General features: G+C 40.2%; 2 protein-coding genes across 5 annotated transcripts; both read left to right on the forward strand.

Annotated features, from left to right (window-relative positions):
* Positions 1-428: 428 nt before the first annotated feature.
* bcl9l (bcl9 like) lies at positions 429-27,679 on the forward strand. 4 transcript variants are annotated; one of them, XM_068317536.1, is made up of 9 exons: positions 429-773; positions 18,020-18,083; positions 18,363-18,766; positions 20,524-20,646; positions 22,004-22,160; positions 22,288-22,372; positions 22,628-25,019; positions 25,135-25,389; positions 25,560-27,679. In XM_068317536.1, the coding sequence occupies exons 3-9, from the start codon at positions 18,442-18,444 to the stop codon at positions 26,726-26,728; spliced, it is 4,506 nt and encodes a 1,501-aa protein (XP_068173637.1). In that variant the 5' UTR covers positions 429-773; positions 18,020-18,083; positions 18,363-18,441; the 3' UTR covers positions 26,729-27,679. The 4 variants fall into 4 exon arrangements, with proteins under 4 accessions (XP_068173637.1, XP_068173640.1, XP_068173641.1 ...); XM_068317539.1 differs by having other exon boundaries at positions 22,040-22,160; XM_068317537.1 differs by lacking the exon at positions 429-773 and adding an exon at positions 1,740-1,761.
* A 2,077-nt stretch (positions 27,680-29,756) lies between these two features.
* Positions 29,757-46,403, forward strand: ddx6 (DEAD (Asp-Glu-Ala-Asp) box helicase 6). Its single transcript, XM_068317289.1, has 14 exons — positions 29,757-29,888; positions 30,638-31,219; positions 31,335-31,398; positions 31,605-31,709; positions 33,788-33,917; positions 39,288-39,434; positions 40,003-40,097; positions 40,316-40,438; positions 40,533-40,661; positions 41,771-41,887; positions 42,040-42,103; positions 42,760-42,861; positions 42,969-43,148; positions 43,431-46,403. The coding sequence occupies exons 2-13, from the start codon at positions 31,008-31,010 to the stop codon at positions 43,142-43,144; spliced, it is 1,464 nt and encodes a 487-aa protein (XP_068173390.1). The 5' UTR covers positions 29,757-29,888; positions 30,638-31,007; the 3' UTR covers positions 43,145-43,148; positions 43,431-46,403.
* Positions 46,404-72,089: the final 25,686 nt, after the last annotated feature.

Genomic DNA, 72,089 nt, shown 5'->3' on the forward strand with positions numbered 1-72,089 from the left:
ACGTCCATTCACTCTGGGATACGTTGATCTAATTCCTTTCCAACAGAGGGAACATCCAACTAACAAGGGTTGACATTGCAACAACTTTAACATTAAAATAGTATCCAAAAATAAGTTCACACTTCTTCTTATGCACTTCTTGAGCATGAAATCACGCATTTCTCTTCTGCATGGCTGTGACCATTAGAAATGTCATCTGAGATGGAAAAGTAATTTTAGGACAAAATATGTTAAAAAAAAAACAAAACAACAACAAAAACTCATATGTTATTCGAGAGGTTTAGAGACAAATGTCTAAATAATTATTATCAGCAAGTATTAGCATTATCAATGTTAGTATAGTGATTTTCAAGAGTCATAATATCCGTTTATAAGACGAGCAGACGTCCGGCCTGAAAGACTGTATGAGCACAGTGACACACGGCCGCCCGTGTGGCCACACTAATTATTGTCAGCGGCTGGGAGCGACATGGACACGCAGGGAAACGCAACGTCCTGCCCTTCCACATCTCGAATAGTGGGAGTCATGAACTGCTGCAAGGTGACGCGTCCTCTGATTTCAAACGAAACTTCAACCTAGACACATCGTCTTATTTATGATCATCTCCACCGCCGTCAGACCGCACTAAGCGGGCTTCCTTATCAAACATCGGGCATTGGTTACATCTTGCGCAGCGCTACGGCGAACGGAGCAAGCGGTGGCATCGGCCACTCTGGGGAATGTCGACCGGCCGTCAGTCCTGACATCGGCCTCTTCTGATCTCACGCACCAGGTAGACTACACAGCATTTCACAACACTCTCACCACACAAGCATGCTAGCTGTTTGCATATTTCAGAGCGATCTTCTTCACGTATAGACTCGCGTAACTTTCTCCTCTTTTTTTTTTACAATAAAAACAAACAAACAAAAAAAACCCCAATAAGTGTTCTGTTTCCTAACAAGGTAGTAACAAAGTTCAGATCCCGTTAGCTAGCATTGGTTCGCTTGCAGATGTGTGCTACGTCAACGTCAGTTTATAAGCAAGTAGCCTCACGGAGACGTGAATTAGCATGCTAAGTTAGCTCGTAGACCTGTCTGGCGCAGCAAGTCTCCGCTCATGAGTTCTGGGGTTCACACCAGGGGCATGCGTCCTCAAATTCTCCGAACCAAAATGCGGTGTTTGCTTGGCTTTACGTTTTTCGCCTTGTGGAACGATTGGTTTTGATCGTTTCGAACCAGATGATTAAAGTAGTCATTTTAGCTTGCCAGCGAGCTAATATGTGATACGCAGCGCCAGCAGCATTTGAATGGTTTTGTGCTAAGTTGCTAACCCGTGTTCAGTGACAGATACCTGGCTGTCACCTCCACACACTCGCAATGAGCATGTGGACACCAGCATGGAGCTTCTGCTGCTGCTTCAGCATGATCTGACACTGCATTGCTGCTGTGGTTAACGATACCTACTTATAGAAAAATGTATAATTATCCAATTTAAATATCTTTATTATAATGGACATTTCCTGACTCGCTTTACATACGCACTGCAAACTACAAGGCAGGTTTACATCTGGCTACAACTTTACTGATAGAAACTGAAATGTTGATACCACCAACAGTTGGCACCCTCGTAGATATTAATAATTTTATAGCTAAATAGTGTCATATGGTCGGTGAAGTGTTTACATCCCACACTATTCTCCCTCTTCTCTTCCATGTGTGTGGTCTCAAGTGAACTTCCAGCCTACAGACCTGTTTGCTCAGCCTGTTGAATGCATTCTGGTAATTTTCTACCCTTGAATCTGCTTACAGGGAGGAGATGCTACAGCTTTTCACTCTTGCGTGTGCACACACACACACACACACAAGATTCATACTGTTTGTGTATCTACAATATCCTGGTGAGCTATATATAGCCCCTAACAGAGTTTGCAACTTGATCCAAATTGTCTTTCATGGCCAAAGTACACTGTGTTGCCTTCTACTGGAAGTGAAATATCTCCTAGTTCAGAGGATCTTTTTTCTTACACTGACTTGTTTTATGCCGTAGGTCATTATGCAAGCCTTTAAAAAAAATAAAATAAATATGAAGTTTTTGTCCTCAAGAGATCCCTACAAAAGATGTTATAGTGGATGATGATTCGGTGAAACAGTTAATCTAGTTTGTCAGGCCATATTAGACCAAACACAGTTATGTTGTTTGATCTGTACAATACTCGGCTTGTTACAAACTCCACAAATGTTGTAAGTATTTGTGTATACATCTGTACAAATCACTTGCATAAAAGAAGTGACAGAACAGGTTATAAGGAAGCTTTCTTCCTGACACAATGTGTCATTGTACAATAAATTCCTGCCTCTCTTTATTTTGTTGATTTGAATGAGTATGCGCATAGAAGCCATGCATATGCACACATACTACTTCAGTGTGAATAGAGACAGATTTGGTGAGCTGCTGACAAAGTGTTTGTTATCTGGTTAGGTGATCTGAGAACTTTGGGGTGAGTTACATGGTGAGCTATGAAAGAATAATGGGATACTGAGAACATTTCCACATGACAGAATATACTAAGACTAGACTTTTATAGTGAATAACAGTAAGGTACCAGTCAGTCCCCAATTAAAAGGGTGCGGCCTATGACACTTGTATTATTGTTCCTATTCACAAATGTTTGCTGTACATCTGAAACTTACTGTGCATATTTTTTGCATACATTTTTTGTCGACACACATGAATGCAGTCAGTTGCAAAGAAAACCAGAGCAGGGTATTTAGGCACTTGAGTTTGTTAAGTTAATTATGAACAGTGCCATTTGAACTTAGCTGTGCAACAAACTGAGATCTTGTCCGCATACAGGTCTGGATTACTTGCCAAACAAATTTCATTATTGTTTAAAGTGAGAATGAACAAACAACAGAATTTAATTCTGGATTTCTGCTTAAAGTTCTGCAAAAGGACAGATGTTTAGCTGTGTTTTACAATCATGTAAAAGTCTTTTTATTATGACCTTCATTTTAAATATTTTTTTTCATTCTCTAAATTATTTCTATATATTAATTGCACTTGCTCAAACTAATTGGATAAAGGCTGCTTTAGAATGGTCAAGCAATAACATGCAGTATGACAAATAGGCTAAAAACTAAAATAAAAATAACACCCTCACCAAATTAAATATCATTAGAAGAGCTTGAAATACACTCTAATAAAGAAACTGTTTGAAAGTCAATGCATAACATTTTAATTCACTGCCTGCGGAAAATAACTTGCTCTTATGTGAGTGCTGAATTCTTGTTAAAGCCATTTTTAATTTTTACTGTCTGCTTTAGGAATAAACTGTTGTACGTTATCTTTGTGTTGATCTCATTGAGCTCAGTGTGGTTTTACAGAGTATAACTTTATTCCCTCTAAACATCACATTTTTTGAAGCACACACAAATGCACACATGCTGTCACTGGGATTCTACACCTCAATGCCACATCTTTCACAAATGTTACATTCTTTCTTGTCGTTTATTTTTGTAAGCATGGAATTACTTACTGTTGGTATGCTATTTTGCAAGGATAACATTCTATTAATACCCATTAGTTGTAGTTGTACCTCAGCCAGTAAAGACCAAATATGTAAGCACTTAGATAATATGGAAGTAATTTCCCATCTCATTTATATCATCTGCAGTGAGTAAAAATCTATGTCTATCAATTGTACTTTGCTGTCATACTAGGATCAAATTTTAGTCCTCGTGCTCTCGTGGAACAACAGTCAGAATTGTGGCAAACCCACACATAAACAATGTGTGCATTTTTGGCATTCATTTGAATAATGATGATTTGTGAGCTGTGGGAAAACACAAGACAAAATATCTGATTGGACAGACTGATCGTCTTTTCTTAACCAGACTGTGTATTCAGCTTCATACTGAATAGCTTTTGCCCATCAACCTTCCATTTTCCAGCTTGTTTTGTGCTGTAATGCTTGCCTGCTGCAGTCTGGTCATTCTCCAGATGGATGAGGTGCTTACAGTCTTTTCACCGCATTATGTTGGATCAGGTGTCTCGAAAATAGTCAACAAATTATGTATAATTTGCCAACATTTCATGCGTTGAAAAAAATGGCCCCGGTCTAGAAGACATGCAACATGTCTTCTAGACTAGAGTTTAATATCCATTCTCTAAGTTTGTACACATCCATCACAGGTGGTGTTTCCGTCTCTGCTTCACTAACTTCTTTTGTACAGTTCATCATGTTTCCCTTTCATGTAAAAAACAAAAGGTACGTCTTTGGTCATTTTTTTTTTTTGGACAGTTTTTTCAGTGGTCTCTCTTGTTGCAGGCCCTTCTTACTGCACATCGCCTACTGCTTAGCCTATATTTACTCAGCACCAGTGACATGTTTTGTTGCCACAGCAACCTACCACAGCCCCCCTAGTGGCTGATTTTCATTTTTGTGTTTGTGGATTAAATTCCAAACTGAAAACCTTTTATCAAAAGTTAGTCTTTCAGTCAAATGCTTATCTTTCAGTTTTAGATGCTCAACATTAGCCAGTCCCTGTGCTCTGTGCTTTTGAGGTGGATAAACATTACCATTTGCTTCAGTGTGTAGATAGAATCGTTTGTATTACACAGACTGTCACTTTCCAAAACATAACCCATCTTTTCTGTTTCATTTATCAAGACACTCACCCCTGCTAAGACTGCATAGCTCTTCTACCATAAGTTACTGTCTTGTTTATGTGCAACACCTGAATTTAGATTATTTCACCAGGAAAATAAACACCCACATCTTGGAAAAGTGCTGCATTTTGTGAGCAGATATATAAGGGACACCAGATGGCCTGGTCTCCGAATGTCTGCCATTGAATAACCCATATCACTCATTCACTACATCAGACCAGAAGAATCTTTATCAAATAGATGATGACCTTCAGTAACCTCTTGTAGTGCTTGTGACAGATACATTCCTGCAACACCAGACTGCTGAAAAAGTGAATGTTAGTAAAGGAGAACAAGCATGTGATTGAAGGAACAGGGAAAGGAAAGAAAATTGTTGTGGCAGAACTAATAAAAATCAAGAAAAATGTAGGGCTATTGGGATGACTGTGGTCAATAATCCATGAAAAAATCCGGCCTATTACATTTTTAGCAGTCACACTTGAGTGGTCTGAATAAAAATGGCGAATATGCAGTACATTTTGTTTTATTACTTCTGACTTGGAATAAGTTCCAGTTTCGTGCAACTTTGGCTATGGCTTATTACAGTCTATTACCTCTATGCAAGAAACATTCCCACCACAATACTGCCCAAAACAAAGGGGCCCACCAGGGATTGTACAATACAGTAGTACCTTGAGATAAGAGTCTAATCTGCTCTGTGACTTAGCTCGTAACTCAAACAACTCGTAAGTCAAACAATATTTCCCCATTTGAAATAAAATAATTTCAATACATTCTAGCCTTGTAAAAAAGCCCCAACCTCTTTAAATGATAACATATTTTTATCAACCAATAGACTTACATGCTTTATCAATAATTATATATAAGTTAACGTAAACAATGATTAAGTATGAAAAGAAAAGTACACTCCATTTTTACTCTGAAAGAGAACAAGATCCAGTGTCAACTGACTTATCTATCCAACAAGTCAGAAAGAATGACATGTGTCTCAGTTGATGTTGTATCCATCTACCAACTAGAGGTGGTGTCCCAAAGCACAGCTCATGTCTTGTATGTCAAACACAAATAAGGACAGTGCGACAGCTCGTATCTCAAACTCTTTTTACGAGCAGCTTGTATGTCAAGGTACTGCTGTATTGTAATCCTTAGATTTTTGTGATTTTGACAAAAGCAGGGCAATATGGGTAAAAAATATTATCACAATTTTTTCTTCATTTATCACTTCACATTTTTCTGCCCTTTCCTCCTGGAGACCACATGCCTCACCATAGTCAGAGACCGCATTGCTTGCTAGGGGTCTTCAAAACACAGAGCACACTTCATTACAAACTTAGACGACAAACATTTTGTCTACTGTCAGTCACAAGGAATGGGGATAAGGAGCTGCCCATTTCAGTTGACGGGATCCAGAGGGCACAAGGAATAATAGTTATTCATTCGCCTTACCAAACTGAGATGGCTGAATGATAGGTTATATTAATAGACATCATCCCTGAAGACGAAGTCTATAATGTAGTACAGCTGCCCCATGAAAATGAAAAAAGTCTTGCCTCATGAGTGAAAATCTGTTTTTTATGTTTTTCCAGGACTCCTCACCAAGTATAATACCTGAAAGCAGTTTCAAGCTTGGGAATGATTTTGCATGTAAAGAATTATACCCAAGAATGTCAAGTGGACTAGCAGTGGCAGTCAGAGAGCCTTGAGATTGCAGGAAAGTTGCAATACAGATTGCTCTTAAGCCCTGAGAGATGCTGAAGTTTGACTTCATGGGTACCTTTCTCTGGAGCACCAAGGGAAATTTCTTCTTATTCATTTGAGTATTTGTGGAGTTATATGCCCTGATGAAAGCTTCATTTGATGCAGTATTATTTTGGTTTTCCCTAAATATATCTTATATCAATGTCCTGGTTTGACTCTTTAGAGTATGTAAAATCTCAATGTATTATCTTTGACTTTCTCACCAAATTAACAAGTAGAAGTACATGGTATAATTAATATTCTTTTGTTGCATTTAAGTACTAAAACTGGGATGCACAGCTACTTGAATTTTGTTTTGCTCTTAGGTTAGCTGTCCATTCATCTATCCATGTCACATCTACAGCACAGAGCCTAATCTTTCCTGGCCTGGCTGAGGATCAGCAGTTGCAAAATATAAATTCAGGGTCTTTGGACTTTGTCCAGATCAACCTAACCAGAAGTAAAGAAACACAAAATAGTTATTGTAAAATAACCCGCTGAGTGGTGAATTGTGGTTGCCCAGATTAGACCAAATCAGTTATGAAATGGTGATGAAAGACAGTTGGGGGTATGCACTTGATTCCCAGTTATCCCACAGCAAAGTGTGTGGAAGAGTTGGGGAGGAAATACCTGATTTGTTTCTGTATGAATGAAAGTGCTGATTTTTTTTTTCTGGCTTCCCAATGCATCACAATTGGATCTGCACCAAAATTTAATGGATCTTCCATGGCACATGTTTCATTCTTCTACCAAGTGTCCTAAGAATTCATCCAGAAGATTTAGATTCATTTTGCTCAATACATTACTCAACTAACTGAATGCAAAACTGATAGAGGAAAATATCATAAAATGTCTGAAAGGATAATTTTTATTTAGAAAATATGTAAAACATAGATTGTTGGACATTTTTAATCAAGATAATATTGATGGCTGGATGCCCAATTTACATCAAAAATTTACTGGCAAACCTGAGATTGAGGTAGCCCTTTATATGAAGATATGCAAGAAGTATTCATATTGCGGATACAAATACTTAATACTATTAAAGTTGACTTCCAAATGTTTTATTTTCATCAGGGTTTAATTACGTTCTGACCCTTACGCCATGTCAGTGTTCTGTCAAGTCATATTTTAGAATTAATCTGTACATTTCTCAACAGCATGGCCACCACATTAACTTCCTGCTTCAGCAACACTTGTCTGGTCCATATTGGTTCCTCTTGCACTTCACTAAATGGTGTTTAGTAATGAAGCTATTTTTCACTACCTCTTCATTGTTTTGTAGAGCATAGTTTGCTGTCTGCTTTATATTTTCCATCAGTATTTATATTAAAATATTTCCACACTATTGGAATTGAGTCTCCTCTGGTTACTTAAATACTGTGATTAATGCTACTTACTGTTAAAAAGTGGTATAAAGTGCTGTGTTATCAGAGTAATTTTTAGCAAGCCCCATATTAAACTGTTTGTACTGGTGGATCTTAGTCCAACTGTAATGTGAGGTGTGTGTATCTTCCTTCAAGAACTGTTTATCTAATCTACTTCAAACTTGCTGTGTAAGTGTAAAGCCAAACTATATTCAGTTAGGCTGTGGCATTCTCAATATTATTAAATTTGGAGTCAATGGGCTAACAGAATTTGAGCGAGAGTGGGGGCTTCAGGATTCTGTGACGTCCCGTATGTCCTCACATCTGCAACCAACAGTACCACAAGCCAAGTAAATGGTCCAGTAGTGTTCCGTTAGCTCTGCAATCCTGGACAGGAGCTTTGCAGGAGCACTTAATGTGAAAACAGGACTTAATGGCAGTGACACTTCACAGTACAGAACATATTTCTGATATTAATCACTTGCCAAACTATAACAAATTCCTGTCCCCATGTATGTAATTATGCTCTTAAGAACGGCTAATCTGATTGACTTCTTGGAGCCTACACAAGCACTGAGTGGAATTTTGTTCAGTTTAGATGTGCGTGATACTCCAATAATTTTACGTAGCAACAGCACTCTGAGAAGATTCAGAGAGATGGCCTCAGGGTTCTTTGAATGGAGTTTGCTTGTCCTTAGCCTTGTATGCAGTCATTATGTCAAGAATATTGCAACCAGTACTTCAACAGACCAAGCAAATGCCCCATTCCAAAGGCATGTTTAGTAAGGCCATCACACTTGTGGTAATGATTGATAAAACTGAGTAAGGGCAGGGCACACCTTGCGAGGAAAGTTTTGGTATAATCCTCAGCCGATGTTTGTTTTTTGTTTTTTACAGTCATACATTTTGTGTTAGTCATGGCGTGATAAAGCACATTCAATTTATTCGTTTTGTCTTTGGTAGCATTATGACTGGCGCCATGTGCAAATGCAGTTTATCAAGCAGCTGATGTTAAAAAATGGGCTAATCTTTGTGTAGTTGTGTGCTCCTGCGTCATATTATTCATTCATCAATTAACTGTTGAACACTTTGGTCTTGGTGTTTACGCTTGTCAGTCCACAGAGCATCTCTGTGGCATCTGTGTTGTGGATTTGGCTTCGAGGTTGTTCTGTTGTTGGCCCTGACTACCCAGGGTTCTCTGGGTCTATTAATACCTGCATGTTCTAAAAATACAGGGTGGTGTGTGACCTATTAGAACTAAATAGGAGCTCAACTTTTACTGTAGACACACTGTCATGCCATGAATTCTGACTATTGTAGAGCACAACTTTCTAGAATGATCAAATAACTTTTTGGATTTTATATAACGATTCCCCAGCATTGACTGAGAACATTGGTTGTATATGTACAACAGGACATAAATGGAACAATGACATCCCTCATTGTTGTGTGTGCTTTTTCTCTGCTGGCACTCCATTTATTGTGTACATACTGGACGTCTCTCATTGCCCAGATGTTGTCTTGGGATTGCAAGTTTGACTCCTTGTGTCACATGTTTTTGTTGTTATGAAGATATTAAATGTTCAGACTGATAAATGTTATTATTCTTTAGAAAGTTCTCATTGATACCCTCAGATCAAAATGTTTGAGTATGTTTTAAGAGTATGCTTACCACTGGGTTGCATCAACTTTTCTTTTAACAATGGCAGCATATGTCATTCCCAAACTCATTCAGATATTGGTATTATGTTATTGGACCACTGCCATTAAATTGGCCTCAGTAAGCGGGTTACTGTCTTCAGACATTCATCTTCTATTTCATGATTTGATTTTGAAATGGTCACCCTAACGATAGCAATTCCAACAGCACAGCAATTGTGTCAAGTATAACTTGTAAATAAGAAGAATGTTATTTCACTTTATCGTCACAGCACGGGGATATACTGGTTCATTGACGCGGGCGTATACTGGTTGAAAGATCCTGTATGCATCAATGCCTCAGTTCTGTCATGAGAACTTTATCTAGAAATGGGTATGGTGTATATAAATCAGTGCTGACAAGAAAATAATGGATACAGAGTGCATACATTGAAGTAAATGCATCCTGCAGGTTAATTCCATGTTTATGTGGTTGTGAATGAGATTCATATTTCATCTAATGTCCTTGAAAGTTTTGTTATTATCTGTAAAAACAACAACAACAACAATATTTGAATTAAGTTTTCTTCTCTGCAGTATGAATAAAATGGCAGAGAATCTTAGGACATTAGGAACAATGTTACATTGATGGATAAGGTCATCATTTTGCAAAAGCTCAATTCATCTCACACAAACATACAGAACTGTGGAGACACATTTGGTAAATGAAGTGTCCTCGGGATCCATTTTTCTTGCTTGTTATATTCTGCTTTGTGAAAGGCTGGGATCTTCTTTGCTTTACTCCAGTGTTCCCTACCCTTGGGCGGCAGACTGGTACTGGTCCATGGGTCAATTGGTACCGGGCCGCATGGAGAGAATATATAACTTCCATTATTTAGGTTTTACTTATTATCTGATTCTGGACGATGTTAGGTTTTGAAAGATTACTGGATTCTCTCCGCCACATCCGTCGCTCTTGATGCCTGTCAAGATGAATGCCTTGGTTGCACATGGGACAGCTCCGGCCGGTAAATACAGAATAGATTACTGTTAAATTGAAACTCCTAAAAACTATCTAAACAAACGGGAAACGAACAATGGCACGATATTACGAGGACACTGCTGATAAAGTTGCATACACATTGGATTCACCTTTATTATTACATTTTATTTTGTTGTATTTATCTGCCACGCCGGTCCTTGAAAATATTGTCTAATGTTAAACCGGTCCATAGCACAAAAAAGATTGGGGACCACTGTGTTACTGTATCTAGTGCTTTACCCTTAAAGGAGGCAGTTGGAAGGACTATGAATGACATCCTTGCTTTCATCTAGCTGTTGTATCTTACATGTTTACATTTTCTACTGGTCAGTATGCATTTATCAAGTCATTCTAAGTCATAATTGTTGTTCAGTGTTTTTGGTAAGAAGAGAAATGATAAAAGTGTCCTGTGCTGGTGTTTTTCCTGAACAATTGGTGTCCAAATAATAAATAGGAGTGATAACAGGGCAGTGATGAATGAACTCAGTAGGGATTTGGATATTTTCAAAGTGTATCATCATGTGTTTTTACAGTGTAAACCTGGCTATTAAGTGGATTTAATGTACTCATCCATCAGTGTTTTTCATCGGTTGTAGGGACCCAAAGCTTATTTCTGCTCAACTCGGGTCAGCAATTCCCAAAGACTAGGATGTTTATTGTCAAGTCCATATGGTTTGGTATGGTATTTAAGTACAAAATATAATATATAGACATTGTCATTGACTGTCGTCTATCCTGCATTCAATGGCTCATGGAGAAGCAGAACTTTGCAGCTGCTGGCTTGTTCAGCTTTGCAGTGAGGTCAACAAACAGTCCGTTAAACACAGGGTACGAGAGATTTATTGTTTATTTAATTGTTACAGATCATTTCTCAGCTTTATACTAAAATACTGTACAGTTGTTTGTATACACACAATTATTTGACTCGTCAAAGGCCATGATCATCATCGGAAAGCCAAATGTCATATTGTAAGTTTGAGTACATTTTGGCTTTGAGTTGACAACAGGCAGCCAGTAACCATGGTTGAGGCATTGTATTGAATTTGCATTTATTAAAATGGGTGTCAATAATGTAAGGAAATCTAATCTAAGATCACAGGAAGGATATGATCCTGATATGGGCCTTTAATAAATCACACAGTGCCAAACCAAAAGTACTTTCTTAAACAGAGGCCCTCAAAATGTGTTTTAGAGATGCAGCAGAGAGGCTGGCAGTGTTTGAAGAATGACGCAATGTTGGGGATAGAGACTGTGCCCTGCATCCCTCACTGGCTGGAGATGGAATGACTGCAACATCTCCCCAAATAATGGATCTCACAGATGTGCTCGGGAAAAAAGAAAGGAAGAGACCACCACTCCAAGAGAATCAAGGAGATACTGTATGTGCAGGAAGAAGCCCCCTATTTGTACTTGGAGTCATTTTCCTTGTGATGGAACATTCATTTATCTTGAATACCACTTTTTCCGCTGTCGCTTGTGCAACGCCAGTGCACCACAGAGCCACCTTAAGACAGACAAATACACACACAAACACACACTCACACCTATGGGCAATTTCAGACTGGCCAATTCACCTGAAACGCATGTTTTTGGAGGTGGGAGGAAGCCGAAGAACCCGGAAAGAACCCACGCAGACACTGAGAGAACATGCAAACTCCTCACAGAGCGGGTCGAACCAGGAGCCGCCTTACTGCGCCGCCACTGCACCACCGTGATGCATCTGTTGGAACATTCCAGCTCAATTTTCTTGACAAGGGCGATAAAGGGCGATAAACACAACATCGAAGTGGGAAGTCGGTGCTGTCCGTCAATCGAGATCCTCCCTTCAACCAGAAAAGACTTACTGGCGAGAACAATGAAAGATAGAAAAATAAGCCAGGCCTTACTGTACGGATTCAAATCTTACCCCATTAAAAATTACAGCATGGTATGAAGGCTCCACTAGCTGTACTTTGTTCATGTTACTGACTTAATAGGCTGGAACCTACCTTCTGTTAGTAACTAAATAAAAATCATGAACAATAATTTTAATTTAAATTACTGCAGTTTTGCACAAAGCATATTTCTCTTCAGAATAATATCTGTCTTCCTGTGCAAAGGAAATGTTTTAAAAGAGGCTGAACTTTATAATTTAAAAAATATAAAAGTGCAGTGCCAAGTACCGGCCATTCCTCCAATGAATACTTCACATTCAGGTTCTCTTAACACACTCTTGGCATAGCATACAAATAAAATACATTTTGTTCTCCACAATGACAACATTCAAAAGAGTTGTACACCTACTGTATATACTGAAAACTGTTTTGGCAATAGAGTAATAAATTGAACAGTAATAATTCAGTCATCGGTCATCAAGAGGAGAGGTTAAAGCAGTTCAGATGATCAAGCATGCTGATGTCTGTCATAGGACAATTCACCTTTCCCAGTTTGTGAAATATTTTCCTGCCATATGTCCCACAGTCAAGTCTTAAGTCATATAATGGAAAAGATGATGAAATAGATAAGTGAAGGGGGCCTTGCATGACTTTTAGGGAGGAGTTAAGACAGGCTCTGGGTGGTCAGGAGGTGCTGCCAGATGACTGGACAACTACAGCGAGTACCGTATTTTCCGCACAATAAGGCGCACCTAAAAGCCTAAAATTTTCTCATAAACCCGTGGTGCACCTTATAATCCGATGCGTCTTATAATATTGGTTAAAAACATTATCGCTGAAAAAAAGCTGGCAGTCATGGCCGCCAGTCATGCCGCACTCCGCCACCAGAGGAGCACCCTCACAAGGCACTGGGGCCTACGCCCCCTAACAACTGTAGTCAAGGGGCATCACCGAATTCCCGGCTCTGACTGAGCTGGTCTCAGGTGGTAGAGCAGACTGTAGGAGTACTGCTGATTACGTAGCAAAACATAAGGAACTTTCAACAATTCTATTAAAAAAGTTTGACTGACTGACCGATCTCAGTATTTCCTAACTATTTGGCGTCGGAAGTAACCCACTTTAAACGTAATTGGACTAAAAAATGCCGTTGTTCTGTAATTTGGATTCTAGTGACGGTCCATTCTATTAGTCTGTGGAAACACACGGAGAAACTGGCATAAAGGTGAATTAAAGACCCTCAAACCTGAACTTCCAGCCTTTTCTGAAATTTCAAGAGCAGTCACTGCTAGACAAAGGTGCCAACGGGTGTGCTGCAATTGATTTACAAATGTGGTGGATAGCTCTGGGCGGGCGGCTGAGGGGCGCATTCAGGCTTGTGTATTCTGTTTGCAGCGACGTGCTGTGAGATTCACGGCGGTGAGACACCGACGTTAAAGTCAGTTCTAGGAGTAAAACAGGGTCATATTTGCCAGTAAATTAGCAGCCTGACATTAAAAACTAGTTAAAAAATAGTTTAGGACACACAGCAGCAAATAGCTGCACCTCACCTCCGACTGGACTACCAATCGATTAAAACAATATTTAATTAATAAACGAAGACAAATGTCGGAGCTTAAATATCTGCTTCAAACTTCAAATCAGGAAATAATCCGCTCTGTTCGCACAAACTGCACTCGTAATGAATTTAACCAGTTTTAATGTCAGGTTTTTTAATATGCGTGTTGACTTCTTTCTAAGATGGCAAAGTGATCAAGTGATCAGGTTTCCTTGATGAGGCTCAGAATGGCTTATTGACATAACAATAGGGGCCATTCAAAGGTAGTCAGGAAGTCATGAATGCAATCATGACTGCCTGAGCAACGCGGCTCTATCTAGTGGACGGATTGCGCAACTACAGCCGCTTCAGTTTATCAAATAAATTTTATTTATTTTTTATTGTGTGCGCCTTACAATCCAGTGCACCTTATATATATGAAATAAATTATAAAACAAACAAATCATTGAAGGTGCACCTTATAGTCCAGTGCGCCTTATAGTGCGGAAAATACTGTACTTGGTGTGTCATCTGGAAGGAAAGTAAATAAGGAGACTTGATTATGGAATGAGGAGGTACAGGAATGTATACAGAGAAAAAGGTTAGCGAAGAAGAAGTGAGAAGAGAGTAGACAGGAGTACAGGAGGATGCAGCGTAAGGTGAAGGTAGAGGTAGCAAAGGCCAAACAAGGGGCTTATGGTGACTTGTATGCTAGGTTGGACCAGTAAGGAGGGAGATACTGATCTATACAGGTTGGCAAGACAGAGAGACAGGGATTGGAAGGACATGCAGCAGGTTTAGGGTGATTAAGGATAGGGATGGAAGTCTATTGACAGGAGCCAGTAGTGTGATGGGAAGATGGAAAGAGTACTTTGAAGAGTTGATGAATGTGGAAAATGAGAGAGAACAAAGACTAGAAGAGGTGACAGTTGTCGACCAGGATGTAGCAAAGATTAGTCAGGATGAAGTGAGGAGGGCATTGAAGAGGATGAAGAGTGGAAAGGCAGTTGGTCGTGATTATATACCTGTAGAGGTTTGGAAGTGCCTAGGAGAGGTGGCAGTAGAGTTTCTGACTGGGTTGTTCAACAGGATCTTAGATGGTGAGAAGATCCCTGAGGGATGGAGGAGAAGTGTGCTGGTGCCCATTTTTAAGAACAAGGGAGATGTGCAGAGTTGTGGCAACTACAGAGGAATAAAGCTGATGAGCCATACAATGAAGTTATGGGATAGAGTAGTGGAAGCTAGACTAAGGGCAGAAGTGAGCATTTGTGAGCAGCAGTATGGTTTCTTGCCAAAAAAGAGTACTACAGATGCTTTGAGGATGTTCATGGAGAAGTACAGAGAATGCCAACGGAGCTGCATTGTGTTTTTGTAGATCTGGAGAAAGCTTATGACAGGGTGCCCAGAGAGGAACTTTGGTATTGTATGAGGAAGTCTGGAGTGGCAGAGAAGTATGTTAAAGTGGTGCAGGACATGTATGAGGACTGTAAGACAGTGGTGAGGTGTGCTGTAGGTGTGACAGAGGAGTTCAAGGTGGAGGCAGGACTGTATCAGGGATCAGCTCTGAGCCCCTTCTTGTTCGCTATGGTGATGGACAGGCTGACAGACGAGGTTAGACAGGAATCTCCATGGACTATGATGTTTGCAGAGGACATTGTGATCTGCAGTGAGAGCAGGGAACAGCTGGATGAGAAGCGAGAGAGGTGGAGGTTTGTCCTGGAAAGGAGAGGAATGAAGTTTAAATAATCAAATGCAACCAATAGGATTTTTGATGCCTGTAAAATATAGCACGCGCGCACGCACACACACACACACACACACACACACACACACACACACACACACACACACACACACACACACACACACACACACACACACACACCTTTCACAGGGAAAGTCTGTTTTTGGGAGATGCAACAAAAACTGTTAACAATTGACTAATTAAAAACTGCTCTTAACAGAAGTACCATGTCTAGTTTCTATTGTTAAAGGACAAAGACTAACAGTCAGTAATACTAAACTATCCATTAAGGGACCATTACTGTGAAGTGTAATACATCAATTTTCAGATTGGTGTATTACAATGCTTAAGTCTACTCCAAAGCCTCTGAAATAAACATTATTTAAAGTCGCTGTGTTGCTCCTTCTGTCTTAATTATAGACTCCTTGCTCATGGCATGGCTTGGGTCTCAAGACAGCGGCGCAGCGTGTCATGCCGATGAGCGACGCTCGTCTCGGGGGTGTGTGTGGGGATACCCCCCACAGGGGTGGGTCCGGGGGGCCTCCCCTGGGAAATCTTTTAGAAAATGGGGTTTTCCTGCATTCGTAGGGCAAAATCTTCTGTTCAGTTTACCTACAAAAATACACTCAAGTCAACAGTTCAAGGTGAACTATCTTTATTTCTATCCTACTTTATGCAGGTATAAATGTGAGATTCAACAGTTGAAAACCTGTATTCACTATGTGAAGATACAGTCATACAAGATATTACTCAATATTTACTTTTAAGTTTTACTTGGACTAGAAGACATTTTAACTTTGACTTAGACCCTTTGATTTCAATACTTTTGATTCTTGGCAAGATATGAGACATAGCACAAATTAAAAGTCTGAATGTCACTTCAACTTTGACAGATATATGGGAAGATCATCCACTCCTACCCCCTCTCACTTCGGCTATTTCCGTTGGCATGTGTGCCGCCTAGCGAGAGAAAAAGTTTGTTTTCTTAAGTTATCGCTCGGGGATTTTCACGAGTCCAAAAAAGTTGTAAGTTTTAGCCTTTTTTTTCCTAAAAATAAGAACACCACTGTGGCTACACAGGCTAAAAACCTTGTAGCCTCTCTGGAATTTACTTCGTCTATGGCGTAGTGGCGATCGGCTAGCGCAACCCCAGTCTATACTGGTACTCATTTCTGATATGCCTATCTTTTCTTAGCTGTCCACTTGAAGGACATTGTCTCACCATGATTAGTGTGCCTCCACTTGGTATTGAACAAAGTGAGTGAGTCACACTTTGTCAACAGGAGTGACGACTGACTGTCTCTGTTTGAGTTAATGAGTGATGGAGTCCTCTGCCAGTGAACAAGGCATCTTTCTGTCTTGAACTCAGACTGTTAGTTAATGACTAATTAGAGCATTGTGTTTATCATTACCTGTCAAGGTGAGTGAGTGGTGCATACAGAAGGTTATGTTGGAGTGTAACAGCTGACCTGACTGACATCATCCTCAGTGGTAAGATAGCGTAATGGACCAGGAGTGGAAACCTGTAAATGTTGTCAGCATTATGTCTGTTGAATATCTCATCTAGATGTTTTGAACAAACTGTGATAGCTCCTCTCACCAGCTATTGTTCACCAGTGGAAAGATCATGTTGAGACCAGAAAATACTGTGCTAAAGAACTGTTTACTGATACACCTTACCAGATTTTGGAGGGTAAACGATGAGAAAGCTTCAGTATATTCAGTTCATAGACTGCAGACAACACAGACCAACACAGTGCACACCCTGCTTGCAAAGGTTTATTGACACAGGCAGGTGGCCATGTCAAGAGGGCATCAGCTTGCAGCTATGGACTTGAACCCGGAATGAAGGCTCAAGTACTGGGACGTGTCTTTCATTCTTAATATTGAGCTTCAATCCTGTTCAGTCTCACCTCTCTGTAATAAACATGAAAAACTTAAATAACACTGCCAGACTCTTGATGTTTGGTGGTGTGACCAAGTAGACTTGATCTAAACTGTACAAAAGCAGTTAATGAGTTTTTGTCTGTTAATGCCGAAGGTCAAAGGGCAAAACTGTGAGAATGATTCTCTGAGTGAAGGAGAGAAGCAGGTATTGCCACAGACAGTGTTGTGGAATGTGTGGTGGAGTTTTGTGGTTTGCACAGTGTTTGGTAGGGGGAGGGTCTAAAAACATTGTTGAGCTACATCTAATCCCTCCCCAAACTCAATGACAGTGTTTTCTCTCTTTCCCTTAAAGGAACAGTTACCTCAGTTTTTTTTTTGTCCTAGGTCCTAGGCTACTGTACTCCTACAATACCCTCTCTTTTTATCATCTACTATGAAGTTGTAGGTGAAGTATTGTACAAAGGTAGAGAATGTACACTAACAGTGTTGACTGGTTGCTCGATATCTGGTTCCACTTACAGTATTGTTCTCTTGGTGTTCCCCAGGTCTCAGTGAAGTGTCCTGGAGTGCAGATGACAGACTATCACGTGAGCCTTTGGGTGAGATGAGGTGAGTGAATACTGGCTGATAATTTTGGTTTAGATATCTGACTTGGATGTATGACTAATCATTTCCGCTGTACAAGCTCAATGTAAGTTTTCTTGTGTTTAAAGCGAAACTTTAAATGTGCTTCTAATTAGCTTGCATGTCCAAATTTGTGTTTGTACAATGTTAGATTTGTGTCACTCCTAGATCAAGAGGAATTCTTTGAAATTATCTTGCAACTTTTGGTCCATCAACATTTTGTCTGAATTACTAATGAGCAATATTTTTCTTTCTTCCCCCCAGTGTCGCTTTTCAGCAATGTGAGCTCTACTGACTAACAGTCACATCTATTATTCCTGCCAGACCTCCACCAATCGATCAAATGCTCCAGGACAAAAAACTGGCCAATCATGGCAAGCAGGTTACCAATGACAGCCGATCTGAAATACCCAACATAAACCAGCAGGGTCAGCAGCAACAGAGAGCTGCTAGTCACCTTGGTCAAAAGGGTGTGAGTGCCAGGAACTATGGTGTAAAAACCAACCAGATATCCCCTGGCAACTCTGGGATGAAGGCTGTCAGCCAATCAGCGAGCAGTGTGGGAGGGATGCTGAAAAACAAATCCAAGCGGGAGCGGAGCATCTCCCCCGACTCTGTTGAATCAAGAAATGCCATTCCTCCAGCCCTGGAGACAGATGCCAAAGGAGGTAAGGCCAGCATTCACAGAGGAAATTGTGTCAGCACATGGGACATAGAGAGTATGTCTCTGTTCTAAGTTGCAGAAGTTCACTTCCTTTAACTTCCTATCAGCAAAATCTTAACCCAAAATACAAGATTAGAAGCACTCACCTCCTCCACAGCAGGAAGTGAATGTAAGGACAGAGAGGACAGAAAAACTTGCTTTCTTTTTTGCTGAAAAGCCCTGACCTTTCAGTGAAGCATTACAATTTCCCCTTGACTTTTGATAACATGTCATTCATGCTTTGCAGTGACGTGGGTCACACTGAAACATGTTACAACTTGGGGAAAATTTACTAATGATTTACATGTTTTACATGTTATTAAAAGAATAGATATGGAGTGGGTGGGAAGACTGAAAGACCTTTTTGTGTTGCCGTTTGACATTTCTGTTTATTTCAGTACAGCGTGTGATGTGCATTTGTTTTCTGTTGATTGTTTTAGTGGTCACATGAGCGATTCGCTGCAGATGGCAATAATCTGATTTTTGTGAAAGTCATCAGGGCTTGCAGTACATGACTTAAAACTCCTTTAAGCACGCGCGCACACACACACACACACACATACACACGCGCGCACACACACACTCCAATCTGCCTCTTTCTTTCTCATTCCCTGTGATTGCATTTAATTATGCAGAAACTCAAACGTACATTGAAATGAAACACAAGCCTCCCATCTTGTTTTTTCCTATCACTCAACCATCAAACAAACAAAATCTTGACAGTGACAATTATTTTTCAGACGGCATTAGATTTGGCTCAGCTGTTGAAGTCAGGTTGAGATAAACCAGCTACTAGCAAAATATTGAAGAAGAGGTCTTTGTGCTGTTTTTCTCTATTGAAGTAGCAGTCCTCCATCTGTCCTCTGTATTGTTGCTGCAAACTTCCTTCGTTACTTACTGTACGTTCACAGCCTTCATAGCTTGTGGTTACCCAGGGTCATGTGATGTGTGTATTGGAAGGAAATTTTATACCACAAAGTCAATAAGATGTTGAGTAACCTGGAAAATTTTCACTTGTTTATAGAGATTCTATATGTGTCTGTAATCAGGGATATTCTTGTTTCTTTTCCCTTTGGGGATTGAAATCACCCTATATTATCTGTCAGAAAAGGTTCCTGCTTCTTCCACTGCAGGTTATCTTTTGAAAATGTTAAAGCTTCCTCATACTTCTTTTAGTGTCTTCAGCCCAATAGCAGGAGTAACATTCACAAAATTCCAATTGCACCATATTTGCATGCCAAGTGTAGGATCTTCCAAACATTTCTTAAGCAGACATGACTTGCTTGGATAATTCTGATTGTACAGTATTTGCGAAACAATGAAAATGGAACATTGTTTAATTTTTACTTGTGGATCCTTTTGATAATCATATCAGCTGTTACCAGGCTGAAAATATACTGTTTTGATATAGGTGTGGGGAACTCCAGTCACCTGACTTGTCTTGATTATGACTCCACTTGAAATTTGAGAACTTGAGATTTGACCTGACTGCAAAATTGTATTCATGATTTGAGGCTTGTCTCAGATTTTAAAAAAATGACTTGTCAATTTCATCCATAGAGAACAGTCATACATCTGGCTTGAGAAAATATAGTGGTGACTTTTTGATCAGTTGAATTGGTATCCGTAAATGGTTAGAAATTTGTAGCAATGGTATTGGCCTTTGAAAGGTCAGTCAAAGGATAGTGCTCATCAAAGTGCTAATGTGTATATATTCTGCAGAGGGAGTCATGCGCAGTAAACGACGCTGTGTTCTGGAAAAGAAACAACCATACAGCGGAGATGAGTGGTGCTCTGGACCTGACACAGAGGAAGATGAAGACAAGTTAAACACTGCCACTCATCGTGAGTCTTCCACCTCCAGAGACAGGGAAACACATTGACAGTTGTTGTTGTCTGAATGATACATGGTCCTTGCTAACAATAGTGACATTGTAACCACAGCTGTGAAGGCCGTATGACTTGAAGGCCACGTATCAATTGTATTTTCTGACAAAACAACAGGTTAAAGCTATGAAATATCCACCGGTGTTTTCAGATCCTTCACACATTAAAAGGAAAAAGATGGCAGCTGTGCAGCAGTACTATATTACCCCTTCCCCTAATGTGATTTAACATGGTTTTTAGCTCCATCTAGTGTCAAATTGTATCATCAAAGGTGTGCTGATGGTAAAATTTTAGTCCAGGATATCATGCGTCCTTGCGTCTTTGACGCACATTTTTTGACAGGGACGCACGATCGTCAGACGGCGTGCAACCCTGGGATGTAAGCTTTAAATTCTCTTCCATTCATCAAAAATACAATATTCACAAATTTTCCATTTCTCCACTTAAATTTTGAACCCGGAAATCACCATAATGTTTTGATATCATGAGAGTTTCTCGTCACGAGACTCACCTGTGTGATTCTGCCTTATTAAAATCGACCAAACAGTCACACGACGTCTGCTCATTTTACACGGTGCAGTGAGAGCAAGGAGTTAGACCCTCCATAGCAATCTTAAGCTGTCGCTAATGCTTGGGAGAGTCCTGTTGGGTTTCTCTGTTAAAGCGCTTTGAAATGTCTGCTGATGTGATTAAGCGCTATACAGATAAAGGTTGATTGATTAACTATCACCATGCCTCTGAAAAAGTTGGAGAAAAAGCAAGTAACAATGAGTGCTTTCTTCAATAAAAAACAATCAAAAGTTAATGAAGAGGACGAAGACGAAGGTTGCTCCGGGGTTATGGTCTGGGTAGACCCCGGCTTCGTGAATTTGGTCCTGGTGAATAATGCATCGGGGTTTCCCACACGACAACGTGAGGTCCCTCACAATCAAAGAATATAAACCGCTATGTTTGACGAAGCCAAAACTGCTCCGTAAGTGAGAGACATGGACAAATGTGAAGACCGGAGGTAACTCGGCTAGCGGCCTGAACTTCCGGGTAGACACCGGAAGTGTGACAGCGTGAGGTTTTCAAGTGAGCTTTTTCAAAAATATAGGTGGGGAGAAAATCTTTTCTTCTTGTCACTGAAACAGTTTTGAAAACTCAATCCTTGCGTATGCTTCTACTGTCTATTCTACTTTTGTGATGCATGAACGTCACGTTGGGATACACACATTTTTCTTGAAGCGCATCCTAGAGATGCACTACTTTCTTGAGGTAAAATGAACTCTGGGATACCACTTAAGGGAAATTATAGCCATCATTCTGTTGACAGGTCCTATCCAGGTTCTTACTGATTGCCTGTCTGCAGCCACCATGTCTCAATCTGGGGGTCCTGTAATTGGATGTGGAGTGGGACCAGGGCTGAAAACAGAAGCACCTCAGCCGTCACAGCAAGTATTTTATGTCTTCACAACCAGCCTTGCCAACAGGTGAGAACAAATCGTGGACCTTACAGATATGTGATTATATGCATACATTATTTACGAAATCATCATGTATGTAGTTAATTATGTTGCTGACATGATAATTCTAATAACTCTTATTATTGTTTGGCAGTGCTGCAGAGGCAGTAATGAAAGGACAGACTGATTCCATCCTTATATTTCACCAGCAAAACGTTCCATGCTCCAAGTTGGGTCAGGTAAGACATCTATAGCTCAGTTGCAAATTGAACAAAATGTCAAAGTACTCATTTTCACCACAGTGAAAGATTCAATGACAATCTGATTGTAAAACACATGTTTTGCTTTGGTAGATGAAGACTATGAAATGTAGAATATAATAATGTTCATCAACACTATTGTTCCAATTGGTATTTGAAATAACAATCTTCTGCTGAATTCAAATTATAGCATTTTAATTGCTAGAAATTCTGTGTCTCATGTTTTTGCCACAGATCCACCCATCAGGGAAACTTCCAAATGTATCTGAAAAGGTAAATCCAGGCAGTTCTCCACCTGCAGGCACCCCTAAATCCCAAAGTGGAACTCCTCGGCCAGCCTCGGTAGGAGTCGGAGGCTCAATGCATTCTGTAGGGACACCTTCATCAACCGGACACTCTGATAATGAATCCTCTCAAACTAGACCTGGCATAGCCACCAGCAATAACGGCATCATTGCCATTAGGTCAGAGGAAGGGAATGCAGCTACGCGGGCAGACTTAATTGCAAGAACTGGAGATGCAGAGACTGCAGGAACTATGACTCATCCTGTTTCATCGCTTTCTCCCACAGGGAGTCCCTCAATCCTATCTGCACACCTACAAAGTGAAACGGGTCAAAGAAATGGCCCAGGGAGTGCCGATGGTCTTTCAAAAGAGCAGCTGGAACACAGAGAGCGCTCTTTGCAGACACTGAGAGATATAGAGAGGCTGCTTCTGCGAAGTGGGCCAAATGGAGGCCCTGGAGACACAGGAGGTCCCAATAACACTGCTAGTAATAACTCATCCAGCCTAAATAACAATAACAATACAGATAGAAGTGGCATTCTAGAGGACGGTGATAATGGTACTAATAATTCTAGAAACTGCAGTAGTGGTAATATGCTATCATCAGGCTTACCTGGGATGGCGGGGATGAAGAGATATGAAGAACCCCTCCAGTCAATTATTACTCATACTCAGTCTCTTCATACTCCATCTCTTGGTGGACCTACCCTTGACAGCCCACAAATGGATTCCCACCAATACTTATCACAACACCCCCATCACCAGATATCTTCCCCTGGGGTTGACATGGGTCAATTACTGGGAGCAGAAGGTTTGTCTGCAGAGCAAATAGCATGGAGAAAACTTCAAGAAGAATACTACCTTGAGAAAAGACGGCAACAGGAAATTCAACCTCACACACATCCCCAGCACTTTAGAATTATGAGTGAGATGGGAATGCATGGAGGTCCTATGATTATGCGAGGACCTCCTCCTCCCTACCACAGCAAACCCGGTGATCAGCAGTGGGGTCCTGGTAATATGATGGGAGGTGGAATGGGTGGAAATGCACGAATGATAGACATGCACCAAGATGGACCTCGTGGCCCAAGGTTTCTGGGACAGATGCAGAGAGGGGTAGGAGGTGCTTTTCCTGGTATTGCAGGGGGCGTTTTAACAGTAGATGGTCTAGGACCTCAAAAGCCCAATAGGCCAGGGATGATATGGCTAGATGATATGCCAAATAACATTGGTAGTGGAGGTCCCTTTCATGGCTGCTATCCTGGTGGACCTCTGCAGAACCTGCAAGGTGACCCAGACTTTCGTATTATGGAGAAACTACAAATGCAGCGCCTTCCTAGGTTTGAATTTGACAGATTAACTAAACAACAGCAACAAGAAAGCCTGGGCTCAAGGATTATGGATAGTCCTGGGGCCCCAGATTTAACTAATTTGGGAATGGGTCCTGGTCCACCTTCCTCTAGAGCTGATCCTATGGATTTTCGTGGCTCAAGAGAGATGATTGAATCTCCTGGACGAGGTCCTCAGATGAGAGACTTGGTGAATTCTCCTTTGGGGAGCCTTGCCATGAACATGAACCCACAGATGAATGTTCAGCAGCAGCAGCAGATTGTGCTATCTCAAAAGTTACGAGGAGGTCCTGCAGGAGGTAGCCCTTTATGTGATATGTTTAGCCCTGGAGAGATCTCACGGATCAGGGCCACACAGAATGTCAGAGGAGGAAATAAGGGAATGTTCCCAGGACCTGATGGCCTCTTCCACTTTTCCAATCTAGGACCTTTCTCTGGGGGACAGGTTGAAGGGCCTTATCAACAATCCGACCATGAGATGTTTGGGTCCGACCAGCAAGAACTTAGTCAAATGAGAGCTTTGTCTCGGTTAAGTCAGGTGCCTATGACTGGAGGCCTCAGGGAAACAGACCTCAGTCCTAGGCACCCTTCTGACCTGTCAATCAATGTCAACACCCTGACTTCCCCCTTAGTGCCTCCTCTTCGGCTCAAATCTCCATGCCTCAACCAAGAGCCATCTCCTCTTCTAGCGTCCCCCTCTGCTCCAGGACTGAAGTCACCATCACAAATCTCCTCTGCTGGACATCATCCTCCTCTTCCCCCTGCATCTGGTGCTGGGACGCCTTCCTCTTCTTCCATGAAATCCCCCCAGGTACTGGGGTCCACCAATCTTGTTTTGCACTCTCCATCTGCCTCTCCAGGGCACCTGAAGTCCCCAGCCATGGGTGCACGTTCTCCAGGGTGGGCATCTCCAAAAACAGCTCTCCAAAGTCCTGGTGGTCCACCCAATGGAAAGCTGATGGGCAATGGAAGAAGTAGTTCTACTGAGACAGGTACATTCATATCATGTCAAAATGAAGAACCATCATCTTCATTAATGATGATGGTTCATCATTAATGCTGTTCCTTGTAATTAAGTGGCATTAATCTTATTTATGTTCTTTTCAGGCCAATCTCTTCCTCCCAGGAGTTCCAACTCCACTCCCATCAGCCAGCCAGGATCTATGAATCCTAGTATGCCATTTGCATCTGCTCCCAGTACCCTTCCATCTCAGAATCCTCTATCTCTCATCATGTCTCAGATGTCCAAATATGCCATGCCCAGTTCTACTCCTCTCTACCATGATGCAATCAAAACAATTGCCACTTCTGATGATGAGATGCTACCAGATCGACCGCTTCTGGCTGGTGTCAGCATTGGAGGTAGGAAAACAGAAACATATTGTCAGACAGAAAAACACTTAAATAATTGGGTAATATGTATTACTTTTCAACCCAAACTCTCATACTTAAAAATACTTTCTGAAAACCATGAAAAAATTTACCTCCAATAAATAATTTATTTTTCACATGTCATCATGATTTGTCACCAGGAAACATGGGAAACCCCCAAACTTCCGAGATCTCCATTGGGCCCCATAGTGATCCACAAAGTCCCATGGGTATTGTAAGCCAAGGCCAGCAGCACCTGCCTCATGAGGCCCCAGGGGCAGTGCTTTCTTCTCCAAACAACATTGGCATGTCTGCCATGAATTCTGCCATGATGGGAGGATGTCCACCCGAGGGAATCGGGCGTTGCAATGCTTCACCAGTGTCTCAGAACCAAATGACAGGATTTCCTCGCATCCAGCAACCACCACATGGACCCATGCACTCACCTGTTGGAGGAAGGTTACAGAACTTTCCTCAGCCTAACGAGAATCTTCTTCCACCACAGCAGTTGCATCTGCTTAGCAAAGGTCCTGCCCTCCAACGTCCTTCCCATCCCTCAGACTCATTTGCCTCTTTGCCCATTGGGGATGGCCCAGATCTACGCGATGTCATACGACACAGTCACACGGGGATCCCTGAGTTTGATCTGTCCCGCATCATTCCCTCTGATAAGCCTAGTAGCACTCTTCAGTATTTTCCAAAGAGTGAGCCACATCAAAATCCACATCAGGGACCATCCCAGCAACCTACTCCACAGCAGCTCCTCAAACAGCTGCCTTCTTCTGGTCCTCCACACAGCAGTGGAAGTTCAGCCAACCCCCACTTGGCAAACTTACAAAATATGATGGCTGAACAGCAGCTGCCACCTCACCCCACCCACGGTGTAATACGCCAAAGTGTAGGCATTCCACATGGGGGCTCAAGGTCTATGGTTCCTGGTGGAGGTGTGGGTTCCATGTGCCCTCCAGGACATATGTTGACAAGGACAGGCATGATGCCTCAGCAGCAATTCCAGCAACAGCAAGCAATGATGGCCAACAGCCTTCTTCACCATCCTTCTAATCCATATCCTGGCATGATGTCCTCACAGCAACACCCACACAATTTGATGGCACAACAGAACATTATGATGATGCAAACCAAGCAGCGAAGTATATCTGGAGATCCTTTTGGCCCCCAGGGTGCTCTCATCTCCCCTCAAGGTCCCATGATGGCATCTTCTCATCCACAGTCTGGTATGATGGGACCCCAATCACTCAGACAGCGTGGAATGTCTCTGGATAGCCCCATTGGTTATGCCTCTGGAGGAATGGCCAATATGCCATTCTGATCCAGCCTACATTAACTGTAAAATGAAATTCATTTCTAGTAGGTTACTTTTACATTGTGTTAAAGTCTTTCTTTAATGTTATTCAGATAGTTATTTGAAAAGAGGAACTGTAAAAATCAACAATTTCAGATTACGATATAAAGTATTGATTATTTAAAAGCACTGTTATATGGTTCAATATCTGAAGCCATTTCCTAAAATACTGTATAAAATGTATATTTAAAAAACGTGTTTTGATATTTTGTTTGAATGTTTTAATATAATTTCTTCCACATCAAATATTGTTCTTATACACACACACACATACACACACACACACACACACACACACACACACACACACACGTGTATATTGATCTACGTACTGGTATACCTATGCTTACGTCTTTTCGAGTTACGTCATTTCTCAATTATACGTCAGTTTTCAAAAAAACATGGACAGATAATCAAGTTTACATCATTTTACTCGACATAGATAATAATTCCTGTCTTTGTATCATAACCTTAAAGGCTTTTTCTTTATTGTTCATTCATAAATAAAGCTTCCACAGTGATGGTAAACATTGCCGAATTAAATTGAAACATTTTTCTACTCTAGTAAAAAAATATGTGTTTAAGCTTAAAATAGATTCGTAACCACATATTATTGAAAATGCATTCATAAAGTACAATACAGAACTGGAAATGATTATTTTTGGTTTAACCTGGAGTCAAGCTAATTTGACATACTGTACGTTTTCTCGACCTATGTTGTGTCGTCTGAAACCAATTAATGACGTATGGTGAGGTATACCTGTATATAGTATATTGTGTGTGTATATGTACACACACACACACACACACACACAATGCTGTATATACCATGCAGTTGTGCTTGTTTGCAGTCGTCCTGCTTAAATGTGTTTTAATATAAGTCTGAAAATATAATATTGATCTCTAATTGTAATATGATTTTGGCTGTTGTGTCATCAATTATTGTTTGAGAACAAGGGGAGGCTTTATTTAGATACATGTTTTATATATTTTATGGGGTTAGTTTGTCATGGTCACTCAGTCATACCATGAGTTTCAAACTGTCTCAGTACTATTGTATTTTAGTGCAAAGTTGTGTGGTCAATTGCACCCTGAATGCAGTGTAGTGTAATTTATATCTTGGGGATACTTAGAGTCTAGAGCAGTGGTTCTTAACCTGGGTTCGATCGAACCCTAGGGGCTCAGTGAGTCGGTCTCAGGGGTTCGGCGTAGACGGAGGTCAAGACAAAACACCAGACACATACACGAATCACTGTGTACGTTTGACACATCGTGCCCCCCCTTAGCCATCACTGGCTGCAGGTGATCACGCTACATTGATTAGCCTACCTGTGCTACAGAGGATTTTGCGCACTCAGTAGTCGATATGGTACGTCATCTGAATGCTTTCTTAATATTTTAATTCATAGTAACTATGTTGAGCAAAAAAAGAAAGTGGTACTGTATAACGGAACATGATTGGAGTTAGTGTTCTGCATGATTTGCAATGTTAAGTTGAGCAACTCTAGTCTGGCACTGGCAAAAATAAAGGAACACTTCCTTAAACTGCATGGAAAACAAAAGTAACAGACTTTGCTGTGAAAATGACATCAGAGTAGCACTTGCCAAGGTGAAGCCACACATATCTGAACTGGTCTCTCAGTAACAACAGCAGAAGTCACACTGATTTGTACGTAGGTCATTTCATGTGAGTTCATACACTGTCTTGGTTTTGTTCTTTGAAAAAGGTGACACTAATGCACAATTCATTAATTACACCAGTAAAAAATATATGTCTTAAATTTGAGAATTTTTTTTTTAGTACTACTGGGTTCGGTGAGTGAGCATATGAAACCGGCAGAGTTCTGTACCTCCAACAAGGTTAAGAACCACTGATCTAGAGACAGTGGTCAGAGAAACTCTAATCTATTTTGGTACGGTAGCTACTTTGTTCTCCATGTAATTTGGACGGTGTAACCATCTGAGGAGTCTAAGCTCCTTAATACCACCAGTTCTGGATGAGTTGCTCCATGGGCAAAAGAATAAAGTACAGTTGGACAGGGAAGCTTTCATGTGTAAATATGCATGAGAGTTAAGGAATGCCCTGGTTTAACAAAGGTTAACTGATTCACAGATGTGATGAATAATTACATTTAAATCTGCCATGACACTTTTTTTAAAAAAAATTGGTGTTCTGAAACTAGAAAACCCTATCTTGCCAAATATTTTCTTGCCAAAACTAAAGTTTTGTGAGGATGCGCAAAAAGATGACTAAATCTGAAAAGTTACATTCGAATCTACCCGTACTTAGAAAAGAGGGTCAGGAAGATGGAACACATCGAAGAGATCCCGGAGATGCGAGAAGCCTTTATGGGACAGCAGGTGACAATCACCTCAGATGAACGGACACCTGAACGCAACGGTCTGCCTTTGTCCCAGCAGTCTGGGCACACCACACGGTGAGGATGTAACGGTGCGTCATCACAGTGCGTCATCACTGACCGTGGCAGGTTTAACTTACTGTGATGTAAGAATTTGGTTCTTTCTTTGGCTGCTATGTTAAAATAAATAGGGGCCTTTAATATTCATGCAAAAGAAATTGCAAGATGTCACTAATTGTGCTAAGAAATGTCCACATATTTGAATTCCCTCGAGGTAGATGATCCACTGATTGTGAAAATATTTGGCTCATTCATTGATAATGAGAATCATGGTAAAATATTACAAATACAAATATCCTGAATTTTATTGCGTGATAATTTTGTTTAAAAAAATTTAAGAGCCATAAATCCAATTTGGGGACTGTTGTGGTAGATTAACACAACGGTAAGTTCCGATACACAAAACCATACTGATAAGCACATCGAAGCGGATGAATATTAGTCTTTGTTAAAAATAATTGAAGTTATTTAAATGATTGTAATGCATACAATATTATCATATTTTTCGCAATAATTAGACATTTTGAGCGGATACTGACATTAAAGCCTCGATTTGAGATGGGAGCAGCTGATTCGTCGGAGAGGCGGGTTGAAATACGAGTGGAAGCCATCTTGATCGGTTGGTTGACGAGACTTTTTCGTAGTCAGCTCAAATTGAGTAACGCTACATTTTACACCGCACAGAGAATCCGTTTTATCTATCCAAGGTAAAGTCAGATGCATCTTATTATTACTATTCAGCGCTAGCTTGTATTGTTAACCAGATGCTTCATTGTTTTGTTGCGACTACTACTAATACCGAAAACTCTTATCTCGCCAATGTTAGCCATTTTATATTAGCTTGCTAGTAGCGCTAGCTCGGCAGCCCCTTCGGCTAAGCTAATGTCAGTTAATAAACATTTATTTTGATTAACTTAATGTTTCTTGTAAGGTAACATTAGGGTGGGTTAATCAGTTGAATTATTGACACAGAATGGAGTAAATTATGCAGAATCCGGTATCACAATGTTGATTACTGAAACGGCACAAATAGTCATAAAGCTAAATGTTCATGTGCTAGTGAAGCAGACGTCGGTGGCTAACAGTGGCTAAGTTAGCTCCGTTCCTTTCGGTTAAATTGATTAAAGTATTTTAAAATGCCAACGCGCTGTCTTGTATTTGTGTTTTTCTATGAGACCTATGAGATTATAGACTCTGGATTGACTCGTTTTGACTAGTTTGAAGAGGCACATAATGACTTTCTACGTTGTTAGCAAGCGTCAACTAACTAACTTGTCACCCACATCTATGTCGGCTAACTTTTACGCCGAGCCAGTTGTCTAACGTCAACGCATTGAATAATTGACATCGTGGGTTTTCGACCTTCACAATGCTACATTTTACTTGTGAATTGGCATTAAACTGTTATTTTTTTGCACTGAATACAGCTTCTAACATTTTTGTTTTGTGTTTTCAGGGTTGGAAATACGACGAAAGGACGCGGCACCTAGTTTTTGCTGCACAAGGTGGCCGCGGAGACAGTCTGCTAACACTGGAAAACTAGCTCAGCTTTCCAGGTGTATGCTTTTCCAAATAATAATGGTAGATTGTATCTACAAGCCCTAATTTATTAAAGAATTCAATGCTCCTAAGTCTTCTAAAAAATATAGAGGAGTTGTTTTTCTTTTTTTTTTTTTACACAAAGGAACCTGCTTATACAAGAGATTTGGAAAATTTAGTCTCAAGAGGGAAGGACACTCTCAAGTTTTGAGTGGTCCCAAAGGGTTGGACTGTCCCCCATCAGAGGTTTTATTGCTCCTACAACAGAAAGCTCAGACAACCTGAAGATGAGTACAACCAGGACAGAGAACCCAGTTATTTTGGGCTTGTCCAACCAGAATGGACAACTGAGAGGCTCTGTGAAGCCTGCTGGAGCACCAGGTGGTGGTGGTGGTGGTGGCGGCGGCGGAGGTTCTCAACAGCATCAGCTTAACCAGATGAAAAGCGCAATCAACAATGGAAGTTCCCAGTCGGCTCCAACAACCAATGCTGTCATCAAGTAATTTGATTGTAGATATGCATGAATTTGGACTTGATGTATTTTTTTTTATATTCGCACGATTATTTGTGTTAATCCTTCTGTTATGATATGTAATGACAGTAATATTTCACAGGCCTGGAGATGACTGGAAGAAAAATTTGAAATTGCCCCCAAAAGACATGAGGATGAAAACTTCGGTTGGTACAGTATATTTCTTTTGTGCAGAAACTTCCTCAGTTTAGTAGTATAAAAAATAAAAAAAGCCATTGTCACTTTGAAGCAAACACTTTCTTATATAGTTTGTCTTTGTGAATTCTACCCTTTCATCCCTTTGAACTCAAATCTATCCGTGTAACCAATTATTTTTTTCAAATGTTTGCCAAATACATATGTATTATTACAGGATGTGACTGCAACAAAGGGCAATGAGTTTGAAGATTACTGCCTAAAGAGGGAGCTGCTTATGGGAATATTTGAGATGGGCTGGGAAAAGCCATCTCCAATCCAGGTACATTCTGACATAACTTGGTTTCAACTGAGATGTTTACAAGTTGAATTTGGGAAATGTGCAGTGTTTACTATGACAACGAAATGAAACACAAAATGTCACTTTTTTTGCTTAACAAAAACACGAGTGGACACCTTCCAGCTTGTTTATCTTGATTAACTTAAATTGACAATAAACTTCATTTAAGAAAGAGGCTTTATTAGTGCCATAGACAACAAAATTGCATTGATAGGGACGAGGGTTAGCCCTGAGCCGCTGCAACTGGACTGTTCTGCTGCAGTGGATCAACATGATGTTCCTAACAAGTACAGGTTGATGGCAGAAGGATATGATTTCCTCTCCCAGAGCTTGGTGTTTTAAATCAGGTGTACGGAACCCTTTCTAGCCCACTGGCCTCCGCTAACTCCCTCCCTAGTAACTCCCTCTGCTGGGCATACCAGTGGTGGTGGTGGGATTTACGGCAGGATACCCCCCTCACACACACACAAAATCATATTGAGAAAAAAATATTAGGTTAATATTAAGTTAAAATGTCTTCTAGTCTAAGTAAAACTTACAAGTAAACATTAAATAATACCAAGAATCACATTTATTAAAATCAAAGTGTCCAGGTCAGTGGTTCTTAACCTTGTTGGAGGTACCCAACCCTGCCGGTTTCTTATGCTCACTCACCGAACCCTTCTTTAGTAAATACATTTTTTGTTATTTTCAAATTTAAGACATAAGTATATGTTTTACTTGTGTATTTAATTAATTGTGCATTAATGTCACCTTTTTCAAAGAACAAAACCAAGACAGTGCATGAACTCACATGAAACGTACACAGTAATTTGTGTTTGTTCGGCAAAAACGCATCATGTCGGGTGTTTTGGCTTGACCTCAGTCTCTGCCGAACCCCTGAGAGCGACTCACCAAACCCCTAGGGTTCGATCGAACCCAGGTTAAGAACCACTGCTCCATGTCAAAGTTGAAATGTCTTCTAGTCCAAGTAAAACTTACAAGTAAACATTGAGTAATATTTTGTATGACTGTCTTCACATAGTGAATGCAAGTTTTCAATTGTTGAATATCACATTTATACCTGCATAAGGTAGGATAGAAATATAGTTAAGCTTGAACTGTTGACTTTAGTGTAATTTTGTAGGTAAACTGAACAGAAGATTTTGCCTTCGGAATGCACCAGAATGCAGGAAAAAAAAAACCCATTTTCTAAAAAATTTCCCGAGGGACCGCCCCTGTGGGGGGGGGGGGTGCCCCCCCCCGCTGTGGTGCTGTCTTGGACACAGAATCTGGCTTTTTGTGGCTTACTCAATTATTTTACACTGAGCCACAATGGCTTAGTCACACTACCTCCTAGTGCAAGCCCTCTGTTATACAGGGTCAGCTCGGCTATGAGCTTCACTATACTACCTAATTATAAAAATCATGGCTGCAGCAAAGAGTGAATTAATTTTCTTTGGTATATTTTAATTACGTTAAATATTATTAAGTGTCTTGTAATGTTTTACTACCTATGTACATATATTTACTACCAATAACTAGAACCATGTACCCCTCCATTGACTTTTGACTTTTCATTTATATGAACATTTTCTTGTACCAAAATTGTTTCCATTTCACTTCCAGCAACCCTTCATCCCTTTAAAACACACAGTGTAGAACCCCAAAAATAATTTTAAGAATAATCTGTTTGGGTAGTGTGTAGACTTTGTCATCTGCCACATTAAAATCACTTTACTGATTTTGTGAAGGTCCGGGTTTTGTTGTCAAAAGTCCTCTGCCATGAGGAAGTAGTTTCTTGGGTTATTCTTGGTTTACTTGACATTTAGAAAGATTGTATTTCCAAGTAACGTTTTCAGAAGTTTGTGCGATGGGTTTGACAACATGAATTCCCCACCCTCTCCAAGCACATCAAAGGGTGCCCATTACCTATTTACTGGTTCACCAGTTGGCCTGCCAGACCATTTGTGTATGGTATTCACCTAGACAATCCAGGAAAAAGAATTATATTTCGAGAGACCTGTAATCATGTTTAGCATGTAGACTCAAATGTTAATTTGTCGCTACTTTTTGTTCAGGAGGAAAGCATTCCCATTGCACTGTCAGGAAGGGATATCTTGGCCAGAGCCAAGAATGGCACGGGAAAGAGTGGAGCCTACCTCATTCCCTTACTTGAACGTATTGACCTGAAGAGGGACTGCATACAAGGTAATCATTTTATGTCATTTGCTGGGAGTGACCTCACATTTTGCACTGTATTGTCAAAATCTTCTGGAGGATTAGAAACTTCTGGCACTAAATGTAAGTTGTAACTGTCATGCAAAGATACAAGCGTACATGAATCAGATCCACTGGACGGAACTATTTTAAGATAAACAGAGGCGGACTAGACAACTGCCCCGAGTCAAAACTTGAAATTATCCTTGGAAATAATGGATGCCATGTCGGTCAGGTGAATGAAAAGTGTACCCATCCAACTTATCATTCACAGCTTGCATTTGTTATGGTATTGGGGGGGCATACAAGGACAAGTCATAAGTAACCTGTGCATTCATAGAGGCATTGTTGTTAATGCTGAATATTACATAAATTGTTTTAGCAGGGGAAAAATATTCAACCCCATTTTTTGGGTGCTTGGTGGTCCCTGATAAGAGTACGTAATCAAAATTAAACAATATTTTGGAGCAAGTTTTATTTTAACAATCATTAACCATAAAAGGTCAGATGATGATCAAACAAGGAATACAGTACACAGTTGTTAAAAAAAACCAACTCCAGTTTTTTCTTCAATCAGCATCTCTACATGCATCGTAGTCATTCCATTCAAATATCTGTGATCACCTGAATCAAATCTTACTTACCAAGGACAAGTATAAAAGTCACTGCATCACTCTTCTGCAATGGGACCATCTGGATGGTCAACTCTAGTAGTGCTAGTAATACCTCAAAATTTATTGGAATCAAAAGCAATTATCTTATCAAAAGAGCTAGTTTTGAGTGAGGAAATAAAGAGTTCATTTCAGGCTTTACTGACTGATAAAGCAGCTGCTTTTTCTTTATTTTTTTAATTTAGTATATTGTAGTAATCCCCGAAGGGAAATTAAGAGCATGCTCTTTACAACTTTAATTTTAAACTGCTGTTCATAAGAGCAAGATAATGCAGCAGACACTGGGGAACACAAAGCTACAGACAGAGTGAAAATGATACCACAATGATCGCGTACTCATTTGAATGTCACTCAACAACCGTAGGATGACGTCACATGACCTACAGAATGAATAGCAAATTGCAGCTGGGGTGAAGTGCATGACTTTTTTCCCTGAAGGACAGGGCTGAAGTTGTATGAAGTTGGAAAAAAGCCCTTCATTGATGCAAAGAGAGGAAAAGCCAAGCTGAGGCTTGCAAACACAACAAGGATTAGATGGTAGGGGACTGGAGTAAGGTCATCTTCTCTGATAAGTCAAATTTTCGACAACTGTCAACACCTAGTCGTTGGATGGTTAGATGGAGAACTGGAAAGGACCACAAGCGACCGTGTCTCCCACACACTAATGTTTGGAGGATGGGTGTTGGTCTGAAGGAAGGGACTTCAACATTGCTAGAATGGGAAGGATTTTAAGACACAATTTTATCCGGAAGGAAAATATGCTTCTGCTTTGACAATCGACACACTTGCACCCCAGGGAGAATCTCTGGAATGTGATCAAGAGGAAGATAAATGGTCACAAGTCATCAAACAAAGCTGATTTGCTTGAATTTTTGCACCATGAGTGGCATACAATCACCCGACAGCAAAGTGAAACACCAGTGGAGAGTGTTATTTAAAATCTGTCATTCCACCAAAAACTGTTTTATGAAAGCCAAGTTAAAAGAAAGTAAAACAAAACTTAATTTTTGTCAAACATACCTTTTAAAAAGTAAAACCAAATGAACTGAAAGTTTTGCAATGGTCTTAATTTCCAGAGCTTGTTTTATGTAGCTAACCCTAACAAACATTAACCATAAAAGATGTAGCGATTAATTTTTTATAATTACAAAGCACACTAATATGTATGGAGCCTCAGGAAGCAGTTACTGGTGGGTTTGAAATGGGTGAATCTGCCAGCTTTGTTTCACATGTTGGTACTTGGTAGTCTATGTAATAACGTACAGTACACAGTACCAGGAACTGCTCCAGTTTAGTTGTGAGATTTAGGAGCTTATTTGGGTCACATAAAGCATATAGATTTTATCTTTCTACAGCTAATTCTAGAAAGAATGTTTTTAAATGAATTACTTGAGGTAGTCAAAGTGAAAGATGGTAATCATCCAATCTTGTCAAGTTACCCCACCATACTGGGTAATCTGTTAAAATATGGGGTGTTCTTCACTGGGGTGAGTGTTTAACATCTTCCTCTAGTTCATCGTTTGCCTCTTTTTCCACAGTTATGATTAGATAGACCATCACATAGACAAATGACAGTCATATTGGTCACATGCTATATTTCTCTTCACACTCAAATACAGACACATACACACTCCGACTGACCTTCTCACTGTCACTCTCTTCAAGCTGACTGTCTTGACTGTTGGAAGGAATGAGTTGAACTGCTTGATCTTCTTTCAGCCCATAAAATGTTCTGGCATCCTGTTTCCAGTGAAAAGTGATCTAACAGCTCAATGTTCTCTGAGGCAACAAATAAAACAGATTTAGTAGATGCATAAAAACATGCTCACATCAAGGTGAGCATGTGACACTGCAGGACGCAGGTGTAGCGAGCTCCCAGGTGTTGCAAACAATTTTCAATTTTTACTCTTTTCATCCATGCTGATGCAAACCCTTATTGTTATTTTCGAAATTGCATAGCTGTTTGTTGCTATTTGAATGGAGAAGCAACTTCGGCAACGACTTGTCACCACAACTTTGCCTGCTATGAATAAGAACGCGGACCATGCTAGCACTTTCACTTTTACACCTACTACCTGCGGATTTGGACAATCTGCATTCTGTTTTGATGTCCGACCTAACCTCTACTATTAGCGAACTGAAACGGACGATTGACACTGCTTTTGTACTCATTGCTGTCGCGATTGAAGAATTTACAGCAAAGATTGACTTTTAAGATTTCGTATCATTGATTTGGAGCAACACCTGTCCTCATAAAGTGACCGGGTTGTGTTTCTAGAAAAAGAAATTGAACATCTTTCTGCGGCCAACAAACAACTTATGGATAAAATGGAAGATTTCGAAGCCCGCTCCCACCGCTGGAATCTTCGAATCATTGGCATACCTGAGGGGGCAGAGGAAACTGATCCAGTAGCATATATGTCCAACTTTTTTGTGGATGTACTTGGGACAGATGTGTTCCGGTCGCCACCGCTTCTGGACCTTGCTCATCGCATTGGCCCTAAACCATTGAACCCCAACGCCAAAGGCTAAAGCCGAGGGTTTTCATCGTTCGGTTCCATTACCATCAGGACGAGGACCGAGCCTGGAGCTGGGGGATCGTCAACAAGAAGCAGCTCATTCTTGACGGGTGAAATGTTTACATTTTCCCGGATTTCAACGCCAGCGTTGCCAAGAAGAGTGCTGCTTTCACTAATGTGAGGCGGTGTCTGAAGGAGAAAGGTGTGCACTTCCCCCCTCGTTGTCCTGCAAAACTATGCATCGACCATGGTAATGACAAACCATTTCAATTCGCCTATGGATTCGCAGAGCTGGTATGACAGTAAATTTCCTTCACGAGGAATTAATCTTGGTCCCTCTAAATTTGAGAAAGATCGTCTTTTATGTGAAGTCTACTTATGCTATTTACTGTTGACTGTGTTGAGCCTATGGTGCTGGCACGTTGGATCTCTTCAGCAACAAGCCCTTTTACAGATTCAATTTTTTGTTAGCTTGCTAACGTTGTAAATCACTATGCATTTGTGTTTTCTACACAACATTTCAGCATTTTTGAAAACTGCCACATTGTTAGCTTGCAAACTAGTTTCTAGAACTAAACGACCTCCACATGCTTTTGATTTTCTATGGGACTAAAATTTTTGTTACTTAACCAAGGTGTGGGATCCCTAGTTTGGTAATTTTTTGGTGTTTTTTTTTTTTTTTCAATTGGCTACATTTTGCCGGCTGCCAACGACTTTGTTTAATGAGAATAAAGGTTACAGAGGTGCCTGAGCGCTGTTGTCTAAGTTTTATGTTTGGCTAATGCATTGCTGACCTGTGGCGAGTGTGTTTTTTTGATAAGAGTTGGTTAAAAACACTGGATCATGTGCTCAGAAGATAACTTTTCCTGCAATTCCTCCCGATTGGGGAGTGAGATTTAGGGACTGGGAGAGGGGAGGGAGGGGTTGATATTTGTGTGAATGTTTGATTTTGTTTTTTTTGTTTTGTTTTCCTATTTATCTGTTTTGATTTAAATTGGTTAATGTTTAAGTTATGTGATTACATGGTGGTTGCTCAAAGATTATCATGGTTAGCTGTGGCCCTTTTTTTTAATGTAAACATATACTGCATGCTGTATTTCTGTTTATCATTACAATGGTTCTTCTTTATTTTTCTTGACGTATGGTATGTGTGATTATGTTAAAAATGATTTATCCTTGAGATTCCTGAGCTGGTATATGAAAGGAATGTATAGCCCTGTAAAAGCGAGCTAGAGTGTTCTCTCACTTAAAACAATTGAAGGTAGATGTAGTTTTTCTTCAGGTCACTTAAAACAATTGAAGGTAGATGTAGTTTTTCCTTCAGGAGACTCGCCTGCATGTTAAGGACCAACTTGGAGTAAAACCCCCTTGGGCTCACCTTTATTTTCATTCTAATTTTGATTCCAGGGATAGAGATGCTGCCATCTTAATCAACAAAAATGTACACTTTTCTCATATTGAGGTTATAGCTGATAAGAATGGTAGATATTTAATCGTGGTGTGCTCTATTAACGCCTAATTTGGTGAATATATGTACCCCTAATTATGGTAATGTGGAATTTACTAAGAGTCATTTAATGCAGATTCCATTTATTAATATTGGGTGGAGACCTGGTTTATTTCAGCTAGACAATGCTTTCTATACTCCCTTTCTGCATTACACCAGCATAACTCCGTAGTACAATTCCAGGTGCTCAATGGACCTGCCTGTAGTCCCAGCTTGCCTTTTGATGAAAATGTTTGAACAGTGAATTGGAAAAATGTGGCAAAGTAGACTGGAAATGCTCAAGCAGCTGAAATCCTGCTTTAGAAAAGAAGGTTCAAAATGAACATGAATGAACTTTAACCTAAACAATTGGTCTCATTTCTGAAATGGTTAGTGTTAAGATATATGATCCTGTCCCAACTGAAAATGTGTTGATGGCATCAAATTTTAAATTAAGAGATGATTTTCAAAACCTGAATTCATTAATGATTGAAACGTTGTAAATCACTATACATTTGTTTTCTACACAGCATTTCAGCATTTTTGAAAACTGCCACATACAACACTTAACCTGCCTGTTATGTTCCACACAGGACCTCTAAATGCATAAGTGATTTATTGGTTTATAAAGATTTGTTTTAAGGTCCATCAAAAAGTTGGTTAATAATTTGCTTCTGTTTTACAGCTGTGGTTATAGTCCCCACCAGAGAACTGGCCCTGCAAGTAAGCCAAATATGTATTCAGGTCAGCAAACACATGGGTGGAGTGAAGGTAATGGCAACCACAGGTGGAACTAACCTACGTGATGACATCATGAGACTTGATGAAACAGGTAAGTTCAGTTTACACAAATCCTTCCTCTTGATGTTCTACGATATATCTGAATGACAATACTTGCAAGAGCTATAGACTTTAAAAAAGTATGGAATAAAGCACATGCATGTTTACACTGTATGCAGCATGTGCTAGGTAAAAATAGTAACCACACTGCAAAGAAATTGGGTTAACAGATGGTAGAAGTAGTTGTCGGATAGTCCAGAGAATTATTGATACCCATCTAATATATTGACCCAGAACATTGCTCCATTTTTATTGTTAGTTCGTAAAAAATTATATAAGCAAGAGTGAGCTGGACGAGTGTTGGTTTTATTAGCACATTTTGAAGGATTCAGAAAATTGTCTAATTGTCAACGAAATTCTAGAAAAAGATTACGCCCAATTATTGCATACCTCAAACATCCACGTCTCTTGCTTACAATGGACTGTTTTGTTTTTGCTGAAACATTTAGCTAAATTGTAAAAGTTTTGCGATTTAAATAATCAGGCAAGTGATGACACTACTACTGTATTATCAAGTGCATATCTGGTATTGAAATTTTTCGCAATGCTTAAATTAACAGTCCATGTGATCATTGCCACACCTGGGAGAATTCTAGACCTCATCAAGAAAGGAGTTGCCAAAGTCAACCAAGTGCAGATGATTGTTTTGGATGAAGTAAGTAATTTTTATAACTATTTCATTTGACTTATGCATATTTTAATTTTCCGATTATAAAAATTACTGACAATATATGGTATTCTAAACTCACTGAATGGAATAGAATGGAGTGTCCTGTATTGATGCATTTAACCTTACTGAAAGTCATTTAAGAGTGTGAATTACTGGTGGAAAAGCTTTTCAATTTCTTTCCTCACATGACCCTCTGCCAACAGGCTGACAAACTCCTGTCTCAGGACTTTGTGGTTATGATGGAAGAGATACTGGGCTTCCTGGCTAAACAGAGGCAGATTTTGCTTTATTCTGCAACCTTCCCACTCAGTGTGCAGAAGTTCATGGTAAACGTCTCGCTTGATTATTGTGATAAAAATACAAGTCCTCATTTGTTGCACAACTTGATAAACTTGTTTTCTTACTCTTCTTGCTTTTTAGACAGCACATCTACAAAAACCATATGAAATCAATCTGATGGAGGAGCTTACACTGAAGGGTGTGACTCAGTATTATGCATATGTAACTGAAAGGCAAAAAGTCCATTGCCTTAACACTTTGTTTTCCAGGGTAAGTGTTGCTACTCTGCACTTTCTGATAGTGACGTATTTTGAGAAGTTGGCAGTAGCATGAGATTTTCAGTTTAACCGTCTCAGAATGTATGGTAAAGCTCATTTTTATTTTAAAATGAGTGCTTTACTAGATGTGGCAATGAAAACGGGAAGAAGCTTAATTATGCTGCAGGGAAATCATAAAACCTGTAGTGGATTAAAAGTTGATCATTTGAAAATAAAAAATAAAACTTGTTTTGACAATTAGAAGGAAATAAAAGGGCTGAGGGGACGATTTGGTGTAGCTCCCCTGTCAGTATCATACTTCTACACTAGTGTAGTGATAAACTCATTCCCTCTAGGTGGCAGCAGTACTGTTTTTGGATGAGAGATCCATTGCATGTGTCGTGGACATTTGGGGAGTAAAGTGTTTCGGACGTGAAAAAATATTGAGCTTCAAATCCCTTTCACTGTAGCTTCTCAACCCCAGAGAGCTGTCGTGGAGCTCACTGGATTCGCTACAGCTGCAACGGCAAAAAAGCATATTTGTCAAATGAAGAGGTTGAACATAGTTTTATATTCATGAACTCGCTGCCATTGACATCTATAGACGTCAGTTACGTTTTCAACTAGGAGGGCTGGGGGATAGTCTGGAGCTTGTCAGTTAAAATCAGGCTTCTAATCATAGAATTTAGCATAATGACGACTGATCCAGTTACGGACCAGAGGAGGGCGAATCAGAGGAAGATGGAGAAGTTGTGGCAAGCACGGTGTTGTTCTAAGCAAAGCAGTTTGCAATTAAACAAGAACAGAAAGATAATGCCGGTAAATGTCTGCCGATAGAGATGAATTGCTACAAAACCCTGGCAGCGTATGAGTAAATAAGTTACAGTAGTTTTGTTGCTTTGGAAGGGAACCTGTCAAGATGTTCTGAAGTGTCGCTCATGCAAAAAAATAGTAGTGTGAAAGTCAGAACTTTTTTTTTCTGGACCATATATGCAATCTTAATTTGAAATAATGCAACTAAGATTTAAGCAATGTGCTGTTTTTAAATGACACTAAAATGCTAGAAACTGTCCACATAAAGAATTATAACATGCTTATTTCCTCCTTGCTTTCTCTCTTCAGCTCCAGATCAACCAGTCAATAATCTTCTGCAACTCCTCTCAGAGAGTGGAACTTCTTGCCAAGAAGATCTCCCAGCTTGGTTATTCATGTTTCTACATTCATGCCAAGATGAGACAGGTTTGTCCCATATAGTGCTTCTCATCGTTGTAACACAAAATCCACTCCATTCGAGCGTTACACAACATGCTGCTGTGTTTTCATGTTGCTTAGATTCCTCCTTGTGAATAAATGTAGCATCTAACTGCACTTTTCTCCGTCTTGCTATTCAGGAGCATCGCAACCGTGTGTTTCATGACTTCAGAAATGGCCTCTGCAGGAATCTTGTCTGCACTGGTGAGTGGTGGGGCCACTGGCATGTGTATCTGTTACATTAACAAACACAACAAATCTTAAAATGATCATTTTACGAGCAGAAACCATATTGACTGATTACCTCCAGACTTGCTTTGCCACAAGTGAGCCATTGTCTTTGTAAAATCTCATAGTAGATTACAAAACAGTCACAATTGGACCTATAGTTAGAATTTGAGACGCAGCCTTATTTGTGATCAATTTACTAAAAGGTATCCAAACAAAGTTAACTCTGATCCTTGGATATGCTTTTCTGCAAATAATTTCAGTTCATGTATAAAAGTGATGACTGATCAGGATCAAGCTGTTTAGTCATGTTGCACTCCCAACAGCCTGTAGTGTCTGCACCATGTTTACTGCACCAACAAAGACAAAGCCTTTCACAAAGACTTTGTTGCAATAAAGTCCTTTTGGCAAGAAAGTCTTTTAATGCAAAACAGTTTTTTTGTCTTGCTAGCATTGTGACCGCTTGCATAGAACTGTACAAAGTAGAGACAAAAGCAATCTTTCATGTGTACTTCTTAAGTTAGTGATTAAAACAACTGTTAATGTTTAAATCTTTTTTTCAGTTTCTAGGGGCTGGTTGAAAAAATAACTTAAAAGTCTGTTTGATTTTTCATTTTTCGTTTGTGCCTTAGACCTTTTCACAAGAGGAATTGACATTCAAGCTGTGAATGTTGTAATCAACTTTGACTTTCCCAAGCTGGGAGAAACATACCTTCATCGCATTGGTAGATCTGGTAAGTCCCCGTTTCCTTTAGTGGTTTTTTATCAGCAACCTCTTGTGTAAAAAATAGGCTCAAGATCTTCAGTGATAAAACAATAAAAATCTGTCTTTATTATGCAGGCCGCTTCGGGCACTTGGGTCTCGCCATCAACCTCATCACTTACGATGACCGGTTTAACCTGAAAGGTATCGAGGAGCAGCTTGGAACAGAGATCAAGCCGATCCCTGGCATCATTGACAAGAGCCTATATGTGGCAGAGTACCATAGTGAGAGTGGTGAAGAAGTCAAGCCATGAGCCAGTAAGTACTTACAGGCCACATTACCCTTTTTGGATCTTTTTTCACAATTGTTATTTGGATCTTTGAATGACAATGAATGGACAGTCTACCTGGGCCCAGTAGGTTTTTATGAAACTATTTTACTCGACTCATGACTTTTACAGATTGTACATGTCAATTGCAAATTTAGGGAGACTTATATTAAACAGGCCAGACTGTTTTTTGCAGTTGCTATGTTCTAATCTAATTGTTGCTTGAATTGTTAGCTGATCTGATCTAATTTTATTTCTCCTTTCTCTACAGATCAGTCCATCCTTCATTCCCCTTTGTACCTTTTTTCACCCCCCTGTTTTGGATTTCATTTTGTACAGTTTCTGTCTTTATTTTTTGATGCCACCATAAGGAATGTGTATTTTGATGGACACATTGTGGATGAACTCATTTGCCCTTCTGCAGAGCTCTGTGCTGCAATACCATACACTGAAGATGTTAGATCTGGGAGGAAAGTATGGGACCAAGTTGAAAATATATCAGTGCACATGGTGATGACACATATCCAACAGTGACACAAAGCCAGCGCCAACAGACCGATATACGACAGCCTCCTCTCTCTATTCTTTGTTTTGGAAGTTTTACCCAATTTATATCAAGTGCCTTAACAAGCAGTTCAACTCATTTCGAAAGTAATAATTCTTCATTATCCGCCATCATACTCACTTCATACCACACATTCATTGTCACCTAATTGAGAAATGGTAACTAAGTTAATGTTAGACCACAAAGCTGAATTCATGACTGTTTTTGGTTGGTTCATCCTTTTGGAGGCAATGGAGATCTTTGGGAGGGAGGATGGTCTGCATCTCTTTGCTGGCTGAACTTATGTCTAACTGAATGAGGACGAACTTGGATTTTCCACGGACTGAGATGCTGGATATTTTTTCCCCAAGAGACTGCCAGTTCTTGTTGATGTGTATGAGGAAGCTTTTGCTTCCAAAAGACCCAGACACTTCCTTCTGTCTTCAGCATCAAAACACTAAAATGTACGAGCAGCCACTCAACACCATGAGCCATGAGGATTCCTGTTTCGGTGGAGTTGATTAGTAGGAATGCTTTTTTTCTTTGTCCTGTGTTTCACTTTCCTATGGATGGCCATATTTAATTCTGCAAGACGTGCATCCGACATGTGGGTTGCACCTTACACCTTGTGTATATACCTTCATTTTAAGATTGTTTTAAACAAGTTCAAAAGGCTGGCTGACAAACTGAAAAAGCTGTTTATCCCCCCCTCTCTTGCTAGCACTGGAGACTATTTCCTTATTTGTCAGTATATTTGATCTGTACTATTGGCCTGTGAATTTATTTATAATTTTAGAAATTGCTGAATTTATTAGAATCTAAAACATTTAAATGACCATGTGCATGAAATGTTCTTGGAGGAAGACTTCATCAGTAACAATAATTTAGCCCCTCCAAATTTGAAAGCCTGTGCAATTCTAGAAAGCTGCACTTAAACTGAGATCGTTTAAATATTGCCCCTATTCTTTTGCTACCAGTGTTCAGTCTAGACAGATGACTTTGTTAAGCTTGTGCATTGGAAAAATTAATTCTTTGTTGTCACCAGCCTTAACTTGTGAGACATTCTCTCGGACTTCTACTTATAGAGAATGTTGTAGAAAAAGGAAATAATATTCTATCATGTAGTACTACTTGCTGCAGTGCAGCTGAATTGGCAAGAGAATTTGTTTTCTGGGGGAGGCATAAGCTGTTACGTCTATCTACGGGCTCTTTGAATGCCGCAACATTATTTCGCAACTGTTGGGGAGTAGATATATTTTCTCCTTGTAGACTGGAGCTCAGTGCATCAAAATTAACCATCTGACCTAAAATTTAGCAAGAAGTTATTCTCTATTTGGGGTGACTTGACCTTAGTAAATCCATCTAACAAAAGGTGCCTCATGAATTAAAAAAACGTAGCAGGTTGGGCTGCACTTAAACAGATGGGTTCACGCAGTAACATTGACAGCACTGCTTTTTGTTCACCCATATTGCCTAATTAGAGAAGTAAAGGGCAGTGCAGAACTTTGACATAAATGTCTTGGAGGGGAAATGGGCACTAAGGATTACAAAATGATTCGTTGGACTGTTAAAGAAATGACTTGGGGTGCAGAGTTAATGATTTAACTCTCTACCCTTTATTGTTTTTGTTTTGGGGATTTGGGTTACACATAATGATAGCCTCAATTTGCATAAAGGTTGTCCGACCTTGTGTTCGGATACAACCTTGTTGCAAATGAGGTTCCCCTTTGTTCTGGCGAGATGCTCTCTTGACTGTTCTTATCAATGAGAATTATTATTGCCCATTTAATTTATTCTTTTTAAAAGTTGTCAATGTGGATCCATTTAATTTTGCCATTTATTTCTCATTGATTTGGACTGTAATTCCTGTTTTCTCAACCTAGTGTCTCCGAATTTCTTGCATATATAATTAGGCTGTTTTGATGGGGGGGTGGGATGGGAGGACCATTTGTTTTAGAAAAAACAAGTAAAAATTTAAAGTATACTTTCGTTGAGCTAACAGGGATCAAACTTTCAGGCACTAGGCAGCTGTCTGGTTTTTTTTTTAATGTCAGCCCACTGGCAGTTATCACCACATCCACTGCCTTCAATCACTTCCTGTGTTGATACTTGTTGATGTGACGTGGCTTTACCTGCTAGTGGCTGCCATCCTAACCTTGAAGACTGAGACAAGAGCATCTTGCCTGTAATTGGATAATTTCTTTAAGTAAATTGTCTCTTTCTTGAAGGTTTTTTTAAAATTGGGGGGGTTAAATTGGCGTTCTTGCTGCCCTGATGCACCTGATTTTCATCCTCTCAATGGTTGTGACAACGCAGGATATCCCCATTGCTGTTGTTAAGGAGGATGGGAGGAGCCCTTGGAGGATTTCTTCAAAGAAGGTGCATCAGTATAATAACTTAGGGGAGGAGGGAGGAACCTTTAAACATTATAAAACAAAAAATTAACCAAAGTAACGGTAATGGTTATAAAATGTTCTGAAAAGTTGCCCTTAAATTTGGAATTTTTTTTTCCTCAAGTCTTCATGTGGACTATACCTAATTTAAAAAAGTTTCCAAATTTAAGTGAGTTTTTTTTTATTTCACAAATTTGATCAAAATTGGCAAAGTTTTCAGTGACTAATTTTACAGTTGACTTGAGTTCAAAGATTGTGATTATTGGGTAAGAAAGTTATGTTCAAAATAAAGGTCACTGAAATTTAATGTGTCTGAAGCCTTTATTTGCCTTGACGACAACTGCTGTGTCCAGTCCATCTGCTCTTACTGCCAATAAGGATGTACTGTAACCTGGTGACGGCTCTCGAAGTACCTTGGATAAATTTCAGTCTCGGACCGTAATCACATTGACAAGTAAGCACAATTATAAAAATGTTTGGGGTTTTTTTTAAAAAAAAAAACACCCTTTAACCAAAATGGCGCCAGGATTTTTATTCCATGTATAGAATTTATTCCCACTTGAACCCACTTTCTAGAAGATTAATGTTTACAATTTATCTTGATATCTTTGTGTACAAAGATATGAAGATATGATATGTATCCTCCGAGCCTGTGCTTCGGAACTAGGGGACCCCCTGCAACAATTTTTCAACCTCAGTCCGGCTGGGGAGGGTCCCGTCACTGTGGAAGACCTGCATTGTCCCTGTACCCAAGAAAGGACGCCCTACTGAGCTCAACGACCACCGACCGGTCGCTCTTACCTCCCACGTAATGAAGACCCTAGAGCGACTGGTCCTGGAGCTCATGCGTTCACAGGTGCATGGTGCTATGGACCCTCTCCAGTTTGCCTATCAGGCCAAGGTTGGGGTTGACGATGCTGTCTTGTACCTCCTCCACCGCATACTCTCCTACCTGGACGCCGGGGGCTGTGCCGTCAGAGTGCTCTTCTTCGACTTTTCGAGTGCCTTCAACACCATCCATCCATTAATTCAATTTTATACTGTTTAGATTTTATTTTATACTGTTTATATTTTAATACTGTAATATTTTTAAATATTATACTGTTTATATTTTAGTTATAGTTTAGTATATAAGTCCTGTTAGTGCTGCATGTCTCTGTCTGTTAGTGTAATGTATGTCTTGTGGTATGTCCTGTGATGTCAGTGTTTCTTTTTCTCCTGGTGTTTATCCAGTATTATTTGTTATTTAATGCCTGAGCAGTGGCTTTATGCAATTTCCTCCGGGATTATTAAAGTATCTATCTATCTATCTATCTATCTATCTATCTATCTACATGAAACTGTCGGGACACCTGATACTGCTGCTAACCTCTAGTGACAGTGATGTGTTTTATTCCTCGTGGGACAGTAACAAGATGTTACAATGTACCGTATTGGCCCGAATATAAGACGACCCCCTCTTTTTCCAAGACTCAAGTTTGAAAAAACTTTTTGTACACCAAATTAAATTTTTATACAGAAAGTAATTACAGGACATCTGAAATGATTATAACAATATGTTCACTAGAAGAAGCATGTTATTTTGCCTCATTCAAATCACATCTTAATATCTGAACATTTAAATATGTAAACTAAAGTCCAGTCACATTTGTAAATGAATGGTGAGTGGCACCAACCTTGCTACCATCCGAGAACCGACCCACTTTTCTCCAGATTGTTGCTACATTTCTCCATTTTCTGTTTTCTTATTTTCTTTTTCTTCTTTGTGACAGGGGTTGGCTTTGGCCTGGGGAGTTGAGTTCAGTGTTCGCTTTAAAGATATCTGGCGTCATCTAGCGTTGTGAATGGGTATAATGTCTAGACCCCAGATGTAAGACGACCCCCACTTTTTCAGTCTTATTTTAGTGCAAAAAACACCGTCTTATATTCGGGCCAATACAGTACTAATATACTACTATGCATCCCTCTATCTTTGAAGGTTCTCAGTATCCAGGTCATGGTTAACCAAAGCTGCTTAAATCAATCCAGAACTGAAGAAGCCTCTTGAAGACATGCCTTCTGTCATCCAAGAAACGTTCAGTGGATTGATTTAAGAAACCCATGTTTTCAAAAACAGGATAGTTCTGTGTTTAAATCATGTCTAGGCCAAAGGTCATCGAAGATGTGGGAGCCCAAGAAACGGACAACTAACCTATGGAAAGCTCTTCCACATCCATGACAAGTCCAAAAAACATCTAGGAATTGAGGAAATTACGATGCAAATTAGTCACTGTAACAAAGCAAGAACCAATGCAGTCGGACTGCAATATTCCGCGACATCCCTGACTTGAAAATTTTACCCTGACCTACTTGCATTGATCAAAGATAGTGCTTTGATTTTACCCTGACATACTTGCATAGGTCAAAGATCAGAGCTAGTGCTTTTCATAGGTTCTACGGTCAAACTCACACTGGCTTTCTCCCTCGTCTTTCTATCTTATCCAATTCCTGAGTGTACAAAAGTTAAAATTTGACCTTGACCTAGTTTTCGCAAGGTCAGGGCCATCCCATTTTCATCCCCTTTGCTGCCCAAATAATGTCCTTTTTGTTTCATCTTTCTACCGCTTTCACCGCTTTGAAGCGGGATGTAATCACAATATGTCACCGCTTTGAAGCTGGATGTAATATATCCATCCTGAGAAGAGTGCATACACGTAATATATGAGAGATAAAGTAATTGATTTCTGCAGGTCGTCTGTTGATCACACACAGCTCTACTTCATATACACCCAGATGCTGCTGTGCCTGGAGGGAGCTTCGGGGAGCCGTACCGCTGGTGAGTGAATGATGGAGCCTGTCTCTCAGCTGTCGGAGTGAGACTGGAGTGAGGTCGGAGGGAAGACACATCAAAGCCAGACCCAGCCAGGGGTCTGCAGAGAGCCCACGTTGGTGCTGTGTGACGTGCTCATATGTGATCTGAGCTGCTCTGCCCTCAATGGACTCCTACTGGGTCATCAACAGGCTCACGCTGTTAGGGATGACAGACACAGCCTGTGGGGTCACCGAAAACTTATTTCAGCTTGTCAACAGGTGAATCTCACCTTTTCCTCCTTCCCGGATAAATACAGAGGGTTGTGTCAGGAAGGGCATCCGATGTAAAACTGTTGCCAAATCAAACATGCAAATCAAATATCACTTCCATACCAGATCGGTTGAGGCTCGGGTTAACAATGACCGCCATCGGTTCTGTTCACCCACAGGTTGCCAGTGGAAATTGGACTACTCAAAGAAGGAGAGAAGGATAGTGTGTTTGTAGGAAGAGAGAAGAGGAACACCAAGAGTATAGGACAGAGTAGGGACGTAGAATGTTTGAACTACGACAGGAAAAGGTAGAGAGTTGGTTAACATGATGCAGAGGAGGAAGATAGACATATGTAAGAATAATGTACATAAGTTATCCCATATTTACTCATTTACATTCCTTTATTCTTTATACTGCATACCATGAGCATATACATCATATGTGTTTGTGTGTGTCTTGCTATGCACTGAGTTTAGGCAGAGGTCGAAAGGTCACAACTGAGGTAGCAGCTGATGACTAGTTTAAAATGTAAACCTTGACCTGCTGAAAAAAGGACAATACCATAAAAGGAAGAGGTTACTCCTGTGACATTATACCATACATGGTGCATTGCTGTCCCCCATCCTTTAGGACACATTGTAAACAGGGACTGCCCAACTGAAATAAAAGGAGAGGTTTTCGGCTGGGATGCTGAGAACCGGGTGGAGATTTGTAACTAAGCATCTCTGTCCGTTCTCCTCGTGAGTAAAAAATATAACTGTTTTCTTTTCCTTTTTGTGTGAGTTTTCAATGTTCTAGGTTGTTTGAACCTGACAACATACTGTGTGTCCAGGGGACCAGGTGGAAAGGTAGCAAGGCTAAAAGTTTAGGAGCAGGGTTCAAGCTGTTCTGTCATGGTGTAGATAGGAAGAGAAACAAATGATAACCTTATATGAGTATAACATTTAAAAATGAGAATTTTTAAATTCTGATGGTGAATTTATTATTTGGTCAACACTCTGAAACAGGGCTTTGAACCAGAATTTTTTGCCAATCGGTTCTTTCCGAACAGAAATGGAATTATAACATTTCCGGTTTTGTGTTCCACCCATAAATTGACGTTCCTGAACTGGTTAGAACAAAAAAATAAAGTTACTGAACCGGTTAATAATGTCCCTTGAAAATATAAATATGTAGGTGCCGTATTTTGCGCACAATAAGACGCGCTTAAAAGCCTTAACATTTCTCAAAAATCAACGCTGCGCCTTTTAACATTAAGCATCTTATGTGTACACTGAGTTTCAAAATCTTTAAAAGTGTTTTTATGTGATTTTAGTCAGTGATTCACCAGATCGGCCATTGTCCACTGACATAGGACGTGTTACGTCACTATTTACGCCGACATGACACGAGGCTACGTCCGGCACACCTCCGGTAGGTACCGGTATAGGGTACATGCCAGTACTGTACTGCACGTATGCTGTTAACCACATTTGTTTGGCTAAAAACAGAGCCTTTAAAGTTAAGCTGCGTGCGTCGTGGAGTGATGGATGAGAGACGTGAACACACGTTAACCAGGACTGGAGGCAGTGCCGAGCGAGTTACACCCCCACAATATGTGGTGGATTGTGGATCCTGGACTAACGTGTCTACTTCAACTTTTGTCCGATGTTTCGCTAAAGCCGGCATCTTTACCGGACAGACACCCTGAAACGTGACGGTCAGCGATAGTGAAACTACCTATTCAATTCAAACCAAAGATGAGGACTTCGAAGGATTTAACACAGATTTATCAAAAAATTAATAAGAACATACTTAAAAAATAATGTCGGTGTATTTTTTAAAATTTAAATACGTAGTACAACACAGTTCAACCACAGTCCCCTTTTCGCTTCCGTTAGCAAACATGTACTGACTAATAACGTGCGCCGTGTGTCCGGTTAAAGTACAGAAATAAACTCCATTATTTAGACTGCGTCTCTTTATACAATGAGCCGAATGGTGCGCAAAATACGGTAACTTAAGGACTTCTAAATTGGCAACTAAAGCAATTAGTTAATATACTATAGACTACAATTATAGATATATCCCTACCCTACAGTAAACAGTACCACAGCACTACACCTCTGCTTTATGCAAGTTATATCACTGTAGTTAAGGCTTATGCCTCCTACTTAGACACTACATGAAATAAGACAAGAATAACTTCCATGTCATTTATTGCTGAACAACAGATCTTCATTGTTCTTCTCCCATAGCTCAGTATTGCTACAAAGCGCTGGCAGTGTGGGGACACACTGCTCTGAAAATGACTGCAGCCAGTGAGTTCATGTCTAAATCATACATTTTTAAGATTGACACACTGCAGTGTTTACCTGTTATGATTAAATGGTGACTGGGAGACTGCCCTTTTCTTAACTGCTGCTGATAGCCGCTACTTCTCTCCTCTCTCATCCCGCGTCCAGTGAATGACAGGAAATGAAACATCAGGTCAAATATTTTTTTCAAGAACGAAAAAGAAAAAAACGGTATTAACTGGTTTACATTTATTTTCTGTTCCGATTCTGTTCCGGAACATTAAAAAATATTGTTTTCTGTTTTGTTTTCGTTCCTGCCAAAGTACCAAAAGTTTCCGGTTTTCGTTCCATGAACCAGTTCAAAGCCCTGCTCTGAAATAGCTACACTGTGATCTGAGCAGGAGATATGAGAGGTTGTTGACTTTGGAAGTACCTTTGGTCTGAGCACTGGTTTTAGCCTGTATCTGGTGTTACGTAAAAGCGATGTGCTGTTTCAGGTGATGGTGACTCAGCTGTGTTACATGACCAGGCTGCAGCCTGCAGACTGGAGGTGAAAGAATTTGAGCTGTGAGATGCTGAAAATGAGGCCTGGCTTGACTACAACCTCGTGACACATCATAAAAACTTTGACAGCCAAAACTGCACCATACTAATTAACCTTCACTTAGCAGCAGCTGGCCTCACAATGGGCTGGCGTCTTATATGGGATGTAACCCACCTTTTGCCTGTAGCCAGCTGAGATAGATTCAACAATTTCACAACCTGCACAATTTAAAAATTGTGTTATTTTAGCCAATTTAAACGGACTACTTTTCGGTTACGTTGACATCACCGTTTCATTTTGTCATTAAAGAGGTCATAGATTAAAGTCCAGTGAGGGACATTTTTGATGTGTAGGTTTTATTCGAAATAAACTTTCATATCTAAGGGAACAGATTCTCTGCCACAAAGCCAACCATGTTACAGTGCCAAGTTTCTACAGCAGCCCAGAGGTGACAACAAACACGGTCTGTGGAGAAGAGTGCTTCTGGCATGTGAACAGCTTGATGCAGATGAAGGTCAGATTAGCGGTCACTATCTGGTTGCTTTCAATGTGCAAGCATGCAGCAATTTGATGAAGAACACATACCCTGGAATCAATAAATAAAAATAATGAAGAAAAATACTGTCTAAATAAATATATTTGGTTATATTGAGGTTGATGTTAAATTTATAATCTGTTCTCTGATGTGAGAAGACAATGGTGGAGAACCCCTAGAAATACCACAGTTCACTTGAATATGGTCAAATACGACTCTAATAATAATAAATATTGTAACACCGTTATGACATCAGTGCTGAACAAATGGAATTAACTCCTTTCTTACAATATGAATTGTTTTACCTCTGCATCTGTATTTATATTATGTGTGAATGATTAAGTTGGATTGATTCATAGCTTCTCCTGTTGGTGCTCTGTTTACCTCCTGCCCTGTTGTGTTCCCACAGAAAGAAAACTGGAGAGAAAAACTTGTTTGTTGAACAAGTCACCGAACATTCACTTGGGGAAGTTCACTGCTGACATCAGTTTGCAAGCAAGATATCTGGTGGTTTGTTCAGCTGCAGCTCATTAAACAGCAGGATAACAGCAGCAAATATCACTTAGGGGATGCTGTTTACACCTGAATCTTCAGCACCAGCAACATTGCCTGCCCACAACACGCTTCTTGTTCCCCACAGCGGAACACCGATGACCATAGACTTCAAATATGTTGTCTGAAGTACTACTTGACGGTTGTTTAGGGAGATGGAACTTGCCCCCCTTCTCAATATGTCTGAATGCAGGGCAGGAGGATGTTTTATGAATTGTGCTAACGTATCCAGCAGATGGCAGACACACACTGCACTGGATTTATGGCATACTCTTATGGAGAGGCGTCACAGTGATGCAGTAGGTAGTGTTACCTCACAGTAAGGTTATGGGTTTGATTCTTTTCTGTTCTGTTTCTGTTCTGAGTTTATGTTTCATCCCGATGTCTGCGTGTGTTCTTGCTGCATGCTGTTTAGGTGAATTTGGCAACATCAAATTGTCCAGAGGTTTCATGGTTGTTTGTCTTCTGTGTGGCCCCATGATGTGCCGGCATCTAATCCAGGGTGTATCTCACCCTTTGCCCGTAGCCGACTAGGATAGGCAGGGGACCTGCCCAGCAGACCCATGACCTACAAGGTGGATAAGCGGCAAGAAAATGAGTGGATGGACTCTTACGGAGGAGAGCTCCTTCCAAGAGCTACTCTCATGCATTACCTCCTTTAAGGAACACTAATCATATGTGGCAATATATTGATCTATCATTGTGAGAAGTTCCTGAAACCAAAACCGATCATTCTCCAGTTGTGTAACATGATGGTCTGTTTTCTACTCATTTTTTGCCCTAGATTTGCACTCCAGTTGCTTGATTTGAAATAAAACAAAGCTTAATTACATTCAAGCTTAATTTCAGCGTGTGTACACCCACACCTTGTGAAGACTCCATGTGTGGTAGTTGTGTATTGTTCATTGTGAGATTGAACCCTTTGTAAAATGTTTGTTAGGTAGATTTTATTGTGGGTGTCTATATGATGCCCAAGTCTTCTTTCCTATCATATCTGCTCATTGCTTTGTTTCTTTGTATCGTTAGAATAATAACCAGCTGAGCATCGGCATCACTGGAAATTCGACCTGCTTTCTGCTATTAGTTTATTGGCACATTTGATTTGATTCACCAGCTGTCCAAATTTAGGTGATTGGTATTGAAAACAAATATTCTTAATTTCTTGAAGTCGTCAAATAAATTTTGGGACAAGTAATAAAAACAAACAAGAAAAAGAAAACAGAAACAAACCAAAAAAAGAAAGAAATCTGCATCAGCTATTAGTCATCAGCTGAATTTCAAATTTCGTATGCATGCACTGCCTTTCCGAATGTGCACAGTGAGCAACAGCATATTTAGAGGTTAAAGAGCAAGAAAAGTAATTTGGCTAGTTGCATAAAGTAGCGCATTTGTTCATTGACTTCAAAAATAAACCTCCACAGAAATCAGCAGATTCCCCTCATCTCCCCTCTAACGCTCTTCCAGGGCTAGACTGCTTATTTCTAAGAATTGCTGCCTTTGGTCTGGTCTTAACCAAGTATGACACATGATCAGAGAGTGACTGATTTCTTGCCCTAAAAACTCTGGGGCTGCTTCTCCCACATAATTAGATGATTACGTTGCTAAGATTCCATTAATCTGGGAGACCGTGCATTAACGAGAATCACAACTTGAAAGGAAAATCTCCATTCAATACACTTGAGGATGAGAGTCAGCAACACTTAAATGTGTTATTGTTTGATTCCACATTTAATCTCCTCCTGCGGAATTAGATTTGACCCAGTGTTGAATCAAGACCAACTGGTTGGTATACGAAGAGTTTGAGAGGGTGAAAGTCTCAGTATTTCACAGCCGGTGTTGCGTAGTGATAACGTAGCTGGCTCAGTGTGTGTCATGTTCTTCCTCCTGTCAGTATGATGTGACGGCAAACCTGGCGGTGGAAACGAATGAAGTTCAAGTATTTCCTTTCATGTGTGGGATGAGTAACCTAATGTTCTTACAGTCACACAAGTCTTTAAAATTTCATGCCCAGCCCTGTAAATTCTTTCCCCCCCTCACTTGAGCATTGTAACTTATATTCTTTTTTCCTCCTCATTTCTTTTTATTATATTTTTTAAGTATAGTTTTCTGGCCGGTTAGGTGCTTTTAGTGCTTTTTCGTATCATTTCTTTCCTTCCCATGTTTTTTCATTGGATTACATCACCTTTTGCTGCATTTGCTTGCCAAATGAAAATAGAAGCATCCCTTATGCTTGGCTGTTTTGATCATTCTGGGTTGTGGTTGGACCAATAGCATAGCTTTGCAGCTCCTGGACCAGTATGGAGCAACTCTCACCTCAGGCAGCAGACATCTGTACTCTGCTTCCTTATGGCTCAGTCATCTCAGCTGCTGCAGTGAATTAGAGCGCACAGAAGAGCCTGACTGGATGAATTTTATTATTCCAGGTCTCTTGAGTCTACCGACAGACTTCAAACTATCACAAGTGATGTGAAAACGCGATTAAATTTTGCCATATTCCATCAAGGTTTGATAATTTAAACTCGATTTACAGGATATTAATAATGACCATGAATTTCCTGTGTGAATATATTAGGATTTGTCCTTAGAAGCAAAAGAGGTCTGATATCAGATCATGCCTCACTACTGGACAATCTTCAGTACTGCAAAGATGATACTGATGCTGCTGCTGCTTGGTGCACAACAAATGGACCCTGATACTGAACTGATAATAAAAAGAATTATCCCAACAATTTAATTATAAACTTTATTGCCAAACTGTAACTTAACTCACTCTAAGGCAGTGGTTCTTAACCTTGTTGGAGGTACCGAACTCTGCCGGTTTCATATGTTCACTCACCGAACCCTTCTTTACTTAGAAAAAAAAATAATTCAGACATAAGTATATGTTTTACTGGTGTATTTAATGAATTGTGCATTAATGTCACCTTTTTCAAAGAACAAAACCAAGACAGTGCATGAACTCACATGAAATGACCTACCTGCAAATCAGTGTGACTTCTGCTGTTGTTATTGAGAGACCAGTTCAGATATGTGTGGCTTCACCTTGACAAGTGCTACTCTGATGTCATTTTCACAGCAAAGTCTGTACATTTGTTTTCCATGCAGTTTAAGGAAGTGTTCCTTTATTTTTGCCATTGCAAGACTACAGTTGCTCAACTTGACATTGCAAATCATGGAGAACACTGACTCCCATCACGTTCCGTTATATAGTACATGTAAATTCACGTTAATAATAATATAATAATAACAATGGATTAGATTTATACAGCGCTTTTGTAGACACTCAAAGGCGCTTTACATCGGATCCATTATTCATTCACTCCTCATACATACTGATGATGGTGATGGTAGACTACATGTGTAGCCACAGCTGCCCTGGGGCACACTGACAGAGGAGTGGCTGCCAATCTGCGCCTACGGCCCCTCCGACCACCACTGGACCAATCACACACCAGCGAGTGCCTCATTGGAGGCAGGGAGGGTAAATGACTCGGCGGGAGCGGGAATCGAACCTCCGATCTTGAATCATTGGACGACCCGCGATACCACTGAGCCACGGCCGCTCATTGCACACATTCTTCCGACCACTTTCTTTTTTTGCTCAACATAGTTACTATGAATTAAATTAAGAAAGCAATCAGATAACGTACCATCATGACGGGCATATATCGACTACTGAGTGAGCAAAATCCCATGTAGCACAGGTAGGCTAATCGATGTAGCGTCACGTGATCACCTGCAGCCAGTGATGGCTAAGGGGGGCGTGTCATCCCGAATTGACATGATGTGTCAAACGTACACAGTGATTCGTGTGTGTTCAGCAAAAACCGGGTGTTTTGTCTTGACCTCCGTCTCCGCTGAACCCCTGAGACTGAATCACCGAGCCCCTAGGGTTCGATCGAACCCAGGTGAAGAACCTAAGCTCTAAGGTCTTTTGTTTGCATGCAAACTGAAATAGAAATGTAAATGAGCTTGCGAAAAATAAAATAGGAAGTGAGTTCTTTAATGAACTATGGCAGTGTGACTCCTTAAGACATTTTAATTCAATTCTAATTTGAGAACTAAGGAATTTTAGATGACAATGCTGGTACAATATCATATGTCAAATGAAGATGTGAATTCACCTTGATCGCACCCACTCTGTGTCCAAATTATGAATTTTTAATTCATAATAATTTCTTGCATGATTCCATCTACCAATACACAAAGTTCCCAGTAGTATTGGGACACCTGACCCTTACAGTTACGGAAATGTTTATGGCATCCCATTTTAAGTTCACAGGCATTCCCATGGAGTTCCCCGCCCCTTTCAACTATAGCAGTTCCACTCCTCTGGGGAGATTTTCTTCAATTTTCTGGTGTGTCTGTGAGAATCTCCAATCATTCATCTAGAAGAGCATTTGTGAAGCACTGATGCTGAGCAGGAAGGCCTGGCTCGTAACCTCCGTTCCAGTCCATCTCAAAGGTGTTTGATGGGTTTTAGGTCAGGGCTCTATGCAGACTAGTTCCTCCAAATCCAAATCACAAAACCATGTATTTAAGGATCTTGTTTTGTGCACTGAAGCAGTCATGAAGAACTACAAAAATACCTTCTCCAAGATGACCCTACAAAGTGGAAGCATAAAATGATCTTAAATGTCTCGGTATTCTGAAACCTTAACCTTTCCCTTCACTGGAACAAAGGTGCATGTAGGCCAACCCATGAAAGACAATCCCACACTTTTATTCCTCCCCCACTAAATAGGTAATATTCTCCAGGCACCAGCAGATTCCAGACTAATCCATCAGACTTCCAGAGAGCCATGATTCCTCACTTTGGAGAACATGTTTCCACTGCTTTCAAGTCCAGTGGCTTTGTACACCACTCCATCCAACCCTTGGTGTTTTCTTGGAAATGTGAGTTTTACATGCAATTGGTTGACTTTGTAAACCCATTCCATGATGCTTTCAGTACACAGTTTTTATTTATGTTTTTGTTTCTGATGTTAATGTTCGAACATAATGTTTAGGACAGCTATTGAGTCAACAGAGAGTTGGCTATTTTTATGTACAACGCTCCTTAGAAATGATCCTTTATGTGCTGCCACTTCATGGCTGAGTTGCTGTTGTTCCTAAACGCCTCTACTTTTCAATAATACAACTTGCAGCTGACCTTGGAATATCCAGAATTTTATGAACTGTCTTATTGCACATCCTTTTTAGTACCATGCTTGAGTTTACAGGACTCATTGGAATGATTCAGATATTTTCAATATAGACTGAGTGGATTGGTGCCTGATTCTGTTCACCCATGGTAATGGTTCTAAATGTAACGTGTGAATTTGATGATAAAGTGGTGTGTCGTAATACTTTTGTAAGTGTAATATGTCAAAATGATCTTCATGCAAAAACTGTAACACTAGTAGAGATGTTGTCCTCGGGAGGCAGTGACCACTAAATATCGAATATCTATTTTTTATTAAAGCAGCAGCCCAAAATAATGGAGAGACCTAATATAGTATACATTAGTTAGCCATAAATTTATCTGCATGCTTAGTGAAAGTGAAGTTTTTGCACTGGCTTGTGCCAGTAAAAAACCTTGTGTAGTTGTTCAGTCGGCTGAGTACGAAATTAATATGTCCGATGTGCAACATCTGAAACAAAACAAAATAAAAATAGCATAGTGCATAACCGAGGTAGAGCTTTTCCAGTTTGTCTGTGGTGCATGTGTATATATGCATTAATACCAAGTGCTAAATAAGACCGATGCGATGGTGCTGTACATGGCAGATCAAATGTCATGATGTACAACATAACTCTAATCTTATTAAATAGCTCTGGAATGCTACATGTTGGACACCGTGCTGTTCTGACAATGTCTCCAGTTCAATCACACCTCTTACAGAAAGTTCTAGCCTTTCATCATCAAGATGATTCTTTCAAGGTTTTTGCCTTTATTGGATAGAAGCAGTGAAGTAACATAATGGTATCACTATAGAAGGGAGAGATGGAGGTGATGCATGTGTTGTCAAGGCTAGAATCAAACCCAGGCTGCTGTAGGAAGAACACGGTGTCCATGCCATTCCAGGATCAATCTGTCAGCACATAATAATTTAGCCATGACTTCAAGTGTCCTTTTGAAGATGCTGCAAAATAATCCAAGAAGACTAATTTGAAAATGAATGTCATATTTTTATTTATTTATTTTTTTCATGGTGCCATTTGCTGTGATTAGCTTCCGTGGTTCATTGGCTCAAATGTATATAAAAGTTGAGAAATATTTTTTCCACAATGAGGTCTCTTGTGAATTATTGCACGTATGCACATACGTTTGTTCACTTGATGTACACAAATACTGTCCATACATTCTTTCATTTCAAGTAATATTCTTACCACACTATATCTGGTCTCTTTTGAAAAAATATCTAACAGGGTTCAGTATACCGGTATTCAAAATTCCACAGCTAGTCCATCCCTCTGGACTCAGAGGCCAAAGCACAATAGTCCACTTTTAGCTGCTGTGTTCCAGCTTTCTGTTGCTACTTGAATTGAGTCAAGGGTTCTCCTCCTGTACAAAGCCCTAGAAAGGTTTTCATTCGAGAAGGATCTGTTTTACCAGCAGAGTAACCAAACTGATCCTTTAACCTCCTTGACAGAGGTAAAATAAAAAAAATAAAACAAAACATGTTTGATTCTAATGATGTGGTTGTATCTGCAGCAGCATTGCTAACAATAATAACTCTTGTCTAGGGGGCAATAGTTGAAAGTTTGTTTGTTTCCATTTCCAGCAAATGTTCAGAACTTTTTCCACCCAAGGCCACAATAGCGTAGCAGTTAAAGCCTCAAGAGTCTGCTATGAGATTTAGGGTTATTGATGATCTTATGTTGCTGTAGAGTGAACGAAATGAAAAAAAATGATGTGCTAGATGTACTTGAAGACATCAGAAAGGAGCCGCAAACATGTGGATTGTAAAACTCACAAATGTCACAAGACAAGTCCACAATAGCCATTTATGATTGTTCCAAGCAAGCCACTCTTCCTTTGCCATTTCTGCTTACGTCTATCGTGAAATGCAGGTCAAGCATGAAATTGAGTCCATATAGATATTCAAATGGTTGTCCAAAAAAATCATAATAATGAGGGTTTGGATTCTTAAAGGAGAAACTGCATCCCCCAGCGCTGTGAAGCTGTGAGTTCCAAGCAAGAATTTCACCGCCTCTCCCTCCTTAGCGTGATCGCACAAAACATATTGACTGCGCAACAGAAATAGGCAAAAGACCAATATGTGCAGAAGTCCTTGCAGACCAAAAGATTTCTGTGACCCTCCATCTACTTGTCAGATCGCTGGGTTATTTTTTCCTCCACCCTCACACACTAGCTGTGACACCGTGAGTAGCAGTCATGTGTATTATACTGTTTTAAGAGAGATTTAAACAGCAGGCAGCAGTCATTATATTTTCAATCCTAGCTGACAGCAGAAGCTTGAGTAGAACTGACTCCTTTTTATAACATACACATAGCTATGCCAGTGCAGCAGAAATATCCAGTCCCCAGCTAATGAGACAGAGGTGTTAAATGTGTGAAACGTTAACCAGTCAAGCGGCAATAAGGTGAAATAAAACTATGGCTGCATCTCTAGTTGTGTGTGCCACTTAATTATACAAATCGTACAGCGTCATTCTGAGAAGCACGTTCCATCTATGGTCTGTGAATTGTAAAGCAGTAGCAGCAGCAAGTGCACTACAAGTCGTTATGGAAAGTAAAGGTTGGGGTGTCTCGTCCTCACCAGTCATCCAGTAGCTGCCACTGCATACCAACCAGAATGCACATATACTACCTGTTTGGGAGGGGCTTCCCATTTTTAAGTTTAAATATGTATTCATGGAGAACTCACTGGCCATTTCACACACAAGACTTCATTTAATTTCTTTTTTACTGAAGACATCATTTTCTTTACACATGTGTCTAATTTACTGTATATATCGCCAGCTTTGCATATGTTAAAAAAACAATGCTGTGGGCACACTGACTCCTGATATCCACGACGCGAGGGAGACACAAGATGGGTGAAATCTTATCAAACTGCTGCGGAAGTGGAATGAAAGTAGGTGCAGAGGACGGGAGAGGTGGATTCACATCTCTGATTGTCTGTCTGGCTTTAGACTGTGTTTTATTACAGTTCTCTGGCTCAGCTTTCACCAGCCCCAGCAGCACACATCACAAAAACTGCTCATTATACACTGAGTCCTCACGGTGCCACTAAGACCCACTCTGTGGTGCCAGAATAATCCCTACCCCGCCCACATTCCTGTAGTTTGAAGAGTGATGATGAGGACGTGCAGAGAAGCTGGCTGTTGGTCCTCTGATGGTGAATCAAAGAGTCAGGGCTGGTTCCTCTGCCTCCATGGACTCCCATTCAATCAGCCTTCATCAGTAGCTCATTGATGGACCATGCTCATCTTCCTGTGGAATTAATAATTGTGTGTGTGTGTGTGTGTGTGTGTGTGTGTGTGTGTGTGTGTGTGTGTGTGTGTGTGTGTGTGTGTGCGCGTGTCTGTGCGTGTGTAGCAAATTAGACCAATTTCTTGAACTATACTTTGTAAGGATGAAGTAACTTGGGGCATTATATGAAAAGATATGAGATAGCGAAGTCATATCGATTCTGCACTGTCCAGAGATATCAAGCTTTAAATACTCAATAACTAAATGCGCAATCATTAGTATGGAATTTCTCCTGCTCACGAGACTTAAAAATCCAATCTACTGGAAGGAAAGAGACATTCCTGTTGTCTCAGCTGATCTGCAACCTTGATCTTGAAAATGGGAAGGCTCTCTTTCAATAAACACTTCAGCATGCTTGCAGTTCCTGGTCTATGTTATTATATATTTACAATGATGTCTTGAGGTGCAGTTGTTGATATTTTGCTTCATTAAATGGATCAGAAACTCTCATACAGAATGTCTGATTTAAAGACTCACAGATTGAAATAAACTTGAATATTTTATGATAAGATTACAAGGAGCTTGCTTTGGTCAAATCTTTAGCCAGTCAACTGAAACCGAAATCACTATCCCTTAAAGATACTGAAAGCTAGCATTATTTCTCTTTTGCGTCATGGATTTGGTCAAATCGGTCGATCAACCTGGGGACACAAGAGTGAAAGACTAATGGAGCCATCCATTGGCTGCTTTCCTTCATGAATCAGAACATGTTCCAGGTCTTGATGAATTCTTTAAATAGAAATAATCAGAACAGACTCCATCTGCAAAGTTGCAATCCTAATAATTTGTTCCATTTTCTTTAGATAATGAACAGATAAATTAGTACAAACAGATAAATTAGTACAAAATTTAGTACAAAAAGGGAAATGACAGTTAAATAATACTTTTCAACAACTAATAAGACAAAAATAGTATTAGTCAACAGAAAACGAACAAAAAAGGATCACACTGATAAATAGTCATTATGACTAATTAGGATACTTTGACAAAAGTAACATTACTGATCTTCCGCAGCAGTGACAAATATACCAATGCAGAAGTGATGTTTGTTTGGGGGCACAGTGGCTCAGGGGTAGAGCTGGTGCCCTATGATCAGAGATCAGCGGCTCGATTCCCGGCCAGTCATCCTCGGAGTGTGAGCTGACAGTGGGAGGTCTCAGCTTACCTCCCGGCCACTGCCAAGGCGCCATTGAGCTAGGCGTCATCCTCCCTTTCAAGTTGCTCATTTGGAGCGCCCCCTGAAGTTGCTGCCCGTCACTCTGCTTCCCCCTATTCTGTTTGTTGTTGTTTCAGGGGAATGTATACAACATTGTAAGCATTAGCTAACACATATATACATTTATATACTGTATAGCTGAGTGTAAAGATAATTTCCCTGTTAGGGATAATAAAGTGGACTTTCCTCTTTTTGTGTCAACTGAACATGAAAGAATTTATTTCATTCTGTGTTCAACAGGCTCCATTTAAGAAAACATGTTTTTTGAGGACATTTTTCAGACATTGCATATACTTATGTACCTTACACACACCTTATCCAAAACAGTTAGGAATGGTGCCCAAATTTGCCACTGTGAGGCAGTAGAGGTCTTTACTGTGTGGGATGATATCCCTTGTTTCCCAGCCACGACACTGGTAGGCGTGTAATCAATACTGACACCACAGGAACCCATCAGCATTTGCTGTTTGTGTGTGCTGATCGAAGGCACTATGCAGGATTAAAGGAAATTATCACATTGACACTCTTTAAAGGTCTGCTTGTTGTGTCTGAACCATAACTGGAGAGGATCACACAGAATATGTCACACAGATTTTTCCTTCAACCAACCAAGTGGAATCTCAGTGTGAAAACTCCAATTAATTGTGTGCTGTTGCTGTGGACTTGGATTGTTAGATCCAGGGCTGTAAACTCTTCATTAAGAGATGGGAGATGGTTTTCAGCGAAAGATGCTAACTGGTTGTTGCAGTGACAGAAGATCATGTGTAACAAAAGCCTCAGAGCCAGTTTTTAGCGCAGAGGAAATCTGAATGCATGGTAGTTCCATCGTGGGACATAAAGAAGCCAGTTTAACACCTTTGAAAGGAAGGCTATGCCTGATGGGAGGGATGATCCAGAATTAGGAGGAAAGAGAAAGTGAGCGACTGAAAGGAGCACATGAGGAGTCTTGCTTATTACAGCTGCACAGATGGTGCAGCAGATGAGATAGGAAGCATAGATGGATAGATAAGGAAGGAAAGTAAGACGGTGTAAGAGAGATGGCACGAGAACACGTGTCTGACAGTGTACATAAGGAGTACTGGATTGGAGACCTTCCAAAGGAAACGCTGTAATATTTTTTGTTCTGCGGTTGGTCGGAAATTTACTTTCCTCCTCCAATTCGTCAGCAAGAAAAATGGCTGAGGAAACGCCTGAAATATTTATTCCATTACAGAGAAGTGGGACACTGAAGGTAGGAAGGGAAAAATGACATATGGCAGGAGATCCTGAGGGAAAAAACACTGGAAAAGGAACACGAAAGGGGCAGGAGCAGTGAGGAGGAGTGGATGAAAAGAAGGAGGGAAATTAAATTATTGGAGGGAGGATTCAGTGGAGCTCATGATTCTGCATTTGCAAGGGAGTGATATTTGACTAGCCCAGACTTTGTGCCCTGTAAGCTATTCCAGGCATAGTCAATATTGATTCAGTCTGTGTCCCAGTGATAAATGCAGGGGTAATAATATGACATTTCTCACTTCTATTAAAAAAAAGCGCAAGCAGCCGGCTTCATGCTTCTTCTCTCTGGTTTTAAGCAATAATCTTGTTAATCAATAGTCAAATTCAAATTCCACGGAGTTTGGATTTGTGGTTTTAGATTTAGAAAGAAGACCGAAAGCTGAAAATCAGAACGAAAGAGAGAAAGAAAGAAGAAAAAGAAAGAAAGCAGCAGTAACAACACAACACCAACCACCACCACACCAATAACTACAAAAACAACTCTAATAATAATAATAATAATAATAATAATAATAATAATAATAATAATAATAATAATAATAAAAATATTGTGGTACCTCTACTTACAAAATTAATTGGTTCGGAAGAAATTTCGTAAGTAGAAAATTTCGTAAGTAGAGATGCGTTTTCCATGCAAATGCTCTAATCCGTTCCAAGCCCCCAAAAATTCCGACATAAATGTTTTATAAAGCATAAAAATGCATCAAAACATGTAACAAATACATGTTACGATTATATTTTTACACAATTAATGAGAGTTGTGCATAACGTGAAAAACAAAGAATAAAGAATAAAAATGATGGTTATTTTAACTTCTGTCCTCATTGTTTTTTGCCCTCTTTGGTTCATACGCTCCTGCCTCACCATGCCGAACAACAGAGGGAGTTCCAGTCCTTCTTTTGTACTTCTCCAGCAACCCACGCAATGCCTTAAACTCCATAAACTTGCTTTTGTTTTAATGATGTGGTGATTATAGATGCATTACGGCCATATTCTTTGGTGAGATCAACCAAACGCATCCCTTTCTCATGCTTTTCTATTATTTCTTGCATTGTTTGTATGGACAAAAAAACTCTTTTCTTCATCTTTTCTTTTCCTCTTTTCTCTGTCACTGTCACTGTCAAAAAGTTAATACAGTATATTTATGCAAAACTATCAGAACACCTCACGGGTCAAGAGGCGAATGTCGAGGACCCTGCATAAACACCGATCTAGCTCCACACAGAGGTCCCTCTTTGCCAATGGGATTTCGGGAAGATAAAGTATAGGCTGCGGATATCAGCCGATACTGTAAGTCAAAATTTCTTTCGTAACTAGAGGCAATATTTTCCTGCTGAGAAATTTCGTTAGTAGAACATTTTTTAAGTAGAGACATTCGTAAGTAGAGGTACCACTTTAATAATAATAATAACAATAATTATAATAATAATAATATTAATAATGATAATGGGCGGCACGGTGGCGCAGTGGGTAGCACTGTCGTTGCACAACACGGCGGGTCCGGGTTCGAGTCCCGCTCTGTGCGGAGTTTGCATGTCTGCATGGGTTCTCTCCGGGTTGTCCAACTTCCTCCCACCTCCAAAAACATGCGCTACAGGATAATTGGCCGTAGGGTTGAGTGTGTGTGTGCGTGCTTGTCCATCTTCGTGTGTGGCTCCGCGGCACACTGGCGTCATGCCCGGAGTGTCCCCCGCCTCACGCCCTATGCCAGCTGGGATAGGCTCCAGCTCCCCGTGACCTGCTGCGGCGGATATAGCGGTAGAAAATTAATGAATGATAATAATAATAATAATAGTAATAATAATAATAATAATAATAATAGTAATAATAATAATAATAATAATAATAATAATAATAATAATAATAATAATAATAATAATAATAATAATAATAATAATAATACAGTATCTGCCAGCATTGACATTGTTGTTGGGTAAGCTGCTTGTAATTTGGCCGCGTGGCAACTGCAGACACTCGGTCTTCATTAGAAGGGCTGAATGAACCTGGAATAAGACTTCCTGATGAGCATATTGAACAGCAACTGAAACTCTGCTCCACCGTGGCTCGTGAAGAACACGGGAGGTGGTGGAGGTGAGTGAATAACTGTAGCACTGACACTTAGAGGCACCACAGACAAAACCATTGTTAAAAATCTCACAATAGCATTGACTGACAGTCCTGAGGAAAAACCTCCCCTACTGAGAAGAAATAACCAGTGATATGTGAGCAGGCTACTAGCTGTATTCATTCAACCAATTAAATCATGTGTCTTTGTCCTGTGGTTTAAAGACAGTGTGACTACTGGTAGACTATTGGTTTGAGCCTGAAATTGATCAAAATTTATTTATTATGTACAGAACAGCTTTACACAAATTGGGCATTAACAGGAAAATGGTAAATCCTGTAACATCTGACTCTCTGGTTGTGAATGTCCTTTAAAATAAAGGAAGATAAATTTATCATTGTGATTTCTAAAACTAATGAGTTCTAGTACAGTTGATGTAATCAATATACAATCAGTGTTGTCATCCCATAACCAACATGCACACACTGAGTGAACATGTGAATATGATGAGCAAACTCATTTATTCTCTCTATCCAAAAAAATCCTCATAAAGAACATGCTGAGGTGTGTTCAGTCCCTCTTCTCTGTTTTGTGGTTCGTTAGAAATGCACAGAATCTGAATATTTACGAAGGTCAGATCAAGGCCATCTTTGTCCAAAGGAGACATGTAGTGTCCTGATGGAACAGAATAATGAAGAAACCAATTTCTTCTTTCGTCAAAGCTGCTTGAACCATTTGATTGGCTATCTAACCGAAATACCATTCAAGTGGAGGAAAAAAAGAGGATTTTTATTTCCTTTTAGGGAAATATTGCCTTTGATTGCCATCTTTTCTCCTTAGTCATTTGACCTATAACCCTGAAAGTTATTCATTGCTGTACCTTTTATGCTATTTGCATGAGTTTCAAGAAATAACTTTAGCTTCCTTTCATTCACCCAAACATCTGACGTGAAAAATCAGACAAAAGGATAAAAAAAAATAAAATGTGTAATTTTCACATTTACTTTTCACCTCTGCAAAGTAGAGAAAAGGTACAAGAAAATGAATTTTAATGATTAACAACTCAGAGATTCCCTCCTGGTGTGTGCCTGAGAATGACTGAAAACGCCCTCCCAGGTGTTGCTCTACCAGATGGGCTTGGGATGTGATGTTAATGTATTCCCCAGGCGTAAGCTCTGCCTTTGAAAAATGCTGGTGCTGGGAGAAGATGGCCTTGCACTGTTTGAAAGGCAAGCTGCAGGGGGGGGACAGATGCTCTGATATTCCAGCAGGGGTTTAGCTGTAGGGCCTCATGGCTGTTCTTCGCCCTGCGGGGGGAAGATCTGGTGAGTCACGCCCACACAGCTCAGCAGGGAAAGCTTGGAAATGGCGAGCAATGAGCGGCAGCTTGCTCTTCCAGCCATGCTGCTGCATTTACTGACGACAAGAAGAAAGAAGGGAACGGTCCAGTTTGTAGTGCGTAAGGGAATCTGTTCCATTCTGTTCTGTAGCGCTACTCAAGTCTTATCAGAGGGGAATGATAGCCGGTTAGATATCACTACGAAAAAGGAAAAGTGGGAAGTGAAAATCCGAGCTTGATTGATCTACCAACAGGTAGATTTGTTTTGTATAAACAAGATTGATTATATAAAATTATTATGACAACTACAATCTTATTGATTAGCAAATAAGGCCACAGTGGGAAAACATGCCATCCATAGTGAGTTGTTCTCACATCACATCTTTACACCAAGATAAAAGATATTTCAAAGTCTCTTTCCCTGTAATAGTTACGTCATATTGGTCCCAGTTCATCCTTTTGTCTCCCCTGAACCAAGTTACATTTCCATTTTGTTAGAATAGAGGAACTAAGTTTTATGAAGCATTAAATCAGATCACTGAGTTCTACTTCGCCCACCGAAGGACGTTAGGAACCTGGTGACACCAATCGAAGTGATGGACCTGTTTAAAAATCCTTATCCAGGCCACTGAAGTATGAAAGATGCATCCAGCAGAGGGATTCAGTCATTATTTTAATAACAACTGTAAGCTTTGTTTTATATGTTAGTTGGATCGTAAGTATGATTACACACCATTAAGATAGCTAGCTAGTTGTTAGTTTCCAGCCTTTTCCTAATTTTAGTTGCATCAGATATTGTTAGATAATACAGTAATACAAAAGTATTCGCTGAAATAGGTTAAAGCAGCCATAATAATATTTACATGCTAACAAGGAATCAAATGTGTGTGATGCGTTAGTTCATAATCATCCATCCTCAGAGAATCAGCAGCTCCTTGAAATGCCACTCAGATCCTATAATGCTTTAAAAAATAACTGTTTTGGTTTTATGGTGATGGCTCTATTGCTAAAGCTCAGCCTAACAGTCATTTGGCCACAGCATGTTCCTGTTTTCAGTTAAAAAAATTACCTGTAGTGCATTTGGCAAGAAACAATCTGCTGGGAGTTGGATACTCAAGTTAAATTTGTCAGGTGGCCAGAAACAGCACTTTGAATGAGAGCTGCTGCTCAAACTGCATTCCCATACAACCATAAAATGTGTTCACGTTTTAGTTATGTGTTCACAGCTGATTTTATTGTTGTTACTTTGTTATTTTATCGTTGGTATATTAATGTCATCCAGCAAAACAATAAAATAGAGGATAATGTATATACATGCAGTACAACTACAATAGTTTAAAACTGTGAAAAGTGATAAGTGCTGAATTGTTAAATGTCATAAGACCCATAGTCGTGGTTTTTCAAAGGCAACCTACTGCCAATAAGCTTGGCATTACATTAGTTAGCCTCTCCTCTGGAAATGACCATCAATGGAAAACTCCAAAACACACAGATAATGTGAGTCCTTGAAGTTGGGGAAAGGTATTATTATTATTCCATTTAAAATGAAAGGTTGAAGAGTACTTGTACTACCTGTCTGCTTTGCAGCAGCAAAGAGCAACAGTTCTTGAGAAAACACAGCAGCATATTGTGCTTTTAGCCTCACTGTATTGTGGTGAGGCCTTGGACATAACGGCTGAGTTTATCACTCTTAATGAGAGAGTCTGCAGTAGACCACACTCCATTACGTGTGAGCCAGATGATAAAGTACATCCCCCTCCATGACTCCCTGACCCCAAGGGATGTTTAATTAATCAGAGGCTGGACATGGCCACCATTAGTTGAAGGAATGGCATCCAGGGCTGCCCTGGACACATTCTCACTCCCACACATCATTATTTGGCAGCCAGGTGTGAATATATAGAATCAGAATAGAGAGAGGGAAAGACTTCCTCTTGACCTCATGGGAGCTGTTACCAACACTAACTACTGTTTTAATGTGAAACAATCTGCTATTAATCAGTTTTGAATATGAATAATTGAGAGTCGTAGATTAGCCGTAAGGAGCGGGGGTTTCGGATGTAGAAGTTCTGCTGCACAGGTAAAACAGCCGTTCCCAAAGTGGGATCTTGGGACCCCCGAAAGGGACCCTGGAGGGAAACCCAGGACAAAACTATGGAGAGTTATGAATCAAATTCAACTAATTTTATGAGCATAACGAGAGCCATAGAGTCAACTCATACTGGGGAGATCACTGGTTTCGATTGTTGGCAGGGGCAGGCCCGTCATATGTGGGGTGTGCATGTTCTCCCCATTTTTGGACAGGTTTCTTCCGGGTGCTCCAGATCCAGAAGTTCGATTATATGTGACAAAGAATCTTTTTATTGGAACCAGTAATTCTGTTTAAACTTTATTTTCACCAGCATTTCTTCTTGTTATGATGTGAGTAAAGTCTTGAGTTAATGATAAAACCAAACAGCTTCATAAACCAAACTGTGATCAAATATGTGATAATGCAAATTATTGGAGTTCCAAAATGACTTCCTCCGACAAATGAAGTCATTTAACCAATGAATGTAGAGAATCAGGGGCTATAATCAAAAATATAATTTATTATAGACATATTGTATGTTCTGAGAAAGATTATTGTTTAAGTTCTTCTTATGGTGAAAATCGTAAAGCAGTTCAAAAAGATTGATTAATCCAATTCAATTAAATTGAAATGAAACATAAATGCAACACTATTTACCAAATTAGCTAATAATTTATTTAGTATTCATTGGCCAAATAAGCAGATCAAAATTTCAACACTAAGTTGAACCTTTCACACTCAGACCTCTCTCTCTGGGTGAAGTTATCGGGTATAAAGAACTGAAGTCTGCCGGCCGGATGAACAAGGCAATCGTCATGTTCGTGGCGAAGGTAGCCCAGGTGAAGCTGCTGGTGGAGCGGGGGATAAACGTTGGCGGACTGTTTGTGCCCGTTATGCCGCTGTCCCAACCAGCGACTACGGTCACAATGTCGAACGTCCCCTGTTTCATCAGTGATGACTTCCTGGTTAGAGAACTCTCTCGACACGGAAAAGTTGTGTCGCCAGTTACCAGAATCACGTCGGGGTTTAAGTCCATGCATCTGGGGCATCTCATTTGTCACCGCCGACAGGTATCCATGATCCTGAACAACAGGACGGAAGAATTCGACTACCGTTTTGTTGTTAGAGTGGACGGCTATGACTACCCGTGGTACGCCACCTCCTCTCGGATGAAGTGTTTTGGCTGTGGAGAGGAGGGACACATTGTTAGCATCTGTCCGAAACGCGTCAGCGATGCTCCGGGTCCCGGTAACATGGCGGCTCGCACCGCCGCTCCGTGGCGTCCCGTTCCGGCTCCGCGGCGCCGAAGCGTCGGGGGCGCGGATCGGAGGGATGCTCCGAGGGGCGAGACTGGGAGTCAGATGCAGGTAGGAGCAGTGAAAACCAGCGGTATCGTGAGGGGGCGGAGTGAAGGTGGGGCAAGTGAGGATGGTGGCAGGGTGGCTGAGAGAGCGGGTGGAGAGATGGGTGAGAGTGGGGCGGCGCCCAGCGAGATGGGTGACGCGACAGTTGCGGTGGGTGACAATGGGGGGCTGACAGGTGAACATGGGGATAATGGAGAGGTAGTGAGAAAAATAGGTGAGAGAATGGAGGTAGCATGTGTACTGGGTGAGGACAGTACACTGGGTGAGACTAAGGTGGTGACAAGTGCAGTAGGTACCAAGAGACAGGGGACTGGTGATAAAAATGAGAATGTTGAGACAGGAAGCCAGACAGGTCCTGAAGATATCACAGACGAGCGTGAGTCTGAATGGATTCCTGCTTCTGCCAGGCGCCGCGGAAAGCGCAAAAATGTCTTATCTGACCCTGACGGACGTAAAACTGGTCGACTAGAGAACACACCGAGTGTTCCAGACAGTAGTGACAGTGATGAATGTATGTCTGACTGCAGTGACCTATCTCACACTCCAGTCACTGCCAGTCAAAACCACGATTTGTACCCTGAAAAAATGTTTAAATTGTTTTTACAACAAACTAAAGGTATGAAAGGTCTGAACCTGGAACAGTTTTTTCCTGATAAATTAATTTTTTATAATTCGGCAAAACAACTTATTCAAAACAGAGCAACATCAGAACTCAGTGACCAAGAGATATACCGACTCAAAAAGAAAATGAGTAAAGTCCGCAAACAACTGAGGTTTGATGGGGCTGTCTGTGTGTAGCTACTTTAAGGTACTTTTAAATTTTTCCCTTATCATGGATTATTTTAGAGTGGGGACATTAAACGTAAATGGAGCCAGAGAAGAAAGAAAAAGAGCACTAATTTTTGACACAGCAAGGAGGAAAACTATTGATGTTCTGTTTTTACAAGAAACACACAGTGATGACAACAATGCGGTGGACTGGATGAAGGAGTGGGAGGGACAGGTGATCCTAGACCACAACACCACGCTGAGTGGTGGAGTGGGCTTCTTGTTCTCTAGAACTTTTAACCCAACATCTCTAGAAATCGAGCATGTCGTAAAGGGGAGGTGTCTCTTAGTAAAAGCACATTTTGAACACCGCACCCTGGTTTTTGTAAATATTTATGCTCCAACAAACGGTGCAGAAAGGAAGGGCTTTCTAGAATTAATACAA

Source organism: Antennarius striatus, chromosome 6 (assembly GCF_040054535.1).
Source record: "Antennarius striatus isolate MH-2024 chromosome 6, ASM4005453v1, whole genome shotgun sequence".
Taxonomy (NCBI): domain Eukaryota; kingdom Metazoa; phylum Chordata; class Actinopteri; order Lophiiformes; family Antennariidae; genus Antennarius; species Antennarius striatus.

Coding starts and splice junctions, on each gene's coding strand:
- ddx6 (XM_068317289.1), top strand. CDS start 31,008: ATGAGTACAACCAGGACAGAGAACCCAGTTATTTTGGGCTTGTCCAAC. Junction 31,220..31,334: donor ACAACCAATGCTGTCATCAA/GTAATTTGATTG, acceptor AATATTTCACAG/GCCTGGAGATGACTGGAAGA. Junction 42,104..42,759: donor CAGGAATCTTGTCTGCACTG/GTGAGTGGTGGG, acceptor TTTGTGCCTTAG/ACCTTTTCACAAGAGGAATT.
- bcl9l (XM_068317536.1), top strand. CDS start 18,442: ATGCTCCAGGACAAAAAACTGGCCAATCATGGCAAGCAGGTTACCAAT. Junction 22,161..22,287: donor ACAACCAGCCTTGCCAACAG/GTGAGAACAAAT, acceptor ATTGTTTGGCAG/TGCTGCAGAGGCAGTAATGA. Junction 25,390..25,559: donor GGCTGGTGTCAGCATTGGAG/GTAGGAAAACAG, acceptor ATTTGTCACCAG/GAAACATGGGAAACCCCCAA.